Raw genomic sequence first — 72,089 nt, forward strand, 5'->3', positions numbered from 1 at the left:
CTGAGCAGTTATAGCCATTACATTCTCTCATAACATCATCAGAGGAAGAAAAGGTATCATCTCTTTCTTTTATCTCTTTTTAGGAATAAGAAACTCTTTCCCAGAAGCACTCTGGCCCTCCTCCAGACTTCCTTTCAAATCTCATTGGCCAGAACAGGTTACAGGCCATGCCTAAGCCTTCACTGGCAAAGGAAATAGGATCAACCATAATTGCTTACACTAATCATCTGGGATAGAACGAATGCTGGAGAGAGTCAATCGCCATGACCATACCATGGGCAATTTATAATGATGAGTATTACTGTGACATTGTTTTCACTCCAGAACAAAACTGTAATTTAATTATGCTTCTTCCATGATCATAACAATGAGGCATGTGCTTTGCGTGAGACTCAGATAATTACTGCCTGCTCACATCTCATATTTACCATCATAAACTTATTCATCAGATATAAAACATTTTATTAAAGCTTTCTATTCAATCCACTATTTAAAAAAATCTTTAATGCAACGTTTTAGAGCAAGAATGGCAAAGAGATTGGTGTTCCACACCTATTCCAGTAGATACAGCTATCTAGAACCCCAATTTAAGAATGATCCAAAGCGGAGTTTGGATCAGTGAAAAACAGTGACATGACTCATTAATGATGTCTTCCATGGACTTGGGTTTGGACACAATACAGAGTATATTTGCCAACACTGATTTCGAGAAAGTCTCTTTAAATAACTTCCCTCCAATGATCATGGATTTCTCTAATGCAATGCCTCGTTATTTTCATTTTAGTGGAAATTCAATCTAGTCTTTCCCTCTTTATTCTCCCTATGTAATTTACATATATATAAATATAATATACATCAAGCACAAACTCCAAGAATTATTTTATATATAATCAGAGTTCCACACGAATTCTGAAAACTGACCCTTTTCCTAAGTCCATAGAAAAGCTTGGCAGAATGGCTTCATTTACAAACTATCTCACTTACAGGAAGCAGAGCGTCTTTGGGGCCCAGTCTGGATGTGGGCCTAGGCAAGATTGATGGACAGAAGGAAAAAAAAGAATGGCCGTCTATTCACAGTGAAGATGGCCCAGTCCACAGCTTCCAGACAAAAACCAAAATGGAACCAAAACCTAATCCTACACAAAGGTGACTAATCAGTAACTGAAGAATGCTTAAATAATGGCAGATTACAAACAACATGCAGAGTGTATGTGTATAAAATGCATTTGAAAAGACAGGGAAGGACAACAGTGGTTATTCTGGAATGAACTTACGGCTTTTTTTCTTTTGTCCTTCTATTTCTTATCTACATTTTTCTGAGTGTCCTGTACTGCACATACACTGCCTTTTTAATGAAGAAGGGGGAAAAAAAGGAAACATGTTTTTATCTTATCGTTTGATGTTTATGTTTTCGTTGTTCCAATTAACCTTTAACTGCCTTGTAGTTAAGATCAAACTTGTCCAACTATTCCTAAGGTTGGGAAATGAGGTTGTTTTAACTTTTTGATATCATAAGCAACAAAGTATTCTTGTAGCTGAAAATTGATTTGAAATATAAAAGAAGAAAAGTTAGAAAAATCCCTAAAAAAATGAATCAAAGTGTTTAATCACCCCATAATACTCTAAAATTACCACTACTCAAAAATTTAATTAACTTAGGATATTCTCTCTCTCTCTCTCTCTCTCTCTCTCTAAGTCAAATCATTTTTTTACCCAAACTGCCAGTTGGCCAGTCTGTGTTCACAAAATTGGTTTTGGCCAAAATAATTTTAAGTCAATTTGGTATTGGACAAAGAACACACCATCAGCATCAGGGGAAAGTCTGAAGGCACAGATAAGAAATAGGATTCCCAAAAAAGATTCAGTAATAAAGAACAAGCAAGATAGCCTGGACAAGTCTGAAAAAGAAAAATCACCTAGGGCAATGGTTCAAAAGTGGAAGGAAGTCTTTTATCAAGGCAAGGAGCTGTAAAATGAACCCAAGTAGCTTAGTACGTGCTTGTAAGGATACCAAGTAAACTGGGTTTCATCAGCCTGCTTGGATTCTCTCCCCTGGGTAGAACAGTAATAGGGTTTTCCCCAGGTTCCCTATGAAAAAACCTAATATGCCTGGGTCTCAAGTTGAAGACAAATGTTCCCCAAATCATTCCATAATCACTTTCACAGTAAATGAGGTTTTGGAGCTGGCCACTGCATGACAGAGGATTCAAACCAGTTTTTTGGCATATTATGGTTCCCACTCCAACTATAGAAGGTAATTTCCCACATTGTCAGACAAAGCAGAGATGGCAGATGATACGACCTTGCAGAGGAAGAAGCAACTCGTACTGGATGCTTTAGGAGTGAAGAACTCAGGTAGTGGACTTCAGCTTCTACAATAGCTGGTCAATATGGCTAGCGAGAGCCAGAAGACATCCCTGGTTCGAAGTCCTCTAAGGAACCTGATTACAGTTAGGATTTCTTTTTAGCTAGTTAATATTCAATGGAAAATCCTGGAGAGCTTTCTGAGCACCTATATTCAACTCAAATATTAACTGGTTGCCAGGCTGTGGGTGTTGCTGAGGCAAGCAAGGAGGTAGCAGGGTGAAAGACATTATTGCCACTGTCGTTAAGAAAGGTGTTCTATAGGAAGGAAAACAGAGAACAGTATTTATATTCAATCACAGCAAAGTAGGTGTGAAAAAAAATAGATAAATCAGTCTTGTTTTTGTAAGAAACAAAACAACATAGAGATGGACTATTCACAAATGCTTCTGGGGCAACTGAGTAGTCATTCGGAGAAAAATATAGTTGGACCCATCCATCACCCATACACCAAGAAAAATGGGTAAAAACTGAAGTGTAAAATAGAAACCACAAAGATAATAGAAGATAATATGAGAGAATTCTTTTACAACTTTGTAATGGGACAGGCTTTTCTAACTATGACCCAAAATCCAGAAGTCATAAAAGTATAACAAATTCAACTACATTTAAAAAAAAAAATCTACTTAGCAAAACCACCATAAGCAAAGATGAAAGACAATAACAAACGGGGATGGTGGACATGTTGCAACTCACATTACAACGGGCAAATTAAACACAACAGCCACAGGGTGATTTTAAACAACCAACCACTCCCCCTCCCGCCCCCTCCACCAAGAAAGGTAGGGATAAAAGACACATTTCACAAAAAAGGAAATATAAATGGCTCCTAAACATATGAAAAGATATTCAAACTCACTCATAAGGTAAATAGAAATTAAAACTACACTAAGATAACATTTTTCACCCATCAGATTGGAAAAAATCCAAAAGTTCAAGAACACATTTTGTGGGCAAGAACATGGGTAACCAGTCACTCCCATGCGTTTCTGGTGGGGGTGTACATTGTACAACCTCTATAGAGAGCAATTTGGTAGTACCTATAAAATTATAATAACATAACACTCTTTGGTCAGCAATTCCACTTTTAAAATTTTACCCTACAAATACATTTACACAAGTATGAAATAATCTATGTAACAAAAGTACTTACTGCAGTATTGTTTCTAATAGCAAAAGATTGAAAATTTCCCAAATGCCCATCAATATGGGACTGGTGATATAAATGATGCTATACCCACACAATGATGTGGAAAAGAGCTCCAAGATATATTATTAAAGTGAAATATATCTGGGATATTTTCCCACTGTTATGGAAAGAACTCCCAGAAACACTGTTAAGTGAAAAAGGGAGAATAATACATATATAATTATATGTATTATATAAAATGAAAAACAGAATTTATATTTGTATTGGCTTGAATATGCACTTAAAAACTCTGGAAGGATGGGAATTGAATAGATGGGGAACAGGGGTGGAAAGGAAACTGCTCATTTCTAAACACTTTGTTGTTTGAATCAAGTGAATGCATTACCTTTTCAAAAGGTAAATTTTTAAATGCTTAATATATTAAATGTTAAGTAGATATAATCCAGTGATCTCTACTAAATATTCCACATTTGGACCTCAGTCTATGGGTGATAGATGGTGCACAAGTGAGTATGCACTTGGAAGCTGCCTTAAATAGTAGCATCCAGAAATGAAAAGCAAAGTGAGGGTTACAGTTGGAAACCTGATGACTAGAAGTGAAGAACTCACTGATGGTTGTTTATTCCCAGGGCAGAGGCAGTGAAGAAAAGAGGAAAGAACACAATCTTGTGAAAGTGTTATAGTAAGAGAGGCACATCAAAATAGAGATAAGCCAGAGATTAATTCTTAGGGGGAGTTAAGTCAAAATGTGGCACAATTCCTTAGGATACCTGAATTGGTTCTTGGTTCAAACACAGATGTCACAGAGTGGTACAACTAAAGGCACAGCTCTTCTGTAGACTAGCTGCAATGGTGACAGCACACTGATGTGCAACCAGCCTCCTCGGCTGCTCTCTTAGCCCTAAACTCTACGTAAAACTCTCTCAGAAAAGTTAATAAGGCCACAAGGCTGGTTAGGATAAAGAAAATAGAATATTTGGAATAAAGCTTCTTGAAAACTGCTTTCATTCACCCATCAAATGTTTACAGAGCACCTACTCTGTGCCAAGAACTGCTCTAAGTGCTCAATAAATTCATCCCCCAAAATAAATATGTCCAAGGTAATTTAAACAAAAAAGAGACTTTAAAAGATTTTGACATAACAGAAGCTTCTCTTAAAAAACATTTTGAAATATGAAAAATAAACTAAAAAGTCAATTGACAGCTATAAAATGCTATGAAACTATGGTAAATGGGTTTCAATTTTTACCCAGTTTATTCTGTTGTTTTAAAAGAGTAAAAATAGTAACTGAACATGTGAATTTAAAATAAGAAAATCATTCTCAGAAATTAGAAATAATGAGGTAGTATGTTTCAATTTCACTAAGCTTAAATAGGATAAATCTTTAAAATATAAGCTTTCTATTCTCATCACCACAATCGATAAAACAGGAAAACATAACTGGAAAAGGGAACTAATTCAGAACAGATGTCAGGGAGGAATTTTTCCAGTAGTGAACTATAAACATGCGGAATAAATACTGGAAAATGTATTATGGTAAAAAAATCAGAATCAGTTACTAATTACATGATCTAAGCAGGAAACCAGATACCTAAATATGTAGAACAGGCATTTAAAAAACAGCCCTAAGTTAATGGACAAACCACGTTTTGACTCTCCAAACCTCAGATAATAAATAAACCTGCAATGTGTTAAAATAGGTATTTCTCAATGCCTATAAAGTTGGCTCTTATTTATCCATAAAGATGTATCCAACTGAAAATGTAACAAGTTTGCAAACAGAATTTATTGCATTCTTCCTGCTTGATGTGCTAATATTTTTTCAACCTAATACCTATTTGGTACTTTCCTTTTGACCAACCTTCTTAATATTTCACCCTATCTACTTACACTCTACAAGGAGATATAAAGACTTACAACCTCACCATCACCAATCATTCTCCAGAAAAAAGCAAAAAGGACAGTTATTCCTTGGCTGCTACATCTAAGAAGAAATAAATGGTTTATGCCTAGCATGCAGTAAGGATCAGAAAGGAACTGAAACAAACAACAGTATCCATTCCAATGAAAGTTTATTAATTTGTATGAAGTCAATTTGCTACTCATCCATATTCAGATGAATGTACAAAAAAAACAAATTCCATAGCTAAATATAAAATGACTTTTGGACTATCCAGGTTGATGCTCGTTTCTACTTTATGGATAAGAGAAAGCTGTGATGCTAGCAGTACATTAACTCCTTCAGGCTACCAAGATCCTACTCAATAGCTACAATTAATTATCACACAGGCCAAAGCAGTTTAATATATTACTAGTAAGATTACTACTATAAGCATACATGTTAGATACAAAAGAGTTATTGAGCCTACGACTACAGCAGTCAGGTAGTGACAGAAGACTAGACCAGAGCTGACTCGTGATTCACAATATTTAACTGGCCTAAAAAAGCATTCCATTCCAGAACCCGAAAGATCCTTCAGATCAGATAGCCCAATGTTGTCATTTTATAGATGATGATATTTAGGCTCCAAAAAAAAAGCTTAATAAACTTACCCAAGGTAGGGCAGTTTCATGGCATCCAAGCCAGACCCAGGCCTCTGAGAAGTAATCTAGTGCTCTCTGGGAAATACAGCATCCCACTCCTGGAGAACATTCTGAAGCAACTGAAGTTCATGTGAGGCAATTTTTTTTATTTCACAGTTGGGTGATAAGGAAAAGGGTTATGTGGTTATATCTGGAAAAAGATATTAACTTCATCTATCACTTCTAGCTCAAATAAGTTCTCATTTTATAGGTATAAATAATATCCCAAGTTGATTTATCACACAAGAGTAGTAACTTTTCTCCCCCAAATCTGTGGTCTTCTAGAGTTTACCAGCAACTGGGGAAAAACATGACTAGGAAATAAACTCTCTTAGGGCACCTGGGTGGGTCAGTTGAGCATCCAATTTCGGCTCAGGTCTGATCTCACATTCTGTGAGTTCAAGCCCCACGTTGGGCTCTGTGCTGACAGCTCAGAGCCTGGAGACTGCTTTGCGTTCTGTCTCCCTCTCTCTCTGCCCCTCCCCTACTCACACTCTGTCTCTCTCTCTCTCAAAAATAAATAAACATTAAAAGATTTTTTTAAATAAAAAAAAAGAAACAAACTCTCTTTTTAACCACACTCCAAGCCTGTTATTTATTAATGAATTAAAAAAATATATCATTTAGTGAGATTTTAAAATATTATTAGCAGTTATGCTATTAAGTAATCTTTCTATCTCAGTTTTTACTGTTTTCTAAAATCTGTAATATAGAAAGTCTTCCCTCATCTATTCCTTTTTCCTTTTAAAGTAAATTTTAATATTCTAAGTCACAAGAGCCTCTCTCTAAAACTTCCTACAAATATAATTCCAAAATCTCTTTGCCTAGCTCACTTCTACATATACATAGTGTCATACACATCTAGTTAAATATATTTCAGAAGAGGTAGAAAATTAAGAAATTTTTATATTTAACTCATTATACACAGATGTCAGAGTTCTCAATTTTGTAAATCTTAAGAAATTTTTGCACAAGAATACGACATTACATTTCCTAGCCTACAGCATCCGGTTCATCACTAAGAAAAAGCAGCATAAGAGAAAGTGCAAATAAAGGGAGAAAGAGGGTAAAATAAGAATCAAGTCTATCAGGAAAAAAAAAAATCATTAATTAATCTTCCTATGCAGATACAACAGGTACAAGCCGAACTGCAATTTCCTTGTATCAACATGCAACTGTCTGGGCTTGTAGCCATTATCTATCTTCAATCACGACTGTCAGAAGTTGAGGTGAAGAAAGCTTAATGTATGATCTCATATACATCCATTAATGCATGCCAAGAAGCTCCCAATCCATATAGTTTGTTATTTATATTATGGCTGGTCTCTATACTCAAATTTAGAAGAGAGAAATATCTTATGGATATTTACTATCTATGTTAAACTTAGGTGCCACAGAAATTTCAAAGATGTGTGAAGCATGTTTCTGAAGCTTATAGTTTGACAGGAGAATAAGCTATGAACACAAAAGCACCAAAAAAAAGCTGTAAAATAAGAACTCTGTAAAAGACTAAAGCACAATCTGAGTACATTTCTTGAGCTAGTTTGACAGGAAAGATAAGATCTCAATAAGCAGAAAAGAAGGAGAAGGGAACATAATACAAAGGAAAAGTATGAACAAATGTGGGAGGGAGAAAGATGTTTGAAGAACAGTAGAAATACCAGTTTGACTAGAATGGGGAAATTCTGTGGAAATAAAGAGGCCGGGATATGGAGACCTTTGAAGAGAATATCCAGACCTTTTGAGCAATGATAGAATTGATATGGAAGAGATGATATGCAGGTAGATCAGTCAGAAAACTACTACAGTAGTACCATATTCCTGAGCACAGAACACTAAAGTTTGTAAGTGAATGTCAGCTACAGTTACCAAATTTTACATATACATACATATATATATATATCTTCTATTATATATATCTTTACATATATATATCTTTACATATATATATCTTTACATATATATGTGTGTGTGCGTGTGTGTGTATATATATATATATATATATATATATATAACTTCTACAGTGATTCTAGAAACTTGGACTTACACAATTCTTTTACTTTCCCTTCCTATTTTCATTTCAGGTAACATCTTCTGGCTTGGATTTTTTATTTCGCTTTTCCTTATCCAACCTTAGCATTAATAAGACTTATCATTCTTTGTTTATTAGCAAAATCAACAACATCATATGTCATTGCTTAATCAGAAGAGCATTTAAAGCAATTTTTTAAACCCCACTTTGTTAAAGTGATTGTTTTCTATCACACACAATAAATTTCCCCCAAATTTCATATTTTATTTTCCAAGAGCAAGAGCACTTTTTTTCTTGCAGGCTTCACCTACAAAACCAAAACAAAATGAAAGGTTAATATCCAATGAATCTGTAATAGTTACTTCATAGAAAGAGTTTTTTACACATTGACTGCCGTACCCTTCATGAAAGCAAAAACTAACTGCTTTCTTTGCTTTGTGTGTGTAAACTAGGCCACACATGAATGTCTCTCTTCTAGAAAAAGGACCAAACCAGTTAAGTTTTCAACATTGCACGGATTAAGGTAGTCTTATTCTATTTGATTTCCCCAAAGAAGAGATTTAATTATAAAGTATTAAGTTTCATTTAATACAAAATAATCATCAAAAAGGTAATTCAGACTACTGAAATAGTCATATTACACATGCCTTACAGAATATTGTGATTTCTAGTAAATCAGATTTATGAAAAGGTATAGATCAATAGATATTAATCTGAAAAAGAAAAGAGAATGATTCATTCTGTTTGAGGAATTGCATAGGTTTAGAGACCAAGGATTAAGCAGAGGATGGTGTCCCAATTTGTAAGAGAGCCTTCCTTGTCTCTCCTTCCATGACTTTCCATTTGAGTGCAAAGACGTTGCCACTTATCAGTGACTATTGGAACTTCTCCAACAGTCAGCCCAACTTCCTACCCAGAGGAGTACTAAGCCAGCTGATTGGCTCAGTGCAATCAGACAACAGCCCTCAGCCCAACTGCAGTCAAGGAACAAAGATTGGTGACCTGATACTCAGGAAGGAAAGGATGCAAAAGAGGGGCTGGGGAAAGCACAGAATTAACCAACACAGACATCCAGAAAAACACATCCACTTAAAAGAGAGAAATCCTTTACCTGGAGATATTCAGCCAGGGATGGATTTTTTTTTTAAAGGTAAACAAAGACACGAGTTTAAAACTGTCATTGGAGGAGCCCGATTCATATGAACAAACTTAGTAGCCTTGGAACAACCCTGAGTGGGCAAAGACCTTTTTATATATTAACACTTAGAAAATGGACTTTATTCAATAAATTCATTAAAAGACGTCCTGTTTCCTAAAAACTGTACCTAATTTTAGGGTTTCTGCTCTACAGTGACTCCAGTTCTGCATGAGATTTCAAACTAAAGGGGGAACGGGTGGGGTGCAGAACACATGAAATTTTTACAGCATGGAAATAAAAGTATTTTTAAACCTTCTTGGGGGTGAAGAATTAGGCAAGAAGTAATACGTGGAAACTGTCAAGTGCTTCTCTACACACCCACCCACCAGATACCATCACAGCCGGCTAGGGGAGTCTCCCTCTTCTTGCCTGACAGCTTCACTTTCTTTGAGGTCTTGAGCTGGTGATCACACTGGCCCGTCATGGTATTTTCAGTTAACAAAGCAGTTACTCAACAGGGGAAAAAGCCACAAAGGAGCAGAGCAGCTGCTGCTGCACCCGTGATGCAAGTGCAGGATGAGCCCCGGGCCGCCACCGCCGCCTCGGCTCCTCCGTGACGTCCGGGAGGGGTATCCCCGGCTCTCAGGAAGTGGTGGCCGCGGGCGGCTCCGCCCCCACGCGACTCGGGGCTGGCCGGGCCGCCGGGTGGCAGGACTGCCAAGCAGGTTGGCAGACGGCTTACGCCGTCCGACACACACGCACGCCCCACGGGCCGCGCGCCCCGCTCCCTCGCCCGCGCCTCTCCCTCTTCACCAGTCACAGCCCTCGCCCCCTCTCTCCCAAGACTCACACCCACTCACCCCGACCCCCTGCGCACAGCCTTGCCCAGCGCCGCCGGTCACTAGACGGGGACGAGCCGGGTCCAAGATGGCGACTCCGCCCCCGCCCCCTCCGCACTCTTGGCAGGGTCAGGGCGCCCCCTCACGCGGCGGGCTCGCGCCCGAGGCCCGGCTAAAAATAGCCAGGCTCCACTATATTTGGTTCGGCCGGATCCCGACGCGGCCGCGCGCACTCCGCCCCGCCCCGCGCGCTCCGCCCCGCCCCGCCCCGCCCCGCGCGCTCCGCCCCGCCCCGCGCGGCACTGAATGGAGAAGGGGCGGGGGTGACCGAGGGGAACCTACTCCGCTATCTGCGGCGCGCGCCGGCGGCAGGGCCCGGCCAACTGCCGAATTTAGTAACATCGCCTGCGTCAATCACGCGCCTCCTGTGCGTCAGCGCCGCGCTGCTCCAGGTCCTGCTCCCCCCACCCCCCAGCCTTTGAATGGATACAATGTAGCAGCGCCCTCCTTCCTTCCTAGACTGGATTGGAACCCGCGGCAGTGCAAAGGCTCCATTCCTCTCTGCTGGGTCAACTTTCGGAGCATCCTCCCACGGTCTTCTCCACACCACTCTGTCTAAAGTGGAAGTGGAATCGAAGAAATAAACCAATGTCATACATATGTATATAATAGTATATATAATATACATAACACTAGTTTTGTTTTCAAGTTTCTGGTGCTAACTCGAACCTTCGATTCTGAACCTTGAGCTGTCGACAGTGGGATACTACCCCCCCTCCCACTACGCCACACACACACACACACACACACACACGCACACACACACACGCAAAGATTGGGACAGGTCAAAGAAATAGAATGCCGCATCTGATTCAAGCAGACCACATGGGGACCATGCCTGTCTGCATTGTTTCACTCAAATATTTTCTCCACCTCAAAAATTAATTTCTAGAGAGGTTGCTTTCACTCAGCTGCACGTTGAAACTAGGAGACTTTAACTCTGATAAATTTTTGTTTTTGTTTTCAGCAAGAAATACACACTTAAATTCAACATTTCCAGGAAGAAATTGCTCTCCCTCACACAGTCGCTGAGGCTTTCAGCACACTGTTTCATGACAAATGTGTCCCAGAAGACCAGAGCAAATCCCATGGCGAGGGACTCACTAATAAATCTTGTTGATTGATTTCGAAATGTTTAATTTGGGAGATTGGGAGGGGGCAACGAGCAAAAAGTGAAAGTGCGAGCTGAGATTTCCATTTCTGCGGGGGGGGGGGGTAATGATTTGCAACAGTCAGACCCGCTCAGCTGTTCAACACGTGTGTTTCTTTTACACACATTAAGTAGTTTCTTCTGCAGCGCGCACGTGGATGATGGATGTGCACTCAGTTGGGTTATAGTGGGTCCAGTTAGGAAATCCACACCTTAGTATAAAGAAATAAAACCTTATCTTCCCGGAGCCATCTGCATCCCAGTGCGAAACACGCACTCAGCAAATTATAGGAGGAGAGGGATTAGACTACACGCTGAGGGCCAGAGAGACTTAAACAGCTTTGGAACTGTTGCTTGAGGAAAGCGCAGCTGCACCTCAGGGAGTCTTCGGGCCGGTGCCTGACTCCTGCACCGGCTGCCAGGTCACTCGGAGAAGCTGGCTGGCGGAGCCTTCCCTTTCGGAAGAGCTGTCCTCTCCCTTACCCCCCTCTCCCTGGCTCCATGCCTCGGGGCAGCCTCGGAGGCGCGCCAGCAGCACTCCTCCAACTCTACTCCACCCGAGCCTGACAGCTGGGCGGTCCCGCCTGACCCGCGGGCGGGCCGCTGCACCCTCTCGCAGACTCGCGCCCAGGAGAGCAGCGCCGCTGCGAAGGGATTGGCGGCGCGGGTCCAAAAGGCCCCCCTGCCGGGGCTGGCCGTGCCGCGCAGTTTCCATTGTGCAGCCCTGAGAATGGCCGGGGAACGCGCGCGCGCGCGCGCACATGCACACACACACACACACACACACACACACACACACACACCCTCCCTCGCACACGCGGAACCGGCTGGGCCAGGGGAGGGAGGAGGAGGGTGACGTAGCGTCCCATGGCGTCACATTGACGTCTCGCATTCCAGGCACTCTATGGAGAGGCCGCTAGGGCTCCTGTGGCATAAATGACGTGCCGAGAGAGCGAGCGAACGCGCAGCCGGGAGAGCGGAGTCTCCTGCCTCCCGCCCCCCACCCCTCCAGCTCCTGCTCCTCCTCCGCTCCCCACACACAGACGAGCTCACACCCGCTCCCTCACTCGCACACACAGACACGCGCGCACACAAGCTCCGCACACACTCTCCACTCTCTCCCGCGCGCTCACACCCCTCTCGCCCCGCGCCCTCGCCCGTGCAGAGCTGCGCGGCAGCCGGACGCCCCTCCCGGACTCACTTTGCAACGCTGACAGCGCCGGCGGTGGCCTTGGAGGTGGGAACTGCGGCGGCATCCTCCCCCCTGGTCGCGGCCGGAGCCCGGACGCCCGCGGAACCCCTCGCCGGCACTCTCCCATGAGTCGGGATCGCAGCATCCCCTGCCAGACGCGCACCACCTCTGGGAGCCGCTGGGCTTGTACACCGCAGCCCTTCCGGGACAGCAGCTGTGACTCCCCCCCAGTGCAGATTTCGGGGCAGCTCTCTAGAAACTCGCTCTAAAGACGGAACCGCTACAGCACTCGAGTACGTATGAGATTCGCCCAGTTAATTGGGGGACTTGTTAAAAAGTTGGCGCGCTGGGAAGCGTCGCTCCCGAAATTGACAACTTTGAGTGTGGGGTTTTTCCCCCTCGCCTCCTCGCTCTGGCTTTGCTCGCCGAGTGGCCCGGTGGGTTCTGATCTGAAACTTTTCCCCTGTAGCGGGCCCGCGGGGATCTCTGAAGCTCGTGGGATTCCTCCCCCCACCCGAAGAGGCGAAAAGCCTCTAACAAAGAGGAGGACCGGGATTTGTGCAGTAGCAGCTCCAGCGATGTAATTCAGGGTATTTCGGCTCTAGTTGTCATGGTAATGATGCTCTCGGCGGCGGCGGCGGCGGCGGCGGCGGCAGCGGCAGGGAGTTGCAGCTCCGGTGATGAACGGCAGTAATTTTCCTGCCTTTTAACTAGGATTGAAAATAGGGGCTTCAGTGGGTCCAAGTTAATATATCTAATGGTGACTCCCAGCTGGTTGGCTGGGAGGAAGCTTGAGAGGGAAGGGGCCTGGGCAGCAGTGGTTGGAGTTTGCAAAGGCGCTCCGGTGATCTCTGGAAACAGGGCGTAATTGTAGGAATGTGGCTTATTGTATTGAAATGAGCCTGGGGCTCTCCTAGGCACGTCTGCCTGGCGTAGCCTACTTGCCCGTATACACTTTTCCCTTCAGAGGTAATCGGGTGTAATTGCCGACTCCCGAGCCCGGACACGCGTGGGGATGGTGTTCCTTTCCTTCGGGCCTTGGCTTGGTGTGGGAATGTTTCACTCTTAACTGACTTTTGGAGAAGTTGCTCTGAGTGTTTTGCTCTTAATAGAAATAAATGAAAGTTCTCAGTGGTGAGAGGAGAGCGGTTGTGAGAGCGCAGCCTGCGGAGACGGGCTTCCAAAGGCACCTCTCGAACCCGTTGGAAGCTTGGGTCAGTAGTAAGAGAGAAAGCATTTGCCCCTTGCTTCTAAAGAACGTTCCTGGAGATTGCCTTTTATTTACGCCTCTGGATTCTTCAGAGGGAAGTGCTGCAAGGAGTTTAGTAATCAGAAATCTCGGGCTGTTATCCCAGAGCCTTAGGGTGCCAGGACAGAGGTAAAGGACAAATCTGTCCTGAATCTTCTATTCCCACGACAGAGAAGTATTTTACAGAACTGAGTTGGGGAAAGAAAAAAGCCGCCCAACGCGGCTACTTAGGGACAATGAATGAAGTTAGAGTTCATTCGAGTTATCTTACCTGTATTCGGCGCTCCTAACGTGAATATCAAAGACTCCTTTGGCTAGGCAATCTCCACACCGGCTCCCTCCCCCCGCACCCACCCACTCCCTTCCCTGCGGACGCGCGCTCGCAGAAATTCTCCCCCACGGTTTGTCTCCTCTCCCTCGGTCTTTCTGAGAATCTCTGTCTTTCCCTTTCTGTCGGTCTCTCCTCCACTCCTACTGCCCCCGCCCAACCTCCGCCCCCGCTCCCCAGGGTTGGAAACTCCGCGGAGGAGCCCCGGTCACAATGGTGCGTTTCACGGTTTCCTCCACACACTTCACCACGGGGAGGGGAACACGGGGGTGTTCCTTTCGGCTGCCCACGAGAAAGAAAGGAGCTTTGACAGAGGTAGTTATTTCTACCTAATTTACAACCCCGAGGCTCAGTGCTCCCGGCCTCGGCGGCCGCGAGCGGGAGCGACGGAACGTGTTTCCAGGCGCGGAGGCTTTGCCTAGGTAACCGGCCATGGGAGTGGGCGGGGGGGGAGCTATGGGGCTCTTGGCTCGGCTGTAGGAAACGTGGTGTGGCTTTTTCCCGCGAACGCCCGGAGCTCGAGGGGAGCCCATTCCTTGAGGAGACGCAACCCTCGCCGAGCCGAGTCGGAAGCCGATCCTCGGAGAAAGACTCTGCTCGAAAGGACCCAGGGGAGGGCAGGAATGAGGGCACCTACTGCAGGAGGTGGTGGAAGGTTGCTGGAGATTCGCATTAAAAATTCGGGGCGGACGGGAAGCTCCTGCTACAGCCGTGGGAAGATCCGCCCGTGCTTGCGCTAGAGCGAGCGCAAGATTTCCGTACGATCAGCTGGGGCATGGCAGGGGCTGGGGCTGGGGGTGGCAAGGGAATCCCCCGTTTCCTGGCTTTCCAGGGCTTCCCGGACCTGGGGGTTCTGTTACCCACTCTCTCCCTTCAGGCAAGCACCTGGCGCAGGGGCGGCGGGGGACGAAACTTACACTCCCCTCTCGGCCCGCGCACCCCCGAGGTTTTTTGGGGTTGTGTTTTGGTTTTTTTTCAGTTCTGTGTTCCCAACCCTCTAGAAATGAACGGGTCCAGGCAAAGGGGGCGCTGTAGGCCAGAATTTGGGGCAGGGGATCCCTCCCCTGAGGCCCGCGGAGCTGCGCTTCCAGCTACAAAGTTTCGATGAGGCTGAGCGCAGAGACGCTTGCCCGGGAGCCGCGCTGGGCGCCCTCCGGAATGTGCCCCCTCTGGGCGGCCGGATGGCCCCGAGCCTCGAAGTCGCCCACCCTCAGGGATACCGCCTGCTGGGTGCAGGGGGCCTCCCTCCGCCCACCCCACCAGCCTGGAACTCCAGCCGCCTTGTCCCCTTGTTTCCAGCGCGGGCCTATTTCCACTGTGCCCTTTTGTTTGCTTGACCCCTGGCCCCCGAAACTCGCGGCTAATAGAAGCGAAGCTCCATTAGCATTTAGAATGAAAAGCGCAGACTTTCTTAATTCCTCGGGGCATTCACGCATTCGTTCCGGACCTTGTGCATTTCCTATGCAACGTGTAAATTTTGTATTTGAGGGGTGGGGAGGGGGGGGGAGGACAGGAGTTGGAAAATGGCTATTTTCCGCTCGTGCACACTCACTGACCCCTTGAATTCGGGCGAATCTCTTCCTCAGGTGCTCTTTCTTTGGTTTCCTTGACTTAACGAGCTCAGAACCGGTTGTAGGGACAGAGAGATCAATTTCTGGGCGATGACAGAATACACTTTTTTTAGCCTAGGTTTAGGTGCCACAAAACGCCAGAAAGTGCAGTGTGTGCTGACAAGCTTTCTGTGGCTACCCCCGAGGTGATGTGACACTTAGTGCCCAGGGACTCCGTTCATCTTAAGCACTGCTTTCTAGCCCTTTACCATTCTTTATAATTAACATAGCATTCATAGAGACCCCCTACCAACCCGCCCCCTCCCAATACGTCCAGCCCAGACTGCGACGACCCAGATTGGTCTCACTTTGAGCTCTGTCCTCTCTCCCGGTGCCCGCAGAGCCCACTGCGGAAGAGCGCAGTCCGGCAAGCCCCGGCCCTGAGACTGGACCCTCCGCGGAGCCAGGCAGCACTGTGACCGCTTCGCCTCGCCGGACTTCCCCGCCTCCTACCCTCTCAGCCTCTGCTGGAGAGACCCACAGCCCCACCATTCAGCGCGCAAGATATCCTCCAGGTAGGTCTGAAAACACGACCCTTTATCCCTCCCAGGTTTGGAGAGGTGGGGGATGGGGGGAGCCACACGTCCAGCAGGCAGGCTGTTCCGACTTGCCCAGCGCCAGGACAGTGACTGCTGGCCACGCATTTCACAGCACAGGTGGCCTCATCGCACGAAGCTCCTCTGGATACCACACCCTGTTGCTACCTAGTGGAGCAGCCAGATTAAATTAAGCCTTGCATTTCTCAAAAATATTTTTCCTAAGAAAAATGTAATGCATATAAAAAATTAGGATCTTTTTATACATTTTAATGTCTTCATTTTTGCTCTCCTTTTATATTCAGTTTACAATGCATGTAAAAGTTACAGGATCACTTTGAGCAATACAGAGCTCATGTTTGTATAAAACCCAAATCATTTGGTGCAGAAGTTTGGATTATTGAAGCTCAGAGGAAAAGGGAAAAAGCATTTAAGCAGGAAACCAAGGAGTAAATTCGAATTGGGCAAAAGAAAGGATTGCAGGTTTTGGCTCCTTACACCTCTTTTTTGCATTTGTTAAAGAGATACCAGGTCCCTGGGCTGTGGTCACCAAAGATATGCAGATAAATAGAACTTAGTCCCAAGCAGACTCATCTTCTGGCTGGAGACCTCAGGAAGACATGAGGAAGAGCAATGGGTAGGGACTGGCAAGGAAGGATGACAGAAGACTAATGGAGAAATCTAGAGGTGCTGAAGGAGAATAGATGGAACATCAGGCAGTGGCCTTTCTTTTAAATCATTAGTCTTTCATTTCACCCCAACAACAAGACAATAGGAAAAGTAATCTTTTAACATCAAACTAGAGAGTGTTTTGAAGGCCCTTCTTGAAAAATGAAGGCTTGAACTGGACTCTCCTTATCACTGCTTCTTCCAACAGGCCCTCATCACCTTTTTCCAAGTCAAGATTTCATCCCATACACACATGACTCAATCAGATTTGGAAATGTGGGTAAGAGAAAGATGTCAAAGGAAGTGTGAAGTATTGACTTTTTTTCTTTTTTCTTATTAGTCACAACTTCTATACCATAGACTCCAGGTAGAGGCTAAGCACTTGGTTTTCCTCCAGTTCAGAAAAACCAACCACCAGAAGCTGCCCATTGTATCATTTCTAGTTAGCCATAAAGAAAGGGAAATAACTAGATAAACATCCACTAGGTCCAATAATTCTCAGGGCCTTCTCATCCAGCTCAACCTCTCTGAACAATAATAAGCCCCCTGGATACCCATCTCTTTGGGGGCTCAACATAGAAACTAAACCTACTAAGTGGCTGCTTTCTTTTCTAAGGGTACTAATTCTTCTGCCATAAAAAATTTGTAGACTAACTCACCTATTACAGTAGCTATAAACTGTTGTCTTAAAACAGCTACTGATATATTTTATTAGTCAGAATTGGAAAAAAAATATATATATACTGTACATGGCAGAGAGCACGTTTGGTGGGTGTTTTGTTGCAGCTGCTGATCTTTTTCTTTGCAGATGGCACACACTCCCCCGAGTCCATTTCCTGGGCCTGTGTTCCCACCTCTCCACCTAGCTGGCTGAAGTCATCAACAGGGGTCCAGTTTGTGTAGGCTGCTGGCTGTGTTTGGAGAAATGGGGAGGGGGTGGGAGAAAGCGACCACAACGTGTGTGGGTAGGCTCAGTTGGCACTCATAAAATGTTAGAATGTCAGTCTCCCTTGGCCAGTAAGTCCCACATAGGACACCCCCCCCCTTTTTTTTTAACCAACTCATAAATGTATAAATCAATGTGTGTGACTTGGGGGACTCCTGGCCTCTTTCCCCAAAAATAAACCAACAGAGCATTCACTGGCTTTCTTTTTGTCCTCCCAACTTGTGGCTGAGACCACCCCCAATTAGTTTATAGGACTTAAAACCACTTTGTAAAAACACCACTGGGCTTATGAAGGAAGAAATCAAATTTTCCAGATCTGGTGGTGGACAAGGGCAAGGGAAGGAAGGTGGGCACAGAGATCCCCAGGAGTCCTGGTTTTGGCATTCTGTGCCCCTTTGACAGTCTGTCAGGGATTCTGCTTTCTTCCCAGGAAAGAAAGTAAGCATGGAGCTTTAAATCTATGCTACCAGAAGGAGGAAAAGATGTCACTTCCTATCCCATTTCCCAGATTAGAGAGCAATGAATCCAGTGCTACCTGTCAGCTAGAAGAGAGTGCTGACTTGCTTCTGAAAGACCCTTTTCCCTGTCCCTTTGTCCTGCAGATATGCCCTGCGTTCAAGCCCAGTATAGCCCTTCGCCTCCAGGTTCCAGTTATGCAGTGCAGACCTACGGCTCGGAATACACCACGGAGATTATGAACCCAGACTACACCAAGCTGACCATGGACCTTGGCAGCACTGAGATCACGGCCACGGCCACTACGTCCCTGCCCAGCTTCAGTACCTTCATGGAGGGCTACTCGAGCAACTACGAACTCAAGCCCTCCTGCCTGTACCAAATGCAGCCGTCTGGGCCACGGCCCTTGATCAAGATGGAGGAGGGCCGCGCGCACGACTACCACCATCACCACCATCACCACCATCACCACCACCACCACCAGCAGCAGCAGCAGCAACCTTCCATTCCGCCCCCCTCCGGCCCGGAGGACGAGGTGCTGCCCAGCACCTCCATGTACTTCAAGCCGTCCCCGCCGTCCACACCCACCACGCCGGGCTTCCCTCCGCAGGCGGGGGCGCTGTGGGACGACGCGCTGCCCTCGGCGCAGGGTTGCATCGCTCCCGGCCCGCTGCTCGACCCGCCGATGAAGGCGGTGCCCACAGTGGCCGGCGCGCGCTTCCCGCTCTTCCACTTCAAGCCCTCGCCGCCGCACCCGCCCGCGCCCAGCCCGGCCGGCGGCCACCACCTGGGCTACGACCCGACGGCCGCCGCCGCGCTCAGCCTGCCACTGGGAGCCGCCGCCGCCGCCGCCAGCAGCCAGGCCGCCGCGCTCGAGGGCCACCCGTACGGGCTGCCGCTGGCCAAGAGGGCGGCCGCGCTGGCCTTCCCGCCGCTGGGCCTCACGGCCTCCCCCACCGCGTCCAGCCTGCTGGGCGAGAGCCCCAGCCTGCCGTCGCCGCCCAACAGGAGCTCGTCGTCGGGCGAGGGCACGTGCGCCGTGTGCGGGGACAACGCCGCCTGCCAGCACTACGGGGTGCGCACCTGCGAGGGCTGCAAGGGCTTCTTCAAGGTGAGCGCACGCCTCCTCCTGGCGCCCCCCTCCCCCCTGCGGCCAGCCTCCTGTGCCACCCGCTCAAGTGAGCAGCCAAGGGATGCGTTCCTGTAGCCCTTCCTGGCACCTTCACATGCGCTCGCTCAGGGGGTTTTAACTTGAGGTCCATTACAGGAGGCCGAGCCGGATGGACTCCAGGGGGCAGTGAACCTCCTGACATGGCTTTACCTCAATGAACATTTTTCCAGAGGGAACCTTCAGCATATTGAGATTGAATTCTGGCCACCCAGTAGCTATTTTTATTAACAGTGTCTTGAAGGTGGTTATTAATTATCCTTGTTTCACAGATGAGGAAATGGAGGCTGGGAGATGTTACTCAGCTACCCCAAGACACAGGTTCAGAGCGAGAGGGAGGCAGGATGCCAAGTCACGTTTGCACGATCCCAAAGTGTGCACCCTCGTCCAAGATCTGCAGCAACAGAATAGACAGGAGCAAGTGGCTGATGCACTCTGGGGCAGCTCCCTCTGTGGAAGACAGAAGCTGGGTCTCACCAGTCCCCTCCAACTCTGTGCCACATGCAGTGCCAGGTGTAGATGCTGTTCATTAGCTCAGCCCCAAAGGGGAATTTTACAGTTCGAGGCACTTCAGCCTCCCCCATAGTTTACCTGGGAGGAGGCTGAGGCCTAGGAGAAGTCTTGTGCAGGCTAGAAATGGTGACTTAGTGGCAAGTTTGGCAGTTTCAGCCTTTTTCTTTCAACTCTTGAGGCCAGTGCTCTCTCTACCACTGAAGAAGAGGCCTTGTTCTCTTGCTGCTCTACTTTTGCTATTGACTCCCAGACTTCTTCAGACACTTAATTCTGTGCCACCCTCCCTACTCCCCTGGCCATTATCTCGGGCATTTGCAAACCCACAAATGTTTTCCCACAGGAACCACTCCCTAGCCTCCAGTGCTGGGCAGGGTGGAGGGAGAGGGGAAGCTAGATGCTGATTGGGTAATTGGTATGGGGGGGCCAATAGGATATATCTGGGAGTGTGCTAAAATTGGAGTCAGAACATTCAAATAGGAGTCCTTGATCTTGTCACCTACCAGTCTATGACGCTGAGCATGATATGTCTTTCTAGGCTTCAGTTTTCCAGTCAGGTGAATAAAATTCGGAGAAGGGCTATGAGTACTAAATTAGATAAGACATTTATGAATGCACTTTATAATCTTTAAATGGCCATAGAACACTAGTTCATTATCAAATGAAACCTGCAGAGTATTTGTAAAAATGCACATGTTTGTGGATTGGTATACCTACCAGCAAGCAATAATTATTTTTGATCTGGAGTTAGGATTCATGTGCTTAATTAAATTCTGCAGATATATGAGAAAATGCTTGTGGAAAGACTTTGCACTATGCTAAGTGCCATACAGGAGGTATGTTAAATGTAGAACCCTCAGGTTAGTCTTCGTCTTCTTCTTCTTCTTTTTTTTTTTTTTTTTTTTTCTTAACTACCCAAGCTTTAGCAGGGTTACTTTCAAGTTAACCACTTTCCTTTAGCAGATTTCATTTTCACAGTATTTCAGTGGAAATGCTGGTGGGCAAGGAAACAGGCAGCCAGAAAGGGTAAAAGAAAGGAAAAAAACAATTAAGAGAAGTACGATTAACCCACAAATATAATCACCTCTGAATAATTGAGAGTTAACCAAAATACAGGAATGGTAATACATTCCTAGTCTAGAAATGTCAATTAAGTGTTCCCCAACAGCGTCCCTTTTCTGCAGCAATGCCTTGAAAACAAATCTATACTTGAAAGGGTGGGGGTAGGATCAGGGAGAACCACCCCACAGATCTGTTAATTAAAGGAACAGGAGCCGGTTTGACCCAGTGGCTTTCTACCATTAAATTGAATTCTTTAAAAATGTGACACGAAGTGCAGTTAATGATGGGCATTCAGTGATTGAACCGTAACGATCTCTCCTTGTCCTTAAACTGTGCAGGCACACACAAATGTGGGGAAGCTTTCAGGTTATTGGGAAAATGTATACCTGAAGCAAAATGCCACCAGCACTCAAACTGGCAGAGAGCCTTGAGGATGATGGCAAGAAATAGAGTTTTAGAAATTACTGCATGTCCAATGAAAGAGAGCTTCATTCAGAAAACATAAGTTTCCTACCCTTAAAGACTGTTGAGAATTTAAATGCTGGAAATTCAGAAACACGTTTGTGTTTTGGAATTTTGCATTTTAAACTAAATGGATCTGGCTTTGGTAGATTTTTTAAGTTTTATATAAGCAATTTAGAAACCATTTCCTGAAATGAAATTAAAAGGCGATAGGATGAAAACTAATACGTGGGGGTTGAGGATTGCTAAAAGTAAAAGATTGAAAGTAAATCTAGAATTTTGGACCCAAAATAGATCACCAATCCCAAATTATCTCGATTTCTTTCTTTTTTTCCTTTTTTTTTTAAATGCAGCCCAGGCTTACCAAATAAAATTCAACTTTCTGCTCTATCTAGAGTTGTATAGATTCAGGTGATTTCTGAATGATTTCCCCCAAGTGGTAAATACACATCCGTTTGCACAAGTGTCTTTAACTTTTAAAAAATAAATCATTATTTTGAAAATCTGGAGCATAAAATACGCTTTAATTATTTCTCCATGTGTCATTTAAAAATATATGTGATTCTGAAGAATACAACATCATTCTTATATCCAAGTCCAAGTTTTATGATGTGTCATTTACAATATGGCTATTTTGATGTCTGTGTCAATAGTCATTTTTGAAATGACCTATTAATGGAAATTTTCATTGAAAATTTATGGCTCTCATATTTCTTTCTTTTACTCTTTCCTGGGGTTTTTTCCTTCTGTGTGGTAGTGGTTTTTAGTAACCAATTTTAAGATTTTGCTTTGAAAAATCAGAAATGACCAGTTTACTATACATATTCTCTTAAGAGAACATTCTTTTAATATGTATTATCTTAATATTTTAAAGGTTAAATAAATGATATAGGCCGATTGAGTAATTTTTTTGTTTTTGCATTAAAACATTTCCGATATGTTATAACTAGTCAAGTTCTCATTTTGCTTTTTAAGATTTCATCTCTATTGGGGAACAAAGCCAGTTACTGTGATATTTGACTTACAATAGTGATAGCCAACAAAGTACATCCCAGATAATTTTGATTTTATTTTAATAAGGTCAGCAATAATCAGGGGAGTGGAACAAGTAGAAAATTGTTCCCAAAGGGATATTAAAAGTGGAGATAATCTAATCCTCCAAGGTATGATACGTTGACCTGGTAATTTCAGATATGATTTTATCATTCAGACTTGGGTGTCTCCTGAGACTTGCTTCAGAACAATCCGAGATGATTTTCATTGTCAGCAGCTAACACTAATAAAATTGTTTTTCCTGCAGGCTAGCGTGTTAGGAAATTAAATTTATCTAATTATACGAATTGCACTGTCGCTTTTCACATTGTAATTAAAATACATCTTGTCAGGTCCTACCTCTTTCCAGAAACTATTAGTTGACTATCTCTGTATTGTGTTTTCTCAGAGAACAGTTCAGAAAAATGCAAAATATGTTTGCCTGGCAAATAAAAACTGCCCTGTAGACAAGAGACGTCGAAACCGATGTCAGTACTGTCGATTTCAGAAGTGTCTCAGTGTTGGAATGGTTAAAGAAGGTATGGACATAATGCTTTTTGTTCAGCTTGTTTACACATATTCTTAGATATCACTGAAAAAAAATGTTAATATTGACGTTGGGATGGGTGAATTTTCCTAGTTTCCCCTTCTTTCCCACATTTTATTTTTATGGTGTATATTAGCATTTAAAAATAGCTGAGGACCACTTATTCTAATTTCTCAAAATCAATAGAGAGCTTGTGTACATACATCTCTGTTCTATTTAAGAAGGAGACTTTTAGGGCTAATTCATTACCAAATGTAAGTATGGGTGGCTTTTATTCTGCTTGTTTCAACTCTCATTAAATCATTGTGCGCATATTATTCCAAACTTACTGCCACCTTTAAATGGTTGGTCCCATTAATGATTGCTCCACTGTAATGTGTTTTGATTCCTTTTTGTGATTTATGGCTCTTCGTGGATATCTCTGAAGACATTTTTTCTTTCTTTCTCTTGGTATCAGTTGTCCGTACAGATAGTCTGAAAGGGAGGAGAGGTCGGCTGCCTTCCAAACCAAAGAGCCCATTACAGCAGGAACCTTCTCAGCCCTCTCCACCTTCTCCTCCGATCTGTATGATGAATGCCCTTGTCCGAGCTTTAACAGACTCAACACCCAGAGATCTCGATTACTCCAGAGTAAGTTTTGTGATGTCCTGCTTTTCGAATGAATGATCAGAGTCCCTATTCATGATACTACTAACGACAGTAGATTGAATGACTTTGTGCCTGGCACTGTACTAAACAATTTTCATACCTCTCCTATATTTCTCACTTCATTTAGCAATTCCGGTGCGTCCATTGCACCAAATCATTTTTGCCTTATTGGATCTCTAAATGCCTTAACAAATGACCCTGACGGTGCTGCACCTGTCATACCATTGTTGTAGGATTCCTGGTGGTTGTGCCAACGAAAATCTGCACAGGTGAATTACAGTGTGTAGATTTCTTTCACGGTTTAGAGGAAATGACTACCAATTTTTTTCATATTGTGATCACACCATCTGGGTGGGCCTCAAGTTATCCTTAAGCAGTTTACCCAACTGCATGGGCATTGATTGACCTGCCCTCTGAACAGAGGGACTAGACCACTGATGGAGAGGAGCAAGCTCTGGCTTTGACATTGGGAGGTGTCAGGGACACTGGGATGGAATGCTGCCTCTGCTGCTTCCTGCCTGTGTCACCTGGCTCCTGCTCTTGGCTTTCTCATCCCCACAGTGGAGATGATTACAATATTTAACCCCAGCGGGATGTTTTGAACATCAGTCACACACGAATGATGGTTTTGAAAAACATAAAATAAGCACCAATATTGTTATTGAAGTCAACCAAGGCATATCAATATTTTTATTTCATATGAGATATAGTAAAATGTCATCAGCTTGAACTCTGAAAATTCCTGGAAATTTGGATAACACAGAGGAGGACCATGAGAAGGGATTTTCTGAGCAAATGTATAAACTTTACTGAAAGGCAGTTTTGAAAAAGACTTAGAAGAGAAACTTCTAATAAGATGGGTCTCACCAGAGTTGGAAAGAAAGGGGGAGAAAAACACAGTTATTGAGCTATTTCTACATGCTAGACATTGTGGTGTGTTGTCTCATTTCATCATTTAAAAAACCATGAACGGTGAGGATGGTTACCCCCTCTCTGATACAAGAAAACTTATAAACACAGTTTGCACACAGATGAGAGAGAGGCAAGTCCAGGGATCTCCAGTTGGTTGATCTGGCTTAGCAGCTACTTCCAGATTGCCCTCCCCAGGTCTCATCAGTATTTCAGGTTTTTGACAGAAGAGCTGGCAAAGATATGTGTATATCTGCTTCGTGCCCTCCTTTTGGGTTGCAGTGTTGACAGAAATGAAGGGGTGATTCGTAAACCCGCTGTGATCCTCCTTCCCTCCTCCTCAGCCTCATTATAGGCGGTGAAGCCTCCTCTCCACACCTGATCACAAGACTTCACATGAGAATCATGGTAGATCCTTAGCACCAAAGGTTGAGGACTCTTATTCTGATTACAAGTAGCATCTCTTAACTAAAGTCAAGTCTCAAATAATAGTATAACAGAATAATGCAATGGTTAAGGGCTTAGGCTTTGGAAACATGCAGGCCTAGGAGAAAATCCAAACAACCATCATTTAGTAGATGGGTGACCTTGAGCAACTGACTAAACCCTTTAATGCCTCAGTTTCCTCATCTGTGTGATAGAGTAATAACAATGATATCTACTTCCTGGGGTGGTTTGTGAAGAAGATTCAGTACTTGTCAAAGCTTTAGCACAGTACACTGTACATTATCTCCTTGACCAGCCTTTCCTACTTTACCATTTGTTTGAATGTATTAATAAGTGTGAACACAACAAATGTCAGGCACCATCCAGCAATACCATTAAGGTAGGTGTTATCTTATCTGTTTCACAGATGAGGAGATTAAAACTGGAGAGGTGAAAGGAGTGACTTACCCAAGGTCACCTAGCCATGCATCAGAGAGACAATTAGAAGCCAAGTGTGTTGGACCCCAAAATCTGAGCCCCTGCATACCATGCTTCCTTCCCTGCGTCTCTGGTTTCAATGAGAGTGGGTGCTAGAAAGGCATTTGGGAATAAAGATGTCTCCTCCCTGAAGCAACTTTGGCCTCCCCTTGTGCAATTAGTCTGAATTAATGAAGCTGTTCCACACTGCCAACACTGAGGCTGTCGCACACAGTCTGACGTTGTTCCAGGGTATTGGAAATCACTAATGATGATCAGTGCAGAGATTTTAGGCCCCAAAAGTGATTTTTTGGCCCAAAATTATCCATTTATTGGTCTACATGGCCTAATTAGTCATTCAGTGGCAAACCCTCTCCAGCACTTTGAATTGCCCCAGCTGGGAACTGTCTCCACACAGAAAAATCAATCCAGTGTGTTTGCTTGCCTCTGCACTATTCAGTGTGTTAGACTAGAGTCATCATCCTCATCAACAAACATTTATCCAATTTAATTGTTAGCTTTGTCCAAAATAGCAGATTGACCATGCCTGAGTCTGGGTCACATTGATACTACCTTGGGAGCCTTGCTCAATTCTGTAAAGCATATTTATTTTAATTGCATTGTTTTGGAATCAGTTTGAACCTCATAACTTGGATTCTCCTGCTTTGAGATAGCTTTACAAAATTATCAAAACTTGGACCAAAATCAATTAAATTAAAAGACTTTTTAAAAATACAGTGAGTTTTCATCAAAAACTTGGATGAAGGCATAGAAGGCATGCTGATCACATTTGCAGATGACAGAAAGCTGGGAGGGATCGCTAATATGATGGATGTCAGTATCAACATTCAGAGTGATTTCGACAGGTTGGAACAGGATGGGCTGAAGCCATCATGAACAAAGTTAACAAAAATAAATATGAAGCTCGGTATTTAGAATTTTAAAGCATGGGAGAGCCTTCGCCCATCGGTAGTTCATGTTAAGAAGATCTTGGGGCTTTATTCCATGCACACTCACTATGAACAACAAAGTACATGTGTGGTGGAAGGAAGGGATGCTAGGTTACCTTGGGCTGCAGTGGTAAAAGTATAGGACCAGAACCAAGTTGGTGGTGGTCCCATAGACTGTCCTGTGAGACCACACTTCAAGGATTAAGTCCAGTCCCAAACTGGAGTTTAAGAGGGATGTGGACACACCTTTTCTGGAAACTTGCAAAGGATGGTTGGAGAAAATGAAGATAACTGGATGAGAAGGAAAAAAGTTTGGCAGGACTAGGTCACCCTTTTACCCTGTGGAAAGAAGACTGGTGCTCCCAAGGGCAAATCTAGAGGGAGAAGAAGGGGGCCCCTTCCAGCTCATTCTGAAGATAAGGATGAGCTCTCCGAGCCACAAGAGCTCCTGTGGAAGTAACTAAGAAGTAACAACCCAAGAAGTAACTAAGGAGAACACATAACAGGATTTCTCACAAGCAGAGAAGTTATTTTGGAAGTTGAATTCCTTCCAATTCTAAAATTTAGTGATTCTGGGGTTTACTTTGTTGTCCCAAATGCAAACGGTTTTTTCATTTATATGAATTTATATTTATATATACATATATATTAATAATATGTGTTAAGTAACTTGTTATTTAACAAGATTCAACTTGCTTTGATCTCTAAAAAGCATTAACATAAAATGAAGTAAAATGAATTTATTGAGTGCCTACTTTGAGCTAGGCGCTATCTCATATGTTCTTACACAATTTCACTTATGCCACAGCTTTATGTGTTATAATTTATGGTTTTAGTAATTTTTTTAGGAATGCCATTCATTGAAATTCAGTTTTCTTAATACCTTTTCTTTATGCTTATATACACATGTGTGTATATGTATATTAATGTGTATATATATTCAACACAAATTTACAGAACTGGAGGTGACCTTGAGATCATCTAATCCAACCCCCATAATTTCAGAGGAGTAAATAGAGGCTTAAAGGAGTTAAGTGCCTTGCCTAAGGTCAGTGGCAGAGCCAGGGCTAGATCCAAATCTCATCACTGCAAGTATTAAGTTTCTGTTTCACCATACTGCCATTTCTATTTAGTGACAATTTACTAGGGTTTTTTTAATTTATTTTTTTTTAATTTATTTATTTTGGGAGAGACAGAGACAGCGTGAGTGGGGGAGGAGCAGGCAGTGAGAGAGAGGCACAGAATCCCAACCAAGCAGGATTGGGATGAAAACTGTGAGATCATGACCTGAGCTGAAACCAAGAGTCAAGTCGGACACTTAACCGACTGAGCCACCCAGGCACTCCTCACTCCTCACTAGTTCTTTTTTTAAATAGAACCCTTATTAAGTTTTTAGAAATTACAATAATAGTAATATATGCCCATTGGTTTTTTAAGGTAACCCTTTTAGAAGAGGATAAAGCGAAAAATGAAAGTCTCTTCTTCATTTATTCCTGACTAATCCCACTCCTCAGCGGTTAACCAATGTTAACAGTTTCGTGTGTATCCATAACTTACTACATTTAAATAAGAATTTGCCCTGTCAGACTTGCATCAGACAGTTGACTTGACCAAGACAACTTATTGACATGACTATGCCAGTTTCCCCTGTGAATCAGGTAAATAGAGAAAGGAGAAAATGTTTGCCCGCAGGTGTGTTCTAACCTTCTCGTTCAGGCATGTGTGCCTTTAAGGTAGTAAGTGAGCGGGTTTTTCTCATTTGTGGGAAAGGGAGGTTGAGGGGTTGCGTTCCAGGTCACAGAGGGAATGCATGTTTTAGAGGCCAGAGAGAGAGAGAGCTCCTCGCTCTGTGAAAGTGTTCCTGGCTCTGGGACCTTCACTTCTCCTTTGGGCCAAACTTCTCTCCTTCAAAAGTGAGCTCAGATCATTGTATATCAGGGCAGTCAAAACATGTCATGTTTGATTTGTTTCTCCTTGAAATGTAGCTATTCTCTGTCCCACAGTTGCTTTTCATTTAGCAATACAAGTATATATAGATACTGGGCTTGGCTTCAGAGCCTGCATAATTACTGATGAGGAAATATACTTAAGGTCCTCATTAGTTGGTCATTTCAAGTATTTTTCAGGAAACTAGGATGTTGCTTGGTAATTGGTATCACTCAATGTAGTAAGAGATTCCAAGTACAAGAGATGCTGCTGGGATAAAACCAGGCACCAGCAAATGGCATTTAAATATGTTAACAAGAAACAACGGGGCGAACGCGTGTTAGACTACAAAGTAAACAGTATAAAAACTCTGCAAAAAAACTGTTTTCATGAAGCTACTCAGAAAACCCTCTCAAATTGCCACCAATTCCCTAGATGATTTCAGGCCAGCTCCTGCGCTACGGTGGGCTTTCGTTTCCTCAACTGAATGGTGAGGAGATTGGACTAAATGCACTGCCATGATCCCTTCCGGCCTTCTTCCCTGACCCTCTGACCATTACACTTGCTGTAATTCCACTGTGGGTGGGCTCAGCATTTCCCAAAGTGTGGTGTGCCAAAGGACCTAGGGTGTTTGCTTAAGAATTCAAATTCCTGGGTAACACCCAGACCTACGGAATCAGAACGGGGAGCAGAGGAGGAGGCAGACAGAAATCTGTTTTTTAACAAGTGCCTCAGGTGACCTGTTGACACACTAGGGGTTGAGAATCACCAATATAGTTTAATAAGAACAATCCAGTTGTTTTTTTTTTAATTTTTTTTTCAACGTTTATTTATTTTTGGGACAGAGAGAGACAGAGCATGAATGGGGGAGGGGCAGAGAGAGAGGGAGACACAGAATCGGAAACAGGCTCCAGGCTCTGAGCCATCAGCCCAGAGCCTGACGCGGGGCTCAAACCCACGGACCGCGAGATCGTGACCTGGCTGAAGTCGGACGCTTAACCGACTGCGCCACCCAGGCGCCCCAAGAACAATCCAGTTTTACCTCAAATCTATTTCCCAGCCTTTTTTGAGACTGAGAAGGGATGGGCAATAGACATAAAAATTTTCCGGAAAGTAACTAAGTCGTTTAACAAGTATTTATTGAATGGCTACTGGGTGTCAGGCACTGTTCTGGAGCAGCAGACACAGTTTTGAGCAAAAGAGTCCCACCCTCATGCAGCTGACATGAAGGATAGAGAAAGTAAGCAAATGTATAACTGTGGTGATGCCATTAGTGGGAGGAGAGGAGGCTTTTTTGTTTATTTTATTATTTTTTTTTTTTTAGCAGGGGAGGTGGTTAGGTCAGAAAAGAAGAAATTTGGGGGAAAACATATTCATTGCCAGTTTTTTTTTTTTTTAACGTTTATTTATTTTTGAGACAGAGAGAGACACAGCATGAACGGGGGGAGGGTCAGAGAGAGGGAGACACAGAATCTGAAACAGGCTCCAGGCTCTGAGCAGTCAGCACAGAGCCCGACGCGAGGCTCGAACTCACATACCGCGAGATCGTGACCTGAGCCGAAGTCGGACCCTTAACCGACTGAGCCACCCAGGCGCCCCCCTTTTTTTTTTTTTTAATTTTTTTTTTAATTTTTTTTTTCATTGCCAGTTTTTAAAGTGTCACTTTTTATAGTGTAAGAACCTAAGAATATGTGTACGTAGTTTGGCTCATATGTAGTGATCACATCTAAAATGTATAAAGAAATATAAAGACTCAGGGAAAAATAATCTTCTACAGGGAGATAAAACGTTCTTAGGACATTTTACATATTTAGCCTGGACTGGCAGTGAGAGAGTAAATAATATCAGATTCCATTCTGCTATGAAAATGTCACATTGCTAATGTAGGGCTGGCATTCACTAAGGGTCTCACTGGATTCCCATTCGAATAATTTATTTTAGGCCAGCGTTGTTTCTGAAGTCTGATCTACACAGCCATATTATTGCCATATGGAAACTAACCTCTGTGGTTGTTTTCAGCTTTAGATTCTCATTCTAGGTAATTTGGAGAAACTTCTATGAGACATTAGCTGTATCCTCTTCTAAATGGCTAGTAAATATAATACTGTGTCTTGGATTAGAAGTAAAGACAGATTTTTTGATGGATCTGTTATGCATACAGGCTGGAATAAAAAGCATACATAAACAGGAAAAAAAAGATTCATTTTTTTAAAGTCATTCTCTGTTTCACCAAAATTCAATTGGAATGATCAATAAACAAATGTTTCCAGATTTTCTCTGGTGAACCCCAAGCCTGCCTAGCCCAGAGACAGAGTAATGTAGAGGAGAACAGAAGCAGAGAATGGGGATCTGGTTCATCCAACTCCAGGGCCAGTATGCCTTGGTGAGGTTTGATAAAAACTGCTAGGCCAAGTGAGAAAGTATCTAAAATGTTTTGTTCTGTTTCTTTAAATCTTATGTTCGGTAGAGGCAACACTGGGTTTGTCTTTTCCTCTAGCATTGGATGCTGACCCACCAGTCACCCCCAAGTTACTGGTGGCTCAGGCTGAATCCAGTTTGGCCCCAGAATTCTGGAATGTGGACCAGAATCACTGCAGGTGAAGCCCAGAGGGTCTGGCTGGAGTCTGGCACGCCAGGCCTGCTGGCTTTTCTCCTTGCTGGACTCCATCACAGACAACTACCCACGCAGGGTACACAGGGACTACATCTCCCTGTGTGCAGGATGCATGAAATGTGAGCCCAGCAGGGACAGAGCCCTGCAGAGGATGCTGGGTGGAAGCTAAACACTCCTGAGTGTTCTGAGCAAATATTGAAAGCAGAGTGATTATTGAGTTGTGAGCCATGGTTTCAGAGAAGTCAGCACAGGAGGGAGCTGCTAGGTGCCATTCCTAGGGAAAAGTTTACAACCTTTGGTCTTTTTAACCAAACATACAATTGTTTAACATACTATTTTAAAACAAAATAATTCTGAATCAGTGTCAAATTCCAGGCAGTAACATCATACCTGGTATGATTAGCAACACTTAAAATCATCGAATGCAAGAACCAACATTTGGAACATTTGCCAGGATAGATGATAGTCTGTGCCATAAAAATACACCTTAACAAATTTCAAAGAATAGAAAACAGACAATGTCTGTTGTCAAACCACAATAGAATTAAACTAGAAATCAATAAGAGAAAGACAGCTGAATGCAAAGAGCCAGATGGAATCTTCAAAATCAGGTAGCCCAGTCCCTTCCTTCTCCAGAGAAGTTAAGTGACTTGTCTAGGGCAGCACAGCAAGTCAATACTAGAGCCTGGGGGAGGACCCCATGACCTGCTGCCTGGTCCAACATTCTTTTCTCTACTCCAGTTATCACTCAGGAGTTTCACATGTAGAGCTGTCGGCTTCCTAGAGGGCGTATTCCTTCTGTCCTTGGAGGTCATATGGAATTAGATTCATATAAGAAAAGAAAGCAAAAAAATAAAATAAAATCCCTTTTTCTACTCTCCTCCAGTTAGTAGTGTATGTGCTGAAAGAAAGTGTTGGGAAGTTTCATGACACCAGGATCATGCTGACATCCTTGACTATCTCTGGGAAGAAGGACTACTTCCTTCTCTTGGACTTTGCTCCCGTGGAGTCCCACCACATCACAGAAACATCCAGGGCTTCAGAGAAACCAAGCCCTGTGTGGGATTATTGAGAGCGGAGGAGCCAGGACTCCAAACTGGACCTGATGGATCCTAGAAAGTCAGGGCTGAGGATTGGAAATCTTCCAGTTTTTTCTAACTTTCCCCTTTCCCCATTTTATAAATAAGGAAGTGGAGGGACAGTGTTAGTTCCAAGTATCATAATCGTTATCAGTATCGTCATCACTGTCATCATCAATCATCTTCCTTATCCTGGGCCCTTCACGAATATTATCACATATAATCCTTACGACAGAATCTTGAGGAGGCTATTATCCCCATTTTACAGAGGAGAAAACTGAGGCTCAGAAAAGTGAAGTCTTTTACCCCAGGTAGCTAAAGTAAGCAGCAGAGCTATATTACTTTACAAATTAGGGGCCTGGACAAATCTAGGATTAAAGCAGCTGGGCCCTCCAGCTGATGGTGTCTTTTGTTATTTCGTATGCCTCCTGGGAATGCAGAAAGGGGGAAAAAAAGAGACCCAATTGAGAGAAATGTCTCATTTCCTCATGTCTACGTTCTCAGTCGGTACCTGGTGCTTATTGGTGGTTCTTCCTCCAGTCAGGTTAGGGCGTTGTGGCAAACCTAGGCAGTCCCGTGACTATTCTTTCATTGCACAATATGCAACAACACTTTATTGGGGGTCCATTATGTGCCAGTCACTGTGCTGCTGACAAAACATGGGACCAAATGAATACACACCCGGAGACCTCCAATTAGAGCAAAGCCAAATGCTTTTTAAAACTATCCCACAGCTACCAGTTGGGAACATCAGACACATTAACAGCCAGGAAGTGTAGGAGCGGAACACACAGGGCCATGTTTAAGTCTTAACTGGACCACTGTTGGTCGTGTACCTTGGGAAAGTCTCTTAACCTCTCTGAATTCCCTCTGAGCCTGAGTTTTCTCATCTGCAAAATAAGGATTAAAATCCATATCCCAGGAGGAGCTGAGAGAAAGGACGCAAATGCACACTTAAGGAAATGATGCACATATTTACATGAATGTTTCTGCAGATCTCTTAAGTCTCTGTGTTGTTGGTTGTCCTTTGATTATTATCTTGGTATATCAATCTTCCTGCCTAAAGCAGGAAAGATTTTTTTCCTCCAGTGACTCAGGCAACCTTGACTCTACCAGAATATCCAAAAGCTGGGCAGGAACTTCATTCCTACTTGTACCTTTCTTCTCCTGGGATCCTTTAGATCAATGCCATCCAGTAGAATATTCTGCAGTGATGGAAATATGCTATATACCACACATGGCTTTTGACTACTTAAAATATGGCTAGTGTGACTGAGGAACTGAATTTTCTTTTCTTTTCTTTTTTTTAATTTCCATTCATTTTAGTACCCACAAGTCCTGAGTCTGATAGCACATAACTGCCTGGGCCCTACTAAGAAGACACCCTCCCATCCCCTTCCTGATTTGGTTTATGTCACAGCAAGCAAAAATCATTCTCTTCTCCTATTGGTTAATTCTGTGATTCCTAGACTCCAGTGTCCATGAGAATCAGCTAGAGATCTTAATAAAACAGTTTCTTGGTCCTACCCTCAGAGTTTCTGCTTCTGCAGGTCTGGGATGGGGCCCAAGATGTTCAATTCTGGCACATTCTCAGGGACTACACTTTGAGAACTGTGGCTTAATGAGCATCTTGCTTGGAGACAGCCATGCTCTCCTGGAATCAGTAGACCCTGGAGGCCTACTTGGACACAAACCTCTAGGGGTAATGGTTCTTAACAATGGCTGCTCTTTGGAATCACCTGGGGAGCCTTTGAAATTCCTGCTGACCAGTCCCCACCCCAGACCAGCTAAAGTAGAATCTCTGTGCCTAGGAGCTAGACACAGTGTTTTTTAAAGCTCCCCAGATGATTGCATCAAGATTGATAACCACTGCACTAATAGGACTTAACCAGATTTCTTTTGTCTGTGAAGAGATAACAAAATTTGGTCTGTTTACATTGTGAGAATCAGATGAGACTAAGTGCAAAAAAAAAAAAAAAAAAAAAAAGTGTTTATAACCGTGAGACCTAAAAGTGAGGATTTAGCACTGATGGCCTGGGAAGAGCCAGCTTGTTAAGACTGCTGCTGCTTCTGCTGCACTGAGATAATGCTGCTGTGTGTGGTTTGCATTCCAGTACTGTCCCACCGAACAGGCCGCTGCAGGCACAGATGCCGAACATGTGCAACAGTTCTACAATCTCCTGACAGCTTCCATCGATGTATCCAGAAGCTGGGCGGAAAAGATTCCGGGGTTTACTGATCTCCCCAAAGAAGATCAGACATTACTTATAGAATCAGCCTTTTTGGAGCTGTTTGTTCTCAGACTTTCCATCAGGTAATCACTATTTATCTTTTTTTTCGTTCTCTCCTTGCTTTGAAGCAGTTGGAAACCTGCTGGGTTTGTTAACTGAGTCATCGGTGAAAAGTTTGCTCAGGAAGGAACTAGGAAATTTGGTCAGGCATTAAAAAAACCGGGCAGTGGGTAGAGCACTGGACTGGTAGCCAGGACGCCTGGGTCCTAGTCTCAGTTCTAACATGCACTTGCTGTAAGACCCTGGGCAGGTCAGTGGCCTCACCTGAAGTTTACTTCCCTTTGTAAAATGAGGTTAGATTTGTTGATCTCTGAAGCCCATTGCAGTTCCAGCATTCTGTGATTCTGTGAAGATTCTCTCCTGGTGCATAAGGTATTTCCTGGCAGCAAGTTTTTGTTTTGAACATTGCATTTACCTCATGGGTTTCTATTTGACAAGTTACTGTCCTAGTACCCAAGCTGGGGCTCTAAAGAGTTCCCACAGCTTCTCAACCCCCCAGTGTTTACTGCAGGAGAATCTGGATCAAAAGATTTGGTTCAACCTATCCTACTCAGTGACACCAAAGACAGAAAGGCAGTGAATTTTCAAAAAGCTGGAACCTGGGATCTGTCTAAGCTTTTCATACTGTGTTACCAGAAACTCTTGTTTAAACTGCAGATTCCCGTGCCTCATTCCCAGCTATTTTGGTTTGGAGCTACCTTGGAGAACGTTCAGAAATCTGCATTTTTAACTCATGTTTCAGCAATTCTGAAGCCAGTGGCCTGAGGTCCATGTTTTAAATACTGAGACTGAACGATTGTGTCCTTTGTATGCCTCTGTGGCGGGATCTGTGAGAGAGAGGAGAAGTTACATCTAAGGAGTCAGTAATTAGCATAATTACAGCCAAGCCGGTGTGCACAGGAGCCAAGCCAGCAATGTGACTGTCACTTGTTAGGCAGACAGCAAAGGATTAAGTAAGGGATAAGCTCCCCACAGGCAGGTGCCATATATGCCCCATTCACTAAGTTTTCTCCAGTGCCTGGCTCCAGGAATGACATATACTTGGTCCTAAGGAAATACTTGCTAAGTGAATGAATGAATGAAACTACTCATCCAAGAAGCACAAATTAAGAGATACTAACTTATCGCAATAGGCTAAAAGAGACAAATATGTAGCAAGAGACTGGAAAATGAAAGGAAAGGTAAGATTCAAGTAAGGACCACAGAGAATTCAGAATTAGTTACACCTGTTGCTCTTTGAGCTCCCCTTGTGTACCAGGCCCGGTGCGTGGTCTTTCAGATCCTTTATTTCATTCCCACAACAACATTAAGAGGTAGCAATCGGGATTCCTGTTTTACAGGTAAGGAAAAGGAGCAATTAAGAGTGGCATAGGCCCCATAGCTAAGTGGTGACATCTAGGTGTTCCAAGGCACCTGTCATGAGAGACGAACGAGGTGATGATGGACATAATATAAACTATCAGGCAGATGTAGAAATAGCCCTGGACCAGAGCACCTGGGTGGTTCAGTCGGTTAAGCATCTGACTTCAGCTCAGGTCACGATCTTGCAGTTGGTGAGTTTGAGCTCTGCGAGCCCTGCATTAGGCTCTGTGCTGACAGCTCAGAGCCTGGAGCCTGCTTCAGATTCTGTGTCTCCTCTCTCTCTGCCCCTCCCCCACTCACACTCCATCTCTCTCTCTCGGTCTCTCAAAAATGAATAAACGTCAAAAAAAAATTTTTTTTAAGTAGAGAAGGATATGCAAAATGACTTTTACTTTCAGTGACTTTTTATTTTCGTGATTGACTTCTGGCAGTTGCAAGGACTTGGTGTTCTTAGAGTCTGCAGAGTGGAATTGTAGTGTCTAGTCTCAGGTCTTTTCAGTTTTTGACATTTGAGAATAAGAAGGGAAGGAGCCATGAAGGGAAAAGGCTCGTGTTCACTACAGAAAGAGGTGGTGCACAGTGCTTCACTGCCGTGCTCCTGGAGTGCCTGCTCCTCTGTGTCCCGTCCCGGGTGGGACGGCAGCTGATTCTCATAATAAGAGTACAAGTGTTCCACCCCCAGCTTCCCAGGGCTGATGCTCACCAAGAAAGTTCACGCAGACAAGTGGCGGTGGTTGTTTATCCCAGGAGCACAGTCTCGGGCATCAAGAGTATCTGGGCAGGTTTCACAGCATAGGCCGCCGGGTTCTGAACACTGCCGCGTGGTTACTCAGGTGCCCTTGTGTTATGGTGTTGGACAGACTGAACACACCCGTTTAATGTGTCTCTCTCTCCCACCCGCCATGACCTTGTCTTATAGGTCGAACACTGCTGAAGATAAGTTTGTGTTCTGCAACGGACTTGTCCTGCATCGACTTCAGTGCCTTCGTGGATTTGGGGAGTGGCTCGACTCCATTAAAGACTTTTCCTTAAGTTTGCAGAGCCTGAACCTTGATATCCAAGCCTTAGCATGCCTATCAGCACTGAGCATGATCACAGGTAAGCACCAGCTGGTCACCAAAGTGACTGTGTCCCTAGCCCCCCTTCCTCTCCTTTCCTGTGTTAAGGGGTTCTGGCTTTGGCTGTCACACACACACACACACACACACACACACACACACACAAATTAGGATAATGACTGCCACTTTTCTAAAATCTGCTAAGTTTAACCTTGTTTAAACAAAGAAACATATATCTGCAACTTACTGCCATGAACCTTCAGGAAAAATCTGAATTTCCACAGAAGCTCTGTTGACGTTGGACCAACTGCTTCTGGGTTATTTTTACGTGGGGTTTTTGAAGGAAGTTTACCTTAACCAGCCTGTTCCTATGGAGCAGAAGGGGCAAGTCTCCCTTTCTCCCAGTCCTTGGTGGGTGACCCAAAGTAAAACCAAAAAATATGAAACATACCTTATTTATTTATTTATTTATTTACAACTTTATTTAGCAACTTTGGCGGAGAGCTGAGAAAAATAGATATTTATGAAAAGCAAAAAATGGCTCAACTCATTAATTTTTAAAGGTTGAGAACCAGAAGCATAACACATATTCAATTTCTGTGTTATGCCTTCTTCCCCCTAGATGCCTCTCCCTTTCTTTTTTTTTTTTTTTTAAGTTTTATTTATTTATTTGAGAGAGAGAGAGAGAGAGGGAGCTGGGGAGGGGCAGAGGGAGATGGAGAGAGAATCCCAAGCAGGCTCTGAGCCGTGAGTGTGGACCCTGATCTGGGGCTCAAACCCACAAACCGTGAGATCGTGACCTGAGCCAAAACCAAGAGTTGGACACTCAGTCGACTAAGCCACGCAGGTGTCCCTCTCCCTTTTGGTCTTTTGGGAGAGAAAGGTTCCCAAGACAGAGTGAGAGAGAAAAAGAAAGGCACATCAGTGAGAAAAGAAATATCACCTCCTTGTGGCTGCTCTCAGAGCCCCAGGCCCCAGCTCCCTTTGCCCCCCTCCCTCCACTTCCAAAGTGTCCTGTTCCATCTCATCCTTCTCATCAGACTGGGGCCTGGTGAACCAGTGACAGAGGTTGGAGGCTTCAGAAGAGGCCAGCCAGACCTGGGGCTCACCTGCCATCCTTGTCATCAGAGCCACGCATGGGCTAGGCTGTCGGACTAGGAATTAAGGTTCAGATTTGCTACACTCTTAGCTGTAGAAAAACACGTGTTTTAGGAACATAATGAGCTTCACAGAGGACCAAATCCATCCTTTGGTGCAAATGGGCCCATTTTTCTCATGCATCAGGTGGGTTGTTCACATGCACCTTCTTGTGACATCTCCTGTCAATGACAGTGAGATGCGTCTGAGTGCCTTAAGAGGCTAGGCTGGTTCAGCAATTAATGCTTCATCTGAAGGCAAATAAAAGTAATTAGCACATGCTACGGTAGGACTCAGACACTACTTTGTTCCCTCAGTGTTCCAAGTGGAACCCCACTTCCTCCAGGTTTTTGGTCCTTCTTTTGATGGGGCCTACCAGAGATTTCTGAGGGAGCCATTAACAAAAACAGAAGCAAGGCCATCTTGAAGAGGATGAATTCCATTTAGAGGGCTTTCAAATGGCTTGTGGGAGCACCTGAGGAAAATAAGCATGTTCAAGGCACAAGCTTATTGCTCCCAGCAGGACTGGAGTGAAATTGGTTCAAAGGCTACCTTTGAACTAAGCTCTTCAGCTCAATTTCAAAACCATTCAGCTCTTCCTAGGACTGTTCAACATTCAAAACTAGAAAGTACAGAGTTTAGTTAATTAAAAAAAAAAAAATACTAGAGCCAGCCTTGGCTTTCAGTAAACAAAACCAGTACATTGCCACATCTCTATGGAAATGACTGTTGAGTCTAGTTAATCAACAGGTGTTCACTGATCTCCGTGCTCTGCAGCGTGTCAGTGCGTTTTCAGAGATAGCACACATCCCTGGAGGAGACAGAATGCACAAACTAATGCATGTGGTACAGGGTGTTGTGGCATAGTAGGGATGTGGGAGTGGGCACAAAGTGCTGAGAGATAGAAGGTAGGAAGTGGTCTTCTCAAAACAGGTAATCTATTAAAAGCATGAATGGTCCTAAGGGTGCCTGGGTAGCTCTGTCGGTTAAGCGTCCGACTTCAGCTCAGGTCATGATCTTGCAGTTGGTGAGTTCCAGCCCTGTGTCGGGCTCTGCGCTGACAGTTCAGAGCCTGGAGCCTGCTTCAGATTCTGTGTCTCCTTCTCTGTCTGCCCCTCTCCCACTCATGCTCTGTCTCTCTCTCTCAAAAATAAATAAACATTAAAAGCAGGGATGGTCCTTGATAAAGGCACAGGATATCTCCAGGGTAAAATGGAAGGACTGAGAATTCTAGAGATAAATAAAAATTCACTAAAGCCGTTGGAAATATGGCTATCATAAGTTTCAGGAAGGAAGTGACCAAAAAAAAAAAAAAATAGCGTGCTGGGCAGTGAGGCTGGCATGAGAGCTAAGGGTGGAGCAAGGCAAGAAGAGCCCCTGACATCAGTGAGGAGGTCAGAGTTTATTTGGAGGACAATGGGGACCCATGGAAAATTTTGACCAAGGGAGAATCATAGCCAGGCTTGCGATTTAGAAAGAGCTACCTGGGTAGCTCAGTCAGCTAAGCATCCCACTCTTGGTGTCGGCTCAGGTCATGGTCTCATGGTTTGTGGGATCAAGCCCTACGTCGGGCTCTGCACTGACAGTGCGGAGCCTGCTTGGGATTCTCTCTCTCTTTCCCTCTCTCTCTGCTCCTACCTCACTGGTGCTCTCTCTCTCTCTTTCTCTCAAAATAATGATGATGATAATAATAATATTAATAAGCAAACATTTACAAAGAACTACCCTGACAGTTGGCTTTGAGCACAAATGAGAGGGAAGAGGCCAGTTCAGGTGTAGGAGCTGTGGTTTAAGAGGAGAGCCCCTGAGGCTTACACCTTTTGTTGTTGTTGGTTTACTCTTTAAGTAGAAATTAATAGATGACTCTGAGGCCAGGACATGTGGGTGCCAGACAGTCCCCGCCTGGAGATATTGGGCAGCTCACTGTAGAGAATGCAGAGAAGGAATTGGGAGAAGGTGCTGCTAGTGCTGTCTCTGCGTCCAGTCCACTGTGTGTCCTGCGGCTATAGCCGCTCAGCCCGCTGCCCTTTCTGTGGGGATGTGCTCGGGGAGGAGGCAGTTTGGCACAGCAGACACAGCATGACGATGGGATCTGGCACCCCCAGGTTTGCATGTGGGGTCTTGTATTTAACAAGCGTGTGTTATTCAGTAACGCATTTCATTTCTCTGAACTTCAGTCTTCCCGTCTGTGAAGTAGGGATAACAACAACTATTCCATGAGGCAGCAGTATGGATTACAGGAAAGTAGCTTTGTGATGGAACCAGACCGGATTCAGAATAGGCACTCCATCCACCCACATTCCATCCTGGAGTGATGGTGACAGGGAGCCCCCAATATTAGGCACACGCCTGCCCCTTCCCCTTGGAAGCCCTAGGTAGTCGAAAATCAAACTCTGTGGCATGAGGAAGTGGGTGGTGGCTTTAGGAGGTATGAAGTTTGGTGAATATCTCAAGCATCCTTGGATGCTTGAGAGGCCCAAAGGATGACACTGGTATTGAAGAAATTAGGTTGCACTTACCAAGCACTTGGGCACAGCGGGGCCACGTCCTTTATGGGATACTGTCCTCAGTCCCGCCCACCTGTGCTGAGTTGTTACAGGTGCTGCGGGTATAACCCACAAGAAAAGTTAGCCCCTCTTGTCTCATTTCTGGACCTTGCAATACTTTGTGATTTGCTGGTTGGGAGAGTGTTTGAAATGTGTGAAAGCGTCAGGAAATGGCAGAAAAGGCGGTGCCTGGAAAACAGCAGTGTGCGTTGTTGCGGATATTAATTTCCATTTGAATATGGGCTCCTGTGAAATCCTCACTTCTGAATAAGCCCCACTGATCGTACAGGGTGTTTGTGGAATACCAGTTGGACTACTGGTGTCAGGAAATTCATCCCAAAATAATTGTCTGCCCCTAAACCACAGGGAAGAACTCTTGAAAAGGAAGCAGAATGTTAGAAGTTTTAACCAATCTCTTTTCCAGGAAAATTATTAAGAATCCGTGCAATATTAGAAGTTTGCACAAACGTGGCTTTTCTTTTCTAATTCTTTTTTCTGCTTCTTCCACCTCTCTCTAGGCCCCCTTGTGATAAACTAGGTGGGGAGGTGGGGCAGGAAATGGTTTCTTTCAGATCGCTCTCATTCCCCACAGTTGTGGTTGTCAAACGTTTTTGAGTCCCCAGTTTTTCTGCCCTAACCGCCCTGTTTAACCGGTGCCCCATCCCTGACATGGGAACAACCTACAGGCTTTGCTTCTGATGGGGTATCCGTGAGGGGATGTCTAGTTATAGTTAATTATATTTAATAAATAAGAAGCTCCCCAAACATAAAGTTAGTGTGGAATTACCATTTTTATAAGTATCCATTCATTAAATAAATATTGAGGTCCTACTATGTGCCAGGCCTGGTGTCAGTTTCTTGGGATGCAAAGATAAGCCATGGATAGCCTACTAGGAAGTCCTATGTGATTTTCATGTCATGAACTTGATGTGCAGTGGTTAGTGCCCAGGTCCTTAAAATGGACAGATTCAGTGCAGGGTAAGGCCAGACTATTGCTCACTCTTTTAGGGCAGAGAAATGTTGAAGTGCTGGTCATGAATGACTTCCCAAGGAGGTAGCATGTAGCCATGGGAAGATAGAGAAGAAGGACATTCCAGACCAAGGAAACAGCATCACAAGGGCTTGGCATGGAATACTTGAGCACCTCTGGGGTAGAGCAAACACAGTGGCACTGCATCACATGTGTTAAATCGCACCTGTAATCTCAGTAGAAAGAAGAACCAAAGGAGTGCAGTCTATTATACTCGATGACTATGTATCCTGGAGTGAGCAGGAGGGAGAAGACATGAACACAGTGTGGGCCCTGGGCTCTCTACTTCTAGTGGTGAGAGCTGCACTTTAGGGAAATTTAGAAGATTTTCAGGGAAAAGATTGATTCAATGTGATATTTATCTTATGGCCTGGGATTATGATCTAGCCTCAGAGTACAATGCATTTCGCACATAATGAAAAGGGGGAAAAGATCGGAAAGGCCATTTTGGACCAGATGGTGGAGAGAATCTTGAGTGCCCAAATGCCGTCTTGCTAATCACTTCACCGAAAGGATGTTCTCCATAGCTTTCTTTTCTCTCTCAGGTCTTCTGTCAAGTGAGAAAATGACTCTTTTCTCTTATGCCTTATAATCTTTCTCCTGGTCTTGTTGGAACATGAACTCTAAGATTGAGGAGCAGAAAGGAAGGCTGAAGCAGGGGCAGAAAGCAATGAAACAGTGTCATAGGAGGACCGGGCAGGTGGCTGATCCTGCCACACCCTCCACCACCTGTCTTCCCAGAGCCCATTCTAAGTGGTTACCTGGTTACCCTGTGTTTATATCGTATATGGCCATCAGCTGCGTTGCAAAGAAAACTAAGTGTACAACTTGGCAAGGCAATATCCTTTTTTTTAAAAAGGGGTGGGGGTTGTCTCAAGATTTGGAGATGGGAGATCTGAGTTCAAGTCTTCACTCTGCTACTTCCTAGCTGGGCAGTCTTGGGCTAAGTTGCTTACCCTCTCTGAATCTCAGTTTTCTCATTTTTCACAGAGATAATGTCTACTTGCAGGTTTCCTATAAAGATTAAGTGAGCTAATGTGTACTTTGCAGAGAAAAAAATATGAGCCGAACCTTCATTATTATTATCCTAAGTGTTATTTTCTTACTTCCAGGAAGAGCTAGCTATGCTCCTGAGAATCCAGAACAATTTCCTGCATCCCTATAATTGCATATACACATTACATTAAGTAACTTATTTGTGTCTCTTCTTTTCTAAACAGACTGTGGGTTTCTTTAAGGGCAGGGAGAGTCTTACTCATCTTTATAATTACTTTGGCATTTAAAGGCGTCTGGCACATGGCAAATATTGGTTAAATGAATGGGTTAATTGTGAATTTCAGAAAGTCTCCCAAATTAGGAAAATTAATTATTTTTAGCCTACTACTTTGTTATTAGAAAATAGTCTGAATTCCTGAGGACTACCTTATTTCAATTCAGATTAATTCAGTAATATTTATTGAGCATCTGCTCTGCGCCAGCCACACAAATCCCTCCTCCTCAAAGAGTTTGTGGTGTCGTTGGGGAGACAGACACATACTCTAATAAACCAAAGACAGACAGAGTGGAAAGCACTATTACAGCCTCAGCACAGACTGCTGACCAACCTGTGGCTTCCTGATCAGTGTGGGCTCGGTGTCTCTGGGGACTGCCCAGCAGTGAAGGATGTTACGTATGCAATAAGAGGTAGCAGTGAGATGACTTCCCCAAGAAAGAAGGGGAGCTCAGAGCAGGAAGGTCCTGTTTGTTTGTTGGGGTTCGTTTTCCCCTTCAGCTGGAACTGTCTCACTGTGGTCTCCATGCTGGCCTGTGCCCAGAGACCTGCTCAAAAAAAGAAGGATTTGCTTTTCCTTATTGGGTGTCCTCATCCCCTGTCCTCATACCCTGCTGCTTGACATGAGGAAGAGAATTTCTTTTTTGTATGGGTCCAAGAGGCAGAACTGGGCCCTGTAAAATTCAGCTCAATATAAGAAAAGCTTGATCCAGGAGCAAGCAGCACTGGGGAGTTAGGTTTACAAACAGAGGCTAGACAACCACTGGTTGCGGACTGGCCCAGGCATCTCATGGGGACCAGAATTGACTAGAGCAGAGTTTCCCTAACTTTCACGTGCATGAAATCACTGAGCATCTTGTTAAACTGCACATTCTGATTACAGAGGTCTGGGGTAAGGCCCAAGATTCTGCATTTTGATGTTGATGCTGCTGGAGGAGGGACCACACTGTGTAGCAAGGGACAATGAAAGCTATTGGTAATTAGGATTCCGTGAAATTAAGAATAGCCATTGTTTTAAAATACCCAGTGCCAGGCACCATGCCAAGGGTTTTACATGTGCTCTTTTGTTTGTTTAGTAAGGAGATTTGGAAGGACCTGGGATGGATTACAGCAGAGATGGGAAGCAGAGGGACCAGCCAGGAGCTATTGAAACGATGTAGGTGACGGATAGGGAAGACCTAGCCCAGAGGCGGCAAGCTGAAGAGGAGGAGCTAGATGAGAGGAACATCACGAGATAACAACCAAAGTTCTTCGATGGATTAACTAGGACGGCCGGGGGAAGCCATCATTAGAGATGGTTAAGGGAGTGATGGGGAGGACTGTGAAATCATTAAAAGGCAAACTCAGAGAAGTGGCTGATTTGAAGGGACATTAATGAGCTGAGTCTTAGATATAGGGGATACTTGCTAATATTTGTTACTTACTGTATGCTGGCATTGGCCCAAATACTTCACATGTATCAATTCATTTACTTCTCACCACAACCCACGAGGCAGGTACCATTATTAGCCATATTTTACTGATGGGTCAACAGTCATCAGGCTCGTGAGTGGTAGATGGTACATTCAGGAAATCTGGCTCTTAAGCTTCTAATACAAGAGGTTTTAGAGTTGTGAAGTTCTTTACCATTGGGTGCTGCTTATGCCCTACTTGTATATTTATTCTGAGCAACCTACATGCTTAGTATTCAGTGAATCGTATTTTACAGATCATGGTTCCTCCATGCACATATTCATTCAACAGACATTTATTGGGTGTCTCCTAAGTAGTAAGCTTGGTTCTGTAGGTATAATGGTGAGCAAACACAGTCCATGCCTCCATGGAGCTTATATTTAATGGAGGAGGCAGGCAAGAGTCAGACCAATGTCTGATTTCAACCTGTCATATCCTTCAAAGGGGAAAAGTAGAATGCCATAGGAGAACATGGTCTAAACTGGGAGTAAAAAGGAATGTTCCCTTGAAGAAATATTTGATCTGCAATCTAAAAGATGGGTGGCTCAGTCAGGTAAGCATCCACCTCTGGAGTCTCACATTGGACTCCACGCTGAGCATGGAGGCTGCTTAAGAAATAAAGGATGAATAGGTCTTAACTAGGCAAAAAGGGGAAAACATGAGCACAGACCTAAATACCTCTATCATTTCAGTCAATCTCTCCCTTTCTCTCTCCCCCTTCCCTCTCTCCCATTCCTTCACTTTCCCCTCTCCCTTCCTCCTCTCTCTCCTCTTCCAATTCCCTCTGTTTCCTCTCTCTGCAGAGATGTCTATGGCATGGGCAGCTAAAATTGCATGGGAATCCAACAGTTTCTTTAGATACTAACACCACACAGGTCAGGAGTATATGATCTGTTGTCTGTCTGTTTTAGTCACTGCTCTACCCCCAATGGCTATAACATTGCTAGGCACAGAATAAGCACCTAATACATATTTGTTGAAAGACGTAATTCATTAATTAGTTCATTAGGTACACAGAAAGTAGGAAGGAGTTTCAGGGGGGCTGGGCTCACCTCAGGATGAGGAAGAACATTCTAATATGATGTTCAAGGCATCCTGGTATAGTAGAAACACATCTGGACTTGGAACAAAAGAAATTAGCCATTTGCTAGTTTTGACTATAAGTAAGTCATGAAACTCTCTGAGCCTCAGCCTTCTTAACTATGAAATAAAGATCATCTTTGTCCTGCCTGATTCACAAGGATGCTGAGAGGTGTGATAAAATAATCTAAGTAAAAGAGGATAATATAAAGTGCTATTAGGTTTAGTTTTATTACCCAGCTGGTTCTGGGCACTTTCTTTGTGATCTCTTGTGGTGGGGATTCTTGTCTTAGGTGGGAGTGTGATCTAAATGATTCAAATCCTTTCCAACTCATATGTACTATGACTGTAACATGTAAATCTGTTAGTTAACCATTTCTGTAAGATGCAGTTTAAAGCTTTGAATGCATAAAGGTGAGTTAAAATACTGGAGTATTGGATAAAAATGATGTAGATCAAAAAGCAAGAAGTGCTGAAGACCCTGTTTTGTTTAATGGGGACAAAGATCTTACACTAAGATGCATGTGATTCTCTAGGAAGGGGGAAGTCCAAATGTCCAGTCTCCCCCAGGATTGAAGTCTCTGTTTATTAGCGCTGCAGCCATGTTTACCAAGCTGCAAAAAGAAAGAAGGTTCCTTAAACTAAAATGTCAGTTATTGGGGTTTTAAGGAATTTCAGATTACCAGGAAGGTCCCAGACACCTAGTGACTCCCTAGTGATTTGAAAATTTGCTTGCTGCTGGCAGTAGTTTGCATGGAGACCGAATTTTATCTCAGCCCTTTTGAAAAAGTAAAGAAGCCACAAATCCAGTAGCTGTTCAAAACAACAAAGAAGGTGCCTTTGGCTTCTAACAGGAGTGTCTCTGAATTCCTCAAGGAATTCCAGGCCTAGGGTTGATCCAGCTGGCAGGGAGGTATCGATCTCCACTTGAGTTCACTGAATAAATAATGGTTGCCATAGTTATTGAGCAGCCACAACTGGTTGGAGAGCAGGGAAAACTCTGAGGCTCCTTCTGTGAGTTTGGCCATAAGAAAGTCTGGTTATAAGGTTCCATAATCAACCCCCTCCCAAAATCCAGCCAACGCCTTGCTCCATTCCTTTATCCTTGAATATAATTCAAGACATGGGACACTGAAAGGAAGGGGAAGTTCAAATCAACGGACTGGTATTTTATTCTGGGAATAGTGTCCCTCCCTGGGTTATGAACCTAATTTGATATAGCTCAGTATTGATAGAATTTACTATCAGCACAATGACTGTTTGATCATGTTACAGCCACTAGAGCCACCAAATCGCAGATTGTTCTGTGTTAACACTTTTCAAACGTAAATGCCACTAACTTGGCAATTTTAAAAGAAAGGAAAGGAGTTATCTGATAATCTCATAAATATTCTCACTATTTTGTTTCCTTTCACCCTTCTCTATATGCAGAAATAACTTCCGCTTAGATGTCATTGCAGCTTAGATACCATTTTATATTCTATTTTTTCTTTAATGTGATATTCTGTATTTGTCCACGTTGCTTCATAATCTTCATATTTGTCCTTTCCGGTGTCTACAGAATCTCCCATTACGTGCATATACCATTTTTTACTTAACAGTTTCCCTATTCTTCTACCCCTTACCTTTTTCCGGTTTTTTTTTTCTAATAGATACTGCTACCCCAAACGTCTTCATGCATACGGTTTCATTCTTCTGAATTTTTCCTTCAGATAAATTCCCAAGAGTGGGATTACTTGGTCAGAGGCTATGCACATCTTATAGCTTTTGAAGTTTATTGCCAATCTTGCAGCTTGCCTTTTCACTTTTGGAGGGAAAATAAAACTTTAGGCAGAACACCATTGCAGGAAGAGTTTCTCTTCAAGTTCACTCCCGGGTGCATCTTTTGAGACTATGTGTATGTAGTAAAGATAAACGTAGAGGACAGGTTTGCACCTGGGCTGATTAGCTAACAGTTTGCAATCATGCACTGCAAACCTTGAGAAGTAGGGAACTTTACTGCCTTTTGTCTGACCCTGTGGTTGCCAACCACTTGCCACATGTCACGCAGCATCGTAGGTGCTGACGGTACCACGCATGGAGCACCCTGCAGTTGGCAGAGCACTTTCAGGTTTCATCATCTCAGTTAAGCCTCACAATGACCCATGGAAGTAGGTTTTATTATAATGGCACTTCTTCTTTTATTGTTTAATATTTAAGACACACGGAAAAGGGGGAGCCTGGCTGGCTCAGTAGGTAGAATGTGCAACTCTTGATCTCCGGGTTGAGTTCCAGCCCTGCGTTAGGTGTAGAGATTCTTTAAAAGTGAAATCATAGAGGCACCTGGGTGGCTTAGTCAAGAGCGTCCGACTCTTGATTTTGGCTCAGGTCATGATCCCAGGGTTGTGGGATCCCAGTGCTGAGTGTGGAGCACTGAGCATCAAGCGTGATTGATTCTCTCTCTCCCTCTGCCCCTCTCCCCCATTTGCATGCACACACACACACACACTCTCCGTCTCCAAAATAATAATTTTTAAAAATTTTTTCAGTAAAAATAAAAATCTTAAAAAAAAAAAGACACACCGAAAGGAATGAAGGATAGAATCAAGACTTGTGTGTCTACCGCCCTGTAATCCCCATTCTCCTAGAAGGACATTGAGCTTCAAAGAGATTAGGTCACATGGCTAGTAAGTAACAAAACCAAAACCAGAATCCAGATCTGTCTGACTGCACGCCCAGTGCCCTTTTCTCTATATTATGATGCACTGAGATGAGACGCCTACAAGTCACAATCCAACTGAGATGCCAACCAGCAATTTTTATGGTTGTACTTTAATATAATTACAACCACCAGGCTGGAAGGGACCTGAGAGGTCATTAAATTCAACCTCCTCCTTTTAAGATAAGCCTTGGAGAGAGAGGAGCTCACCCAAGTTGTACACAACTAGCCAACCTAAGGCCAACCTAAGGAAGAATGCAGATCTTCTGGCCCCTGGGCCTCCTTTGATTTAGAGCAAGAGAAGAAAACGATGTCTGGACATTGCTTCCTTTTGCTGATTGGCTTTTGTTTTAAGGAAATAATTTCCCCAACAAAAATATCCCCAATTGAGGATTAAGAGTAACTTCTTATCTTCTGAGCACTGAGTAATGTGTAGAAATGTTGAATCACTGAACATTTCTGTACACCTGAAACTAATATAATGCTATACCTTAATTATACTGAAACTATATCCCCAACTGAAAAAATAAACCTAGGAAAAATTAGACAGTGTTGCCTGATTTCCCATTGGAAGGATGCCTTCCATCTCACAAGAATTATTGTTTTACATGTAAATATACTTAGAGATACAAGCCCTGACTGAGATAACTGGGGCCAAGCCCTTCTCTCAGGAAAGAGGCTCTGGTATCTAAATGCTGAGGGAGAGCAAAGTGATTTGTACTGGATGGCAGGCTCCTTTCTGATTAGAGATACAACATTGTTCTGGGGCAAGAGGACAAAATCTGCCTCAGAAAACTGAGTTCAGATCAGTTTAGCAGTTAAGGTTTATCACTTAACCTTAAAATAAATTAAGGGATCATAATATTCAATATGGGGATCATTTTATGTATTGTTTTATAAAATATAAGATACTGGTGTTCATGTATTGCTACATTGTAGAATGCCACCATGCCTGTTTCTGGGCCTTTTCCCTTCTCTTTGACTTTTCCATCCCCACAGCAGGAAGACATGTGTATTTTGTACAGAGTGCCTGGTGTCGGTCAATAGGTGTTTCAAGGGGGGGTGCAAAAAAAACAAGGAAAAGAAAAGCTGGATTCTTCTCAGTGCTGGTTAGCATGAAAGCACGTGCATGAAAACATGAAGAATGTGCTTTATGCTGGGTCTTGGGAGGGTAGCCCTTGCATTAGCAAATGGAACTGACCGAGCCCCTTTCCCCATCTGTCAAGATGAGAACATTAATTCATTTGCCTGGACGTGTTTCTTTGTCACTCTAAAGAGTTGCTTCCTGACAAGGCTTTCGTATGTATGCAAAATAATAACCACTCTGTCGTTCACTCAGTGTGACTATGTGCCAGGAACTGTGTGCTTCACCTAAGTGGGTCCTCCCAGAAACCCGAAATTAGGGACGATTATTATCTTCATTTCATAAGGACACTGGGGCTTAAAAATCAAGAGGCTAACTCAGGGGCACACAGTGAAGAAGTGGCAGGACTGGGATGCAAACCCTGGTGCCATTGGAGTCCAAAGGCCACGAGTTCTCTCCAAGAGGGAGGTGCTTGCATTGTAAAATGCCATCCCAACTGGAGGAACAAGATGCAGGCTTCCATTAGGGATTCAAAGTCTCTTAAGATGTGACTGCCTCCTGGGGCGCCTGGGCAGCTCAGTCAGTTAAGTGTCCGACCCTCGACTTCAGCTTAGGCCATGATCTCACGGTTTGGTTCGTGAGTTTGAGCCCCACATTGGGCTACGGAGCCTGCTTGGGATTCTTTCTGGTCCTCCGCTGCTCGTGCGTGTTCTCTGTAGACAAACAAACTTTAAAAAGATTTTTTTTTTTTTTAAATAAAAGCTGTAACTGCCTTCCAAACTTGCCCCTTTTCCATTGTTCTGCAGAACGACATGGGTTAAAAGAACCAAAGAGAGTAGAGGAGCTATGCAACAAGATCACAAGCAGCTTGAAAGACCACCAGAGTAAGGGACAGGCTGTGGAGCCCAGCGAGCCCAAGGTCCTGGGCGCTCTGGTAGAACTGAGAAAGATCTGTACCCTGGGCCTCCAGCGCATCTTCTACCTGAAGCTGGAAGACTTGGTGTCTCCACCTTCCATCATCGACAAGCTCTTCCTGGACACCCTGCCTTTCTGAACAGGAGCAGCCTGAGGGGGGAGCCGCCTCATTGGCTAGTGCCTCCGACTTGCTAAGCAGCAGAGGATTTGGGTCTGGACACCTACCATTTTCTGTCCTTGCTTAAGAGAAAAAAAAAAAAAAGCAGCTCCTGTAGAAAAGACTTTTTTTTTTTTTCTGGCACTTTTCCTTACAACCTAAAGCCAGAAAACTTGCAGAGTATTGTGTTGGGGTTGTGTTTTATATTTAGGCTTTGGGGTTGGCGCGGGAGGGGAGGGTATAGTTCATGAAGGTTTTCTAAGAAATTGCTAACAAAGCACTTTTGGACGATGCTATCCCAGCAGGAAAAAAAAAAAAAAGGATAATATAACTGTTTTAAAACTCTTTCTGGGGAATACAATTATAGTTGCTTTGTATTTAAAAACAAGAACAGCCGATGGTTGTTCGCCAGAGTAGGATGTGTCTTGAGGTTGATCTTTAGAATACACTTCCTGTGTCAAGGGTATGTATGTGGTGCAAACAAGGCAGAAATTCTCTCTTCTTAATTTCTTTCTAACTTTATTTTATTTTAACAAATGGTGAAAGATGAGGATTACCTATAAATCAGACATAGCAAAACAATAATGGCTGTTCGCTTCCATATACAAGTGCAATTTTTAAAGTGCTGTCTTACTAAGTCTTGTTTATTAACTCTCCTTTATTTTATATGGAAATAAAAAGGAAGCAGTCGTGCTGGCAAGTGACACATGTTAATTTTCCTAGCAGAGGCTTTGTCCACCTGCCCTATAGAACCCTTCTGAGGTATGGTCCGTCCAAGATTTTAGGCAATTCTTAATGGATCCAGATCTCTGCCCTAACTGTCCAGCTGTCCCAAAGGGGGCTCAGATTATAAAATGGATTGCATACAACTGTGTTGGTTGTGCTCTATCAACCCAGACAAAGTTCCCTAAACTTGTTCCAGTTGATAGCAACTAGCTGACACATTCGTTCAGAAGCCCCAGGAGCATTCAGTGAGTCTCACATGTCTGATCCGTAAATAAGAACATACAAATAAGTAGGAACTGATCATACAGGGTAAACATCAGAGATAATAAGATTTTTTAAATATATATAATTTAATTTTTGTTACTGGTTACAGAGACAATTTTGGAGAGCAAGTGAGTCTTATTTTAAAAAAAATTATAGTATGAATGTGACTACTAGACAGGATTAGTGGGCTGCGTTTCAACATTCCGTGTTCGTACTCCCTTTTGTATGTTTATACTGTCAATGCCATATTACTACGAGATAATTTGTTGCATAGTGTCCTTATTTGTACAAACATTTGTATGCACGTTATATTGTAATAGCTTTGCCTGTATTTATTGCAAGACCACCAGCTCCTGGAAACTGAGTTAGAGTACTTAAATGGGGTGTTCACAGCGACTTGGATACACCTATTAGAAATTAAATAAACAAATATATATATAAATATAGCAGGTTACATATATATATTTATAATGTGTCTTTTTATTAACCATTTGTACAATAAATGTTACTTCCCATGCAGTTATTTTATGGTTCATTTGCAGTGACTTTTAAGGCAGTACTGTTTAGCACTTTGATATTAAAATTTTGCTTATGTTTTGCTAAATTCGAATAATGTTTGAAGATTTTTAGGTCGAAAAGTCTTTATATTATATACTCTGTATCAAGTCAAAATATCTTTGGCCATTTTGCTAAGAAACAAACTTTGAATGTCAAACTGATGTCACAGTAGTTTTTGTTAGCTTTAAATCATTTCGCTTTAGTCTTTTTAAAGAAGAAAGAACAGAACTATGCTGTTTATATTGTCATTAAATTATACAATCAAACAAATGCCAAATGAATTGCCTAATTGCTGCAAAGGATAACCCAGATAGCAAAGCATATATGGTTTTTTTTTTTTCCAACAGTCATTCTGATATTTGATCATGTATTACGTTTGTGTGAGCTTTTATAAAAGATTATTATTTTTATATCCAGGTGATGGGGTCTGCAATGTTAGGATCTTGGAATGTTAGACTTGGCAGGGGCCTGACTTGTTGACTGGTCCCCCACCCCTCTGAAACTCATACAGGAGAAAACAGGGGCCCAGCGAAGAGTAAAGATTACCCAAGATCCAACAGGCTGGTTGGACCAGAACCAAGACTAGGACCTGGTTCTCTTTTCCATAGTGTTTTTACTCAACTTACTACATCTATAGGAAAATAGGCTTTTAAAAATAACCACGACCATTTACATTTTACCTGATGACCATGAGGAAAGTAGTACTTTTGCATTAATTTTTTGAGCTTATATGCAAACATAATAAACATTATTAAATATCAGGAAAGCTAACATTTCATACTAGGTAGCTTCAGATCAAATTCAAATTGAATTTGAATAAATTAGAAATGCTGTGCATACATAACCCTTTTGTGCACCATTGGTATTGGAAAGTTAATCCTTGTTTTTTGTCATATCCATAAGAGAAAAACAAAACAAACAGAAAAACCAGAGCCCTGGAGAAATGCTGTTACTTTTTATTTTTACACCCATCAGATTTAAGGAAAAGACTTTTTAGCCGTAATATTGATTGGTTGAAATGAATGAAGGTTTTTAGTTATAGGTCTAGATGCTAGTGCTGAAAATAATGGTTATAGCCAGTGTTCTTCCGTCTTCCATAGTTGTAATAACTATGAGAGCTTCCCACATAATCCATCAATTCAACTCCCTTTTTTTGTCTTGATGTTGACACACAAGTTTATACAGAGTGGATGACCAAACTAGCTCAGAAGAGGACAGCAAGAATTAAAGCAGGTGATTCTTCCTTGTGGGAGAGCTCTCTCAGTGTGAACATGCCTTCTGTGGGCAGAAATCAGGAATCCACCAGCTGTTAATGGAGAGTGCCTTGCCTTTCATTTCAGACAGCAGAGTTTTCCAAAGTTTCTCTGCTCTTCTAACAGCATTGCTCTTTAGTGTGTGTTAACCTGTGGTTTGAAAGAAATGCTCTTGTACATTAACAATGTAAATTTAAATGATTAAACTACATTTTATCAATGGCTACCGGTGTGTTGAATAAGTATGCTTCATTGAACAGTATTCTCTTAATCATCTTTAGAATAGTATTTGCTGTGAACTCTTAAACACATCCCAAAATAGATTTTTTTAAAAGGCTTACTAATGCTGAAAAATTAATAGGCATTCTGAATTGGAAATATATTAAACCTCACTGATTGGGAAGGACATTCTGAATTCAATAACCATTTATTGACTGCTTCCTGTGGGCAAAGCACTGCTGTGTGCTTTGAGGAGATACAAACATGCACAATGTCTGAAGCTATTTTCTTTCAACTATATATAACTGTGTGTATATTAAATGGAGCTAATAATTTATTGCCTAAAAGTATTCTTTAGGGGTATAAAGGATTTATTTCTCTATCAAGATGATGGATATTAATTGTGAACCAGAATTTATAACAATCAGGATTAGAGTTCTCCAGGATTGATCAGAACTCTCTGCCTTTTTGCTGACGTCATTACTGCTATATTGCCTAGAAACCCCTCACTGTGGGCAATTCCAATGCAACTTTCATTCATCTCTGCCCCAAACATCATATATTCTGAGTTAGTGCAAATATATATATTTTTGTGGGCATTGATGGCTCAAAAAAAGAAATATAGAGCTCTCCCAGTCTACTAAATCAGTTCATGCACAGAGTATTTTCCCTGACATCTAAGTGCCATGTTTAGCCCAGGGCCAAACCCTTCTTCCTGCTTCTAAGAAGTACCTTCAGTACCTTCATTTCTTCAACTATGCAGTATGATTACTAAGAAAAGAATGAGAGAGTTGGTAGAGCTCCATCTTGCATATGACTTTAAATATAGGTGCTCAGCCACAGGGGAAAAAGAGAGAGTTCATCTTCTTCTCTGGGGACTCCAGAGGCAAAAGTCTGGTTTGAATGGGAAGGGAGGTGGGAAATCCAGGGCTAAATAAGGTGGATGGGCTTGTAGTTGAAATTTCCACAAGTTAAATACACAAAGACAACACAAGAAGCTAATTGCTGACTTTTCTTAACTGGGGTGAAATACACATAAAACTTACATTCTTAACCATTTTAAAGTGCACAGTTCAGGGATGTTAAGGATATTCACACTGTTATTTAACCAATCTCCAGAGCTCTTTTCATCTTACAAAACTGAAACTCTATACCCCTTAAACAATAGCTCCCCATTCACTCCTTCTGCAGCCCTGGTAACCACCATTCTTTCTGTCTCTATGAATTTGACTACTATAGGAACCGCATGTGAGTGAAATCATACAGTATTTGTCCTTTTGTGTCTGGTTTATTTCACTTAGTCTAATGTCCTCAAGGTTCATCCATATTACAGTATATGTCAGAATTTTCTTCCTTTTTAAGGCTGAGTAATATAGCATTGTATGTACATACCACATTTTGTTTATCCATCCATGTGTCCATGGACTTTTGGGTTGCTTCCTCCTTTTGGCTATTGTGAATAACACTGCTAGGAACATGGTGTAAAAATAACTTTTCGGGACCTGCTTTCAATTCTCTTGGCTAACTGTTGATGGTTGAGCTTAGTACAATATAAGTGCTTTGCAAGGATAATCTTGATTATAAGTGATTTTTTTTTTTGCCTCAGGCACTGATTTCAGGCCTTCCCCATTTCTCTCTCAGAAGGCACCTGAGGTCATTTCATGAGCAAGCTGTTTGTAAACCTTTGCTCTAAGACCAGGCTTGAAATGGAAAGGACTAAAATCTAAGAACATTAAATGGTCCATCATCTTGTCCAAATACTTTTTCTTTGAAAAATTCCATACTTTGCCCAAGGGGTTGAAAATCCCATCAAATTTCAAAGAGGGTTTTTGCACCTTCTATTATCTGACACCCTTCACCATGAACAAAATTCTTCAAAAAATCTTTCAGAAAATTCTTCCTTGGGGCTGTCTCTGAGTTGCACTGTGACGCTAACACAGATAATATCTTTTGTTTGTGTGTTCTGTTTTGATAGTGTTGCAAGTGCAGTGTCATTCTTGTGTTATTTTTTCTTTGTCTCTGCCCATCTCATTGTTCCATCGGTGACCCCAAGGATCAATGGCCCCTTCTCTGATTACCTGCTGTGATGCTGGCCGTCTCTCAAGCTGGGCCTCTAAGGGCATTTGATTTGAGGGGAAGAGAAGAGAGATCTAATATTTATTAGGCATCTATTGTGTGTGCCAGACACTCTGGTAAATACTTTCATATGTGATCTCATTGTCAGACTGTTACGCCAGTCTGAAAATGGGGAAAGAGCTGGGAAGGGTTAAGTCCCTTACCAAGGTCCTATTAGATTGAAATACATTTCAATATGGCTCTGTGACTCCTGGCTGCCTTCCTGCAGCTTAGTCTTCAGACTCCTGCTCCTCTCGGCAGTACAGAGATCATTCACCCTCAGTTCCCTGCTCACCAGCAAGTGATGAGGAATTCTACACAGGCACCAGAGCTACTATCCCATACACAGACTCAACCTCATTTCCCTTCTGGTCAACCTTACTACCTGTCCTACTAATCCCTCAGGACTCAAGACCCCCACCGTTTTGTCTCCAGGTCTCTAACCTTGTCCCTCACGAGCCTTATACCCGAAGAGTCTTCTAATAATGAAGCTCTGCTCCCCTTCTAGGATCATTTCTGGTGCTTCCCTCTCTCGACACAAATGCTGTCTACCCTGAGAGCAGACTTCAATTACTGAACCCTCACAACTCTTTCCTGCCTCCTGCCAAACTCCTAATTTCTGGGTAATTTAAAACTTCCACTCAGGGGCTCAGCTGGTTAAGCACCCTACTTCAGGTCAGGTCATGATCTTGTGCTTCATGAGCTCGAGCCCCACATCAGGCTCTCTGCTGTCAGTGTGGAGCCCACTTCAGATCCTCTGTCTCCCTCTCTCTGCTCCTTCCCTGTGCATTCTCTCTCTCTCTCTCTCTCTCTCTCTCTCTCTCAAAAATAAACATTTTAAAAAAAACCTTTTTTAATTAAAAATAAATAAATAAAACTTCCACTAAGGCTCTATAGTCAACAGCTTCAAAGTTGTCCTCCTTTGGAGTCTACAACCACCCCTCTGTTCCTTTCTGGCCACATTCACTAAACCCACAAAGACCAGCCTCATCACATGCAGAATCTACTTCCTTTGTCCCTGCAGAGAGAGAGAGATGTTGGAGCATTGCAGAGAACCAGACTTTCCTTAAGCATCTCAGACTTGTTCTCTTCCCTGAAGCCTGGAGTACATTTGCCCATTGAATTTATGTGTCTTCTAACACACGTCCCACCTTCTCTCTCTCTCTCCCCCTCTGTCTCTGTCATCTCTCTCTCTCAACAATAAATAAATAAACATTTAAAAATAAAATTAAAAAATTTAAAAAAAATTTTTAAGAAAAAGGGGGCGCTTGGGTGGCTCAATTGGTTAGGCATCTGACTCTTGATTTCTGCTCAGGTTATGGTCTCACTGTTCATGAGTTTGAGCCCCGCGTTGGGCTCTGCACTGATAGTGAGGAGTCTGCTTGGGATTTTCTCTCTCCTTCTCTCTCTGCCCCTCCCTCTCTCTCTCTCAAAAATAAATAAATATTTAAAAATAAAAATAAATAAAATTATAACACACTTTCCACCTTTTATACCTAAAGTCCTAATTTCTTCCCCCTCACTATCTCATCTTTTCCTGCCAGTTTCTAATCAATTGTTCAGAAGTTTACAAAGATGTTTTTAAGTATATAGAAAAAACATACATGTAAGTATACTACCTAACAAAGCTACTTGCATGTGTTTCACTGGACATTTATATATCTTTAGGGGATTTTTTTAATTTTAAAAACTAAAGAATACATCCTTTACATTTGTATTTTTGCTTTTTACATTACCAAGATTCTATGGGAAATTAAAATAATATAAAATTAGAAAAATATGATTAAAAAGAACAAAGTGGGGCTCCTGGGTGGTTCAGTCGGTTAAGTGTCCGACTTCAGCTCTCACCGTTTGTGGGTTTGAGCCCCACGTCAGGCTCTGTGCTGACAGCTCAGAGCCTGAAGCCTGCTTTGGATTCTGTGTCTCCCTCTCTCTCTGCCCCTCCCTGCTCGCGCTCTGTCTCACTCTGTCTCTCAAAAATAAATAAATGTGATTTAAAAAATTTTTTTAATTTAGAAAAAAATTTTAAAAAAAGAAGGAAAATATTTATATATACAAAAAAAATAGAAGTGATCTAAAAGCAAAAAATTATGATGAAATGCTTTTTTTAAGTTTATTTATTTTGAGAGAGAGCACGTGTGTGTGTGCACTCATGAGCGAGGTAGAGGCAGAGAGAGAGGGAGAGAGAGAGAATTCCAAGCAGGCTCTGCACTGTGAGCACAGAGCCCAACACAGTGCTCAAACTCACTAACCATGAGATCATTACCTGAGCTGAAACCAAGAGCCAGTCGCTTAACCCACTGATGCTTCCACGCATCCCGATAAAATGATTTTTAAAGCCTTTATTTTATTTTATTTTATTTTATTTTATTGTCTCTTTTATTTTTTATCATTTTGTTTCTTTTTTTTTTTTTTCAACATGCTAAGTGTTTTCTTTAATCTCCATTCCCTATTTCTCCCACCCCCACCCCACCCTCCCCTCTGGTAACCAGCAGCTTTTTGTTCTCCATTGTCAAGAGTCTATTGCTTGACTTGTCTCTCTCTCTCTCTTTCCTTTTTCCCCCCACTATGTTTGTTTGTTTTGTTTCTTAAATTCCACATGTGAATGAGATCATATGGTATTTGTCTCCCTCTGACTGACTTATCTCACTTAGTATTATAAAGCATAAAATGATTTAAACATATAAAACAATACTAAACCAAACATCTATGAACGTACCATCCAACACAAGAACTGTTGGAGTCCCTGTGCTTCCCAGCTGTATTCTCTCTTCTCCCCACTAGCCTGAATTTTGGTTTAGCATTGATATGTGTACATTCCTAAACAACTTATTGTTTAGAGTTACATTTTTAAATTTTTATATCAGCGGTATCATAAGGTATATGTTCTTCTGCAACTTGTTTCTTTGCTCAAAATTATATCTGAGATTTATCTACGATGTTATAGAGCTCTAATGTATTACTTTTCACTGCTCAATAGTACTTCTTTTAATACATTATAAGTTCTTTTTTTCAATGTTTATTTTATTTGGGGGGGGGGGGGCTGCAGAGAGAGAAAGAGACACAGAATCCGAAGCAGGCTCCAGGCTCTGAGCTGTCAGCACAGAGCCTGATGCAGGGCTCGAATTCACAAACTGTGAGATCATGACCTGAGCTGAAGTTGGCCACCCAACCGACTGAGCCACCCTGGCACCCCTACATTATAATTTCTTAATTAATTTTCCTGTCAATGGATATTTAAGTTGTTTCCATGTTCTTGCTATTACAAGCTATAATATTATGAACACTTTTGTATACATCTCCTGATAAACATAGGCAAACATCTCTCTAGATTAGTGGTTTTCAAAGTGTAGTCCCGGGACCAAAAGCATCAGCATCACCTGGGAACTTGCTAAAAATGCAAATTTTCAGCCCCCACCCCAAACCTACTTAATCAGAAACTCTAGGGGTGGGGTTTAGCAATCTGTGTTTTAACAAGACCTCCAGGTAGTCATGATGTATACTAAAGTTTGAGTCACTGCCTTAGGCTTACCAAAAAATAGAACTGCTATGGGGTATACAAATCTTCTCCTTTGCTAGATATACCAATTTTCTTCCAAAGTATTTGCACCGGTTTATACTCTGAACAACAAGGTAGGAGAATTCCCATTGCTTTAGATCTTCCCCAACACTTGGATTCATCAGAATGTTTTGTTTTAGCTAATCCAGTGGCTATAAAATGGCATCTTGTTGTACTTTATACAATTATGAATAGAGTTGCCATACGCATTTATCTATAGGTCTTTGTGTGAACATGTTTTATTTCTCTAGAGTAAAAACCTAGGAGTGGAATTGCTGGGTAGGTTTAAGTTTATAAGAAGCTGCCAAACCTTTCTACATAGAAATAGAATATTTAACCAGGCACATGGTTGCTCAGGATAAACACATTTCTCAGACTTCCTTGCAGTTAGGCATGGTCTTGGCCCACTTAAGTGGACATAAGTCAATGGACGTACGTGAAAGTGTCCATCTGGTTACTATCTCCTGTATGTCACTCTCTGCTTCCAGATGGCATTTGACAGCGGCCTTCTAGAGACTACATTATTATTGTCTGGCCCCAGAAAGTGGCCTTATGGATGGAAATTTCAAGGTGGATAAGAATCAAGAATAATATCATGATAGGTGATATTTTAGGATGGCTTATATATACTACTGGTCTTGGAATATATCTGATGTGTATTGTAACCCACATGTTAGCTGGGGCCTCCTCCACTCAGGATCTAGAAAAGATTGTTTTGATCTCCTTCTTCCACAAATAGAAAAATCCAAAGACTTCCTCAAGATACATGTAAATTCTGCCAGTTTTTACATTAGCACTAGCTTTGGGGTCCCACTGCTGTTTGTTTAGCTCTGTTAATGTACTATCTTGCTGTACTTCTGGTGTCGTCCCTAGTTCTGGTGTTGCTCTAGAAGTGGAACTTAGATGTTTTCCTTACGTCACATGTATAGGATATTCCCAGGTTCTAGAAACCTACCTTAAGCAATAGTTGGTGTCTTTTGCCCCTTGTTTATTCCTCTCTGCACCTTCCATCTGGAACGTGGATGTTATCTTAGACTATGGAGATAAGGGTACTTCCTAGGGATTGTAGAAAAGTAAGTTGGAAGAAATCAGAGTCTCGGAGGGGTTTTTGGAGAAGAGCTACCCTATAAGCCCTGGATTGCTTCTATCCAAACTTTCCATAAAAGAGAAATAAATGCCTTGTTTGAACCACTCCTTTTTTTTTTTTTTTTTTTTTTTTTTTTTTTTTTAGTTTTTCCATTACTCAAAGTTGAACTATATCTCAACTAAGACGCATAAGATACAAGAAACATAGTCCATCTGCAGCATACGTTTAAAAAAAAAGTCAGGAGTATTAAGGATAGTGATTCAATGTGAATCATTCATGTTTTGAGGCTACCAAATAAGCCAAAGACATCTTAGGCCACAATTATTTATTTATTATTTCATTGATTCATTCAGCTTTGAACTAGGTCCTGTGTTTGTAGTTCCTCATAACCTTATAGACCTAATGCTGCTGCCCCCTTCATGGTCTTCTTTCTTTCTTGTGCTTTCTCTCCTACCATCTTCTAATTTCACTTTTACCACTAACTGCCTTATTCAGCATTTTCCAATTCCTATTCCTGAAAGAGAAAATCTAATAGGTTTAGCTCAACTTTTCTTTCTAGGCCAAATGTAGGTCCCTGAACAATCTGTGGATTAGGTGCCCTTGTGTCCTCTCTGGTCTAATCAGCTATCATTGAAGAACAGACATTGAACCTTCAGAAAATACTGTGACTTGAATATCTCACTCTGAAGGGGCTGTGAATATCATAACACCGTGATTGTCATGTCTGGTATAGTAGGAAGTTTGACTTGGTTCATGGAGCCAATTGTGTAGGGCAGTTTTGGTAGAATCATTCCTTCTTGACCTCCTTAGTGCCTAGCACAATGTCTGGTTCCCTAGAAACCCTTAGAAAATGCTTCTTGAGTGAATTCAAGTTGGATATTCATTGATGGGGGTGAGAGATGGAAAACAGATAAAATTCCCAAATTCCATATGTCATTCCAAAGTTAGTTTGGAACTAGAGCCAAAGGTCTAGTTTCATATTTTTCTGAATTTCAATGTAATAAGAGAGAGAGAGAGAAAATCAACACAATCCCTAGGAAGGTTTGTTTTTTCCTTTCCTTTAGAAAGCAGCTGTCAGTTTAACTTATCCCAAAATACTGTCAGTGATGAGCATGACTGAAAATGCGTTTTATCTGTAATTAGAGAGATTACATTAAACACTATTATTTGCAGACACACATTGAATTAACCCTAATCGAGGCTAGCAAATAGTAGAGCCTGCCTATTTTTTGCCCCAAAATTTTTAGAAAATTGTGACAGTTGACACACGAGGGACAATGCTGACTAGATTTCTTTCCATCAAATACCAGACAGTAATTGTAATTGCCTTTAAAAATGTTTTAAGCAGTTTTGTTACTAAATCAGAAGTTGCCACAAATCATGCTGAAGAGTTTCTAAACATGGGGGTTGTTGACTGTGCATTCCAATATGAGTTTAATGAATTGATTTTCTAAGGAATTTAACTTTGCATCTGTTTTCAGGTGTAATTAATTCACTCTGATTAATGTGATTAGCATGGATATCAGTGGATTACACAAGATGCCATTTATTTATTCACTTATTTTTAATCTGCCACACTGTCCATTGGGGAATTATATAAGTGTTTTGGGGGGAAACATCTTGCCAGTGACTCTGATCACATTGGATTACTGCAAAGCAGAATCCTGGTAGGAATTTACTGATTATTCACAGCCTGTGCAGCAATGTACTTTTGTTTGAGGGACCTATTCAAGTTTACACAGTCCCTGCTTTTAAAGAGCTTATAATTCAGAAGGGAAGATGAGACACACATTCCAATGCAAGTCACTTACAAAAAAGAATGGCTGTCCCCAGATTCTTCTTTCTCTGAGCATCTCTCCCCTACTCTTCTTAAATAATTCTATTCCTTAGGGTATGTCAATGCCCCCACTTCTTTAATGCTTCCCACTATCTTGAGCAGGCCTATTCTTACCTCAATTACCACTCCCAAATATACATGTCTAACTCAGTCCTTTCCCCTGAGCTCCAGACCTAGAGGCTCCAGATGCCTCCCGATACCCTCACTTGGATATCCCATAGGTACTTCAAATTTAATAAACCCAAATTCATGATTTCCAACCAAATTTGCCCCTCCTGTCTTCCCAATCTCTGTAAATTGCTCTTCATGCCATGCATTCATCCAGGCTAAACTATTATTGTGAGTCTCAAAACAGGAAGGCATTCATTTACTCCCGAGGTTCTCAAAATTTAATGTTCATCTTTAGCGCTCACTGGAATCATCTGGAAATCTTATTAAACACAGTTTCCTGAAACTCATGCCCAGAAATTCTGTTTCAGCAGTCTGGAGTGAGGGTCTGTGAGTTTGCATTTCTAACAAGCTCATGAGTGACACCAATGCTCTTGGTCTAGGGACCACATTTTGGGGACAATTGCCCTAGAGAATGACAAGAATGCGAGTACATTTCCATGATTCACCAAATCACTACTATGTGAGGAATCATTCCTAGAGAATGAAAGCCCAGGAAAAGAATCCCCTGTTTACTCAAAGGATACAATACAGATTCAAAGAGATACATACACCCAATGTTTATAGCAGCATTATCAACAATAGCCAAAGTATGGAAAGAACCCAAATTGATGAATGGATATATATGGAGATATATATATATATATATATATATATATATATATATGTATATATATGTATATATATAATGGAATATTACTCAGCCATCAAAATAATGAAATCTTGCCATTTGCAATGACACAGGTGGAGCTAGACAGTATTATGCTAAATGAAATAAGTCAGAGAAAAACAAATACCCTGTTATTTCACTCATATATGGAATTTAAGGAACAAAACAGATGAACATGGGGGGTAGTGGAAGAAAGGCAAACCATAAGAGACTCTTAACTATAGAGAACCAACTGAGGGTTACTGGAGGGGAGGTAGGCAGGGGGATGGGTTAAATGGGTGATGGGTATTAAGGAGGGCACTCGTGATGAGCACTGGGTGTTGTATGTAGGAGATGAATCACTAAATTCTACACCTGAAACTAATATTACAATGTATTTTAACCTTAACTGGAATTTAAATAACAACTTGGAAGAAAAAAAAGAAAATCTCCTCTACAGAGAGCATTTCTGCATCAGCCAGAGGCAGTATGAGTTAGTGAAATAGCATGTGATTTAATATTCCTTTATCTGTCAACTATGTACTGAGTGCCTGCTCTCTGCTAGGCATAGTGCAAGCACTGAACTAGGCTCTGAGATACAATGCTGGGTAAAATCATGATATGATTATTTTTTTTCATATATATATATATATATATCATCAGTCAATGGACATGGGCTATTTCCATATTTTGGCTATTGTTGATAATGCTGCTGTAAACATCAGGGTGCATGTATCCCTTTGAATTAATATTTTGGTATCCTTTGGGTAAATATCTATTTGTAATTGCTGGATCATAGGGTAGTTCTGTTTTTAACTTTTCGAGGAACCTCCATACTGTTCTCCAAAGTGGCTGCACCAGTTTGCATTCTCACCAACAGTGTAAGACGGTTTTCCTTTCTCCACATCCTTGCCAACATCTGTTGTTTCCTGTGTTGTTAATTTAGCCATTCTGACTGGCATGAGATGATATCTCAGATACAATGAAGTTTTAAAAAACCGGGTGGCTCAGTTGGTTAAGCAACTGACTTCGGCTCAGGTCATGATCTCGTGGTTCATGGGTTCGAGCCCTGCATCAGGCTCTGTGCTGACAGCTCAGAGCCTGGAGCCTGTTTTATGGATTCTGTCTCCCTCTCTCTCTGCCCCTCCCCTACTCACACTCTGTCTCTGTCTCTGTCTCTGTCTCTCTCTCAAAAATAAATAAAACATTAAAAAATAAATAAATAAAATGTGAACTCAGGCAGTCTATTGAGACTTAGGTGTCTCATCTGTAAAATGGAGATGATGCTGATGCCACTATATAGACTTTATAAGAAATATAAAATAGCAATATATAGTAAGTGCCAAGTTCAGTGCCTGGCACATTGATTATCAATAAGGATTTTTAACAAATGGTAATTAGTTCTTATTTTTATGTTAGAATCAGCCACTCTAAAGTGCTACGCAAATGCTAGTTGTAATTATTTTTAGCATTATTTCATAGATTCCTCACTGAGCTTACCCAGGTAGGTGGCTAGGCTTTAAGAGAAAAGACCCCAAACTGAAGACATGGTAGAACTTTGGGGTTGTAGAGCTCAGAGTTTCTTTCACTCTTTAATATTATTGGGGCTTACGTGTTAATAATCATTGCCCAACCTCCCTCCAAAAAAACTTTTCCACATTGGCTTACTATTTGATTAATTGTAATTCTTCCAGATAAATTGCAATTGACTCAGAAGCCAAAAGAAACAACAAAATTTGATCATTCTTAATGATATTTTAGGATTTCAAGTGTCACATTGTCTGAAAGGAAGGGGATATGGAAATAAAAAGAAAATTTCTTCTTGTTATTAAAGACTAAATGAGGTACTTCCAAACAATAGAATGCTATCAAACCTATGGAAATGGCATAGATTTGAACTTATTGATATGGGAAAAATTGCAAAAACAGCAGTATGTATGTATGTCATTTTGATTTTAAAAGAGAGTGAGGGGGCGCCTGGGTGGCGCAGTCGGTTAAGCGTCCGACTTCAGCCAGGTCACGATCTCGCGGTCCGTGAGTTCGAGCCCCGCGTCGGGCTCTGGGCTGATGGCTCAGAGCCTGGAGCTTGTTTCCGATTCTGCGTCTCCCTCTCTCTCTGCCCCTCGCCCGTTCATGCTCTGTCTCTGTCTCAAAAATAAATGAATGTTAAAAAAATTAAAAAAAAAAAAAAAAAAAGAGAGTGAGGCTTATTTATGTGTGTCTACATAGACAAAAGTCTGGAAAGATACACATCAAATTGTTAACAGTATTTATGCTCTTTGGAATAACTATGATATTAATCTAAAGATTAGTCCATAGTTTCTCGATTTTATCCAATGACTATATATGATTGGTATAACAAACATTTAGAAAGGAGAGAGGAGAGAATGCATCCACAAATCCTACCAGGAACAGGTAAATCTGTGGAAGCTCTCAGGCAATAGTTCTCAATCTTGGCTGCAAATTTGTTTCACCGGGGAGTTTTTAAAACATCTCAGTTACCACGCTGCTCCCAAGACCAATTAAATAAAAGTCTCTGGGGCTAAAACCCAGGTTTCAGTATTTTTTAAAGCTCCCCAGGTGTTTACTATGTGTAGCCAAGGTCGAAAACTACTGCCTCAGGAGACTTTGTCCTGCATTTCCTTGCTCTGAGTAGGCCCCTACTGAGACCTGGCTTGGGGGCCGAGGGGGTTTGGATTCATCCTCATAACAAAGTTCATCCCCCAAGAGAGACATCAGTGTTTCTTGGCTCCCAATATCAATGTATTTTTATTAAAACTTAAGAATCATCTTGAAATGGAGCATAGGTGGAAACTACTTCAGCCACTGGATGGATGTAGAGGGTGGAAAGAAGATGTGAGTTAGAATATCTGGATTCCTTGTGAGGGCTGTCATCTAACAGATGTGTGATCTTTAAAAAGTGACTTTTAGCCTCAGGTTCCTTACAGCTCTGCCTCTCTGGGTTGCTACTAGGATTAAAGGAACGAAAACACATCAAAAGTTTTGTAAAAGGTAAAATACTGTAAAAGTATTATTATTATTATTATTATTATTATTATCTTGTAGCTAATAATATGAAGAACAGACTCAGGGAAAGATAATATCCGATGAAGACACTGAGAAAGCTTGACTTACTCTTCCACAGGAGATCCAGGCCTCAGAATGGACAGGCAGACCTAAGTTCAAAGAGAGTTAAGTAAGGGGGCAAATCCATGGACTGAAATTAAAAGCACTTGACAAGCCAAACATGAAACATTTCTTTCTGAGAAATCCAGAGAAGAGACTCTGAGAAAGAGCTTCCCCTTGCTTTTCTGATGACTTCCAGGAATTTATCCCAAAGTGGTGATGTCCTACAATAAATAGGTTTTCTTCTCATAATTAAGCCAGAGGTTCTGGGAATGGGCTGAGCACAAGGCTGAATTCATTACTGAGATTACTCACAATTTAATTCAGGTCCCAAGGAGGTGTTCCCTGTGTGTCACCAGAAAAGAGTCCTTGCATCTAGACAACAGTCTATGTATGTCTCTAGATTGACTTTTTATTTTCCTCTGGACTTAATTTATTCTCTGAACAATAACAGGCCCTGGAAGGAAAATTATTGCAACACTCTCTGTGGGAGGAACTCAGCAGTGGATGGGGCCATTTGAGATATCATTTGACATCAGTAGTAACTGGAGGAAGTTGAGAGTCCCTTAAGAATAGGGACCATGACTGGGACACCTGGGTGGCTCAGTCGGTTAAGTGCCCAACTTGGGCTCAGGTCAGGATCTCATAGTTCGTGGGTTCGAGCCCCACATCGGGCTCTGTGCCAACAGAGCCTGCTTTGGATTCTGTATCTCTGTCTCTCTCTGCCCCTTGCCCACTCGCACTCTCTCTCTCTCAAAAATAATAAACATTAAAAATATTAAAAAGAAAAAGAATAAGGACCGTGACTTTTTCATCTTTGTATCCCCTGCAAGTCACATAGTACAGGACCTAGGAAAAGTACACAATGAATCAACACCTTGGAAACTTCTCCTGAAGATACAGTTCCTAACTATGGTAGCAAGTTAATAAATATTTGTGGAATGAACAGCATTTTCACCACATCTAACACACTGAAAATGTCCACTGTTGTGTAAGTGTGTTTTCCTTTTGTTCACCTTAGCCCACTACTGACTGAAACCAATAGTAAGTGGATTTATTGCCCCACATTTTCAGGGTTAATACAGATCTACACTGAGGATAAACCCTAGCATGTGTACGGTACATTCTAGTTGTGTAATTAGATCTTCACGACTTCAATAAGGATAACTACTGTAGTAATCCAGACAAATGATAAAGGAAACCCAAACAAGGAGAGTGGCAGTAGGAGGCAGAGAAGTGGGAAGCTTTGAAACCAGGTTTCTGGCTTGGACACCTGAGTGGACGATGGTACTTTTCACTGAGATATGAAGGAGGTATAGTTTTGAGGGGAAGTGTGATGAGTTTAGTTATGAACATGCTGACTTGTAGGTACCTATCTATCATCCAGGTGTGGTATTGGGTAGACCACTGGACACGCAGATATGAAATTTGGAGGAAACATCTGGATAGGTATACTCTTGAGCATCATCAGCATATAACGATAATAGAAATCCCATAAGAATGGGTATAAGGAGAACAGTGAAAGCAGTTTTAGGCAGAAGGATGTGACAGACCACTAGCAGATAATTGAGGCAAAAGGTGAAAATGGGTACAGCCAGGAATAAAGAAGAGAGGGTAGTGCGGGAGGGGACATGAGGTCAAAGTAAAGATTTTTAAACATGGGAAAGACATGTTTAAATGCCAATTGGAAAGAACAAGATGGGCCCACTAAGCACCTCTGTATCTGTCCATCGCTATCCCTGAACACAATAAGCCTCAGAGAGTATTGGTCACTGCTTCACTTCCGCCTTGGAAACATAGCACAGGTTCCTCTCTTAGCCAAATCTAACTCAGAATCATATAAAAAATGAAATTCTAGGAAATGCAGTTCTCAGTTTATCCAAGTTGACATATCACGATCCAGCACAGTCCCCCCTTGTCAACTCGGTCCACACACTTCTTTAACCGTATTTAATTTCCAAATAAAAACTTCAATACCGTATTTTTGTATAACATGACTAAATTACCCTTCATACAACTGAAAACTTGTTAACCTTCTCTTAATAAAAGGGCACACAAAGTCCACTTCATCTATCCTGAAGAGCAAAGTTTTGCCACCCATCTGGCACTAAACTGAGTCTTCAAAAAGCTATTACATAATTCAATCAGGTCAGTTGCTTCTAAATGATAGGAAGACTATTACTGCACTCACGTTCTGTAAAATGAGTTCCTTGGTCAGAAGCAAGGCTGATGGGATACCATGATGACAAATAAAGCATTCTGTAAGTGCATGGTTGAATGGTTTTGGAAGAAACGCTGCAGGAAGGGAAGGCAAATCCATATCTGAAATGAGTATCTATTCTAGTAAGAACAATGCATTTCTCTTCTATGGTGGAAATGGTCCAATATAATCAACCTGATGTCAGGTGACCTGAGAAATAGTGCCATATCTCCAGGCGGTATTGGTCTTTGTTGTTGGCAGTTGGTGACACAGAAATGGAAATAATCATACTGGCTTTGGTAAGAGAAAGTCCATGTTGCTGGATGATCTCTATCCCTGCAACCATGGCCATTTTATTTGTGAGTGCACTGGGCAAAGACAGAAATGACTGGGGAAAGATACGTACTGATATCCATAAAACAGGTCATCTTGTCTACCTGATTATTAAGATCCTTCTCTGGTAAGATTGGTCTTTGGTGAGCATTCACCTGGGACACACATATCATATTCTGTATTCATTCAAAGAGGTCTTTCCTCATATCCCTTCTCCAAAACTCTTTGCCTCTCATTCTTTAATCATCTTCCTCCCAAGTCCATTACCAGATCAACCAAACTATTAGCCATTGTTCATGAATTAATGCAGATCCATACCTCTGGTCATTTCTCCTCCAGGCAAATTAGCCAACCAGGTACACTGTTTGGAGTTTTGCCCACTGAGAGAATCTCTTCAACACTGTCCATGGCCACACCTAAGTGGGGCTGTCATGCTGTAGTCGCTCAATTTCAACTTCTGCCAGCATTTCTGGTAGAAATATCTGTAAACCCAATGCATTATTTTCTATCCTCAATCAACTGATCATAAAGAACACCCCATGAGGCCATAGATGCCGACTGAGAGAGGAGAGGCAATGTAGCAAAAGTGGGTTTCACAGGAATCTGTGCCACTTACTGATGCGATTTCTTATATCTTCAGGACCTGCTTGAGCCTGACCCCTTACATATCATTCCCACTTGTGGATGAAGTGATGCTTATTGGGTCAGACATCACTCATTTTGTGATAAGCAGCTCAGATTGCACAGTAACTCGGTGTCCCATAGTCAAGTGTTCAGACTCCACTGGGGCCCAGTAATAAGCCAGAAGTTGTTTCTCAAAAAAAAAAATAAATTAAAAAAAAAATATATATATATATATAGTAATTGGGAGAGGATGACATAATTTTGTCTCAAAAATCTCAAAAGATCTGTGCTATGATTCACACACAAAGGCTTGCCAAATGCTCTACAATGCATCTCTGTTTAGACACTTCAAGATCTGCTGAGTCAGACAACTGCTTCTGGTGGTCTTTACCAATGGGAATTTAGAAAAAAGCATTTGCCATATCCATAGCTGCCAAAGCGTTTGTTGTTTTGCTTCAGCAAATAAACCACATCTGCAACTGTAGCAGAGCAAGCAGCTAGCTAGAAGAGCTACTGGCACAATGGAGGAGCTCAAGGGCAAGCTAGAACTTGCTGGGAACCTGTGTGTCTCTATCACCACATCTGACTACAATGACTTTCAGAGAATAATGGCTGCGTCTCCGCTTCCACCTTCCATATTTGTGCAAGTTCCTCTTTAAGCCAACTCTAGCCATGAGTCAGAGTAAAGGGAGTACTAGGAACACAGTTCCAGTTTAACCAGGTTGACCCAGCATAATCCAGCACACTGGGTTTTGTTATTGTCATTATCTTGTATTCTTTAGCGTGTATACATACATTATGTTTATTCTTTTGCATGTGTGATTTAGTTCATAATTTAAAAAAAAGATGTTAAAACCAATCTAAAACTTGATGCACAGAAGCTCTTCTTATAGAGATATTTGTAAAAAAAATTATTTGTGACTGAAAAATTACATTTTTTTTTGTATACCACACTCTTCCTTCTCTTAAAGAAGAGATTCCTTTTCCGAGTGCTGAGGTGGGTCTAAGGATGCAAACTGGAGAGAGAACTATGAGTTGGGGGGGGAGGTGACAGTTTGGGATTAGAGACTGATAAATTTGGAGAATAATTCTAGAGGGAGAGGGCAGATTTTTGAAGAGTAAATAAAATTGCTATTCACTATGGAAAATTGGGAAAAGAATAGAAATCATGAAAGGGTTTTTAAAAAGTATTTTATTATTAAATAACCTCTACACCCAACACGGGGCTCAAACTCACAACCCAGAGATCAAGAGTCACATGCTGTTCTGACTGCGCCAGCCAGGTACCCCGAAAGGGGATTTTATCAAGGCTGACAATATGATTTTTCAGTGCCAAACCTCTTCCCTTAATCCCACGGAATTGTCAGCAAAATGTCCATTTCTCATCCATGCATGAGAGAGGTAGATCTCTACTGGAAATATGTCAAAATGCCGAGTGCCATCTCAATAGCAGGCCTGGAGCTGTGACTCCTCCCAGGAAGCCTGCTGCATTCCTGTTACACTGGTGAAAAAACAATGTAAAACACTGTTACTAAATTGCTGTAAGCAGTTTGCACCCTGCAAAAAGACACTTTGAGGCAGATTATTCTTTGCTTCAGGGGATATGGCCGAGAATCGGCCCTTCAGTTACACAACTATAAAACAAGCTTCCACCTACTGTTCTTGGGAAGATCTGTGATGTAACCTGAATCCAGATATTTTAGCCAAAAAAGCTGAGTGACTGTGGTATAATATAAATTGTCCTGGCTAGCTTCTAGCAGCCAAAATTATGCATCCACAGACTTTGTTGCTTCTTTGGGAGAAATGTTTATTTTCTCTGTATAGAATTAAACTGGATGTTCTTCACCTAGAAGCAGTTGCTTATTCTTGGAGAGATATAGGTGCCTTTATGTGCAGAAATAGGAAGCTGCGAGGAAGAGAAAGGCAGGAGGGACATGTAAGCAAGATCTTCACCTCACCCTGGAATAGTCTTTTAACAAGTTGGGCTCAGTTTGAAGCATGGATATGTAGTTAAGAGCATGGGCTCTGGAGTTAGACCATCTTCATCTGAATCCCCTCCCCCCAACCATTTATAGGCTGTGTTACCCTGAGCAAATTACCTAACTTCTCTGTTCTTCATTTTCTTTATTTTATTTTATTTTTAACGTTTATTTATTCTTGAGACAGAGAGAGACAGAGCATGAACGGGGGAGGGTCAGAGAGAGGGAGACACAGAATCTGAAACAGGCTCCAGGCTCTGAGCTGTCAGCACAGAGCCCGACACGGGGCTCGAACTCACAGACCGCGAGATCGTGACCTGAGCGGAAGTCGGCCGCTTAACCGACTGAGCCACCCAGGCGCCCCTTCTTTATTTTAAAATGGGAGGGATGATAGTTGTTACTCTATAAAGTCGTTGAGATCACTGAAAGAAGTAGCACAATGCTTGGAATATAGCCATATCACAATCAGTTTTAGAATAATCAAGGAAATACTGATAATGCGCCATCACTGGTACAATTGCCTAGTAGGAACCAGCGGGTGAGGCCACACTCCTATGAGTAGGTTGGAGTCTCTTCAGGAGTAAAATTCCCACCACTACTCATCCCAAGAAAATGTGGATTACAGGGGTAGAATGATGGAATGAGAAACCAAGAATAGACAATGTGAGAAACGAGCCAGAAATGAGTGAGACAGAAATATTTACAATGAAGTCCCAGATCTCCTGGAAGAAATAGAGAAACTGTCTCTGACATTAAGGGTGAGGCTTCTGGGCTACCAGAAACGAGACTTTCAAAACCAGAAGAGGTAAAGGCTGCTCCGGCTGTGGCTAAGGGCGACGTCTCAGGATGACAAGAAACTTTACGTAAGAGATGGAGTGGAATTGGGCTCTACACCCACCCTGGGGGACTTCCTCGCCATTTGTAAGGAACACACTGAAGAGGATACTGTTTCTGTCCACATTACTGTGCAACGACTCCCCCCACCTGACACACAAACTTAGCAGCAGAAAACAACAATTTTATTAGACTCATGTTATCTGTGGGTCAGGAATTGGGACAGAGCCTAGCAGCGATGGCTTGTTTCTGCTCTCTGATGTCTAGGGGCCTCATCTAGGAGTTTGGAATCATCCAGAGGTATCTTCACAGTGGATGCTCGATGGGGCTACAACCGCGCTAGGGCTGACAGCTGGAAAAAAGTA

At 42.5% G+C, this 72,089-nt stretch overlaps 1 protein-coding gene across 2 annotated transcripts; it reads left to right on the top strand.

Moving 5' to 3' along the window:
* Positions 1-12,189: 12,189 nt before the first annotated feature.
* Positions 12,190-53,218, top strand: NR4A3 (nuclear receptor subfamily 4 group A member 3). Of its 2 annotated transcripts, none has more exons than XM_043565175.1 (8): positions 12,190-12,802; positions 16,038-16,211; positions 18,450-19,414; positions 22,947-23,076; positions 23,542-23,714; positions 34,228-34,427; positions 36,686-36,864; positions 49,928-53,218. In XM_043565175.1, exons 3-8 carry the CDS (start codon positions 18,452-18,454, stop codon positions 50,173-50,175), a joined length of 1,893 nt encoding a protein of 630 aa, XP_043421110.1. In that variant the 5' UTR covers positions 12,190-12,802; positions 16,038-16,211; positions 18,450-18,451; the 3' UTR covers positions 50,176-53,218. The 2 variants fall into 2 exon arrangements, with proteins under 2 accessions (XP_043421110.1, XP_043421111.1); XM_043565176.1 differs by lacking the exon at positions 12,190-12,802 and adding an exon at positions 17,110-17,181.
* The last annotated feature ends 18,871 nt before the right edge of the window (positions 53,219-72,089 follow it).

The sequence above is a fragment of the Prionailurus bengalensis genome, chromosome D4, assembly GCF_016509475.1.
Source record: "Prionailurus bengalensis isolate Pbe53 chromosome D4, Fcat_Pben_1.1_paternal_pri, whole genome shotgun sequence".
Classification (NCBI taxonomy): Eukaryota; Metazoa; Chordata; class Mammalia; order Carnivora; family Felidae; genus Prionailurus; species Prionailurus bengalensis.

What these genes read in the sequence shown, in the direction of transcription:
- NR4A3 (XM_043565175.1), top strand. Translation starts at nt 18,452, where the DNA reads ATGCCCTGCGTTCAAGCCCAGTATAGCCCTTCGCCTCCAGGTTCCAGT. An exon ending in GTTCTCAGACTTTCCATCAG is followed by an intron (nt 34,428 to 36,685) that starts GTAATCACTATT and finishes CTTGTCTTATAG; the next exon opens with GTCGAACACTGCTGAAGATA. An exon ending in AGCACTGAGCATGATCACAG is followed by an intron (nt 36,865 to 49,927) that starts GTAAGCACCAGC and finishes ATTGTTCTGCAG; the next exon opens with AACGACATGGGTTAAAAGAA.